Genomic DNA, 72,089 nt, shown 5'->3' on the forward strand with positions numbered 1-72,089 from the left:
CGTCCGCGGGAGCGCGTAGGTGCGGACACCCCCCGGACGGCAAACGCTGCATTTCATCCGGCGCCGGCGCAACCGCGTCTTCTCCCTGTGGGTCCCTTCCCCACGTGGGAGCTTGTGTAGACAGAAAGCTCCAACGGAGAAGGGGAGCGACACGCGGGTTTCTATTTTCGGCGGGGAGCGCAAAGCGAACTTCCAGAGTTCAGAGCTCCTCGCCCCCGCGGGCTGGGTATAACGCCAATGACACACTTAATGAAAATAAACAGAGCTGGCATTAGGATCTAGGCAAGGAATTTTTTCCCCCCTTTTTTAAGTGCACTCTATCTTTCGCCTCCACTATCTCTCTTTCCTTTTTCTCTGATCTCCAGGACAAAAGATTCAACAATCGGAGATTCAAACCCCAAGCGAGGAGGATATGTACTTAAAATACCACATGGCCAATAAAACCTATTTTACAACATATCTCACCTTTAACAAGCAAATTGACTAATGTAAGCAAAAACTGACCCAAAATCCTTTTATAAAACAGCCCCCAAAAAAACCCCAACCCTCAATTACAGCTATTTAAACAGCCATACGATTATCAGAAAAGTACTCGGATTTTTTAAAAAATCACAATGCTGGGAGTTTCGCTGCATAAACGTGCTCGCTAACCAAAAGGTATGAGGCCACAGATTTCAGGAATTAATTTGGGTTAATTCAAATGGCAAAGATGAGGTAGGCAAAATAACAAGCAATTACCTTTTCCTGCCTTTGAAGAACAATGAATTTGGGACTGGTCCAACTTCAGAAAGAGTGATTACAGATTTTATGCCCAGACAAACCTCTACCTTTTTAATACATACAACATATATATGTGTACACACATGCTACGTATGTACTTTTTATGTACATACACTTCTCTGTATTCCATAACACTTGCACTTGAAGGATTGATTAAAGAGAAAATTCAATTATTTATTACGTACCCTGCTAATTATTTTTGAAGCTCTATAAAGAGAGCAGGAAAGCTAACCAACACAAGACATAATTAAGCAGAAAGGCAGCATTTGTGTGGTCACTTGGTGAATTCAACGTGCAAAACGTTTATCGTTTAACCATTTCCTTTATATTGTGCATCAGGGTAGAAGGGCTTGAAAGCGAGGCAGAATTACAAATTTGACTTAAATACATTTTTGTGGAGGAAATATCTATTTCTATGAGTATTGACAATCGCTTTAGTGGATAATAAGCAATGTTAAATAAAACATGTAGCTAAATAGGCATTAAAGGCCTTTTACATACTTGGAAGAAAAGAAAACAGTTTTTTTCTCCTTTTTTTCCCTTTCTTTTTTTTTTCTTTTTTTTTTTTTTTTTATGCTGCAGACTGCAGGCATTTTGGTCTATCTCTGTCAAGTGCAATTCTTTCTTGATGAATGACAAGGTACGATAATAGGCTGCCGTTACCAGGGCAACCAGACAGCAGAGCTGTGTGCCTTGAATTTTGTCATCTGAAAATGAAACCAGAAGCAAAAGAAAAGCTGAGAATCTAGCGACAGATTAACTCATGGGGGGGCTGGCGGGGGGAGAGAGCGCAGGAGGAGGAAGGGGAGAGCGGGGCGGGGGGAGAGGGGGCTACTTTACAAGCAATTAAAATTACTGTAATATGTGGTATGGGTGTCTGTATCGCAATTTCAGACATCATTTGTCAATAGGCTTTTACCCGTGTTTTCCCCACCATTCTCTTTGTTCCAGAAACACAGAGAAAGCTTTAAAAAGTACCTTACAGAGAGGCCTCTCCAGCACATCCACCTTTGCAATAGGTGTCTTTGCAATGCTGCTCTCCCCCCTACTCCCAGCAGCACCCCTTCCAGTTCCTTCCAGTTCCTCCCAGTCCCACTCAGCCCCTAAGAAGCTGCAGCTGAGCGTGGGGAACCAATACTCACTCCTGCAGCTGACGCTGGGCAGCTGGCATGGGACCTTACTGCACCTGGAGTTGTTCAACCCGCGGCTAAATAAGACCCCTCAACGCAAGGATTTGTCCAACGCCTTCACCTTGGGTTGGGAAAGTCTCTGCCGTGGTTTCTCTGAAGTCCTGGGTCAGAGGCAGCCACAGAGGAAGGGGTTTTGGCTCACACTGAGGTTCACAGAGGCAAAGTTGGGGGGCATTCAGCAAAAGATTGAAAGCACAAAGACTGAAGAGGAGCCAGTTGCCAAATTCCAACCTGTGATCAACTTTTAAAACACCAGGATGTCTGGATCTGGCTTAGCTTGGGCTTGGACCTTTTGGGTTTAGAAAAAAAATACCTAACCTGCAAAGCTCAAACTGTTGATGCACAATGTAGCATTGCTACTGGCCTTCACAAACACACAATATTCATAGCCGAGACAAAAACTCTGCCTGCTCAAGCCATTTTAACTAAACCTGTAGCATTTCCTCAGCAACATAACCTGAAACTTCATCATATTCATGTTTCAGAGACACCGTATTCCATAGCCTTCACAGATTTTTACGGATGTCTTCTCTCACAAACTTCTTGAGTTATCAGATAAAACCTCGCTCCTACCATTTTGTGGAAGAACTGTTGATAAAATAAGCCTTCTGTAATTTCTCTTTTCGTCCCTCAGGCAAAACTCTCCGTGATCCTTGCACAGTGTGGGTGAATCATTAGGCTCCCATACCTAAGAAGGAAGCATTTCTGCCAACTTTAAAGATGAGGAAACCAACACAGAAAAAATGCTGCCTGAGTCAGACCCTTTGAAGTCAATGGGACTCTTTCGTTGTACTTCAGCTACTTTTGGACCAGGTTTTAACAGCCTCCCACTGCACTGTGAAATGGGACCTAGTACTCCTGGCTCACAACTGCAGGCCTCGATAAGCCAAATTTCTTCCCAACTAGCTTTCTCTCAACATACTGATTTAAAATGTAGGTAGTTCAATTAAATAAGAATGCAAAGCAATAAATGTTGCATAACCAAAATTACTCCACCTTTGCACAGGAAAATTATACTTTAAGCATGTCAGTTGTAAAGATGACGTGTTCTTGAAATAAAAATTCATAACCTATGCATGTCTTTACATGGGGAAATCAGTTACCTGATTCTTAAGGTATCTAAAGAAAGTGATCATCCCTAATATTTCTCCATAGACACCCAGTATAATGGATTATATAAGAATGACTTTATTTTTTTGGCATCTTGACTGCCTTTGAACATTTTCCATGGAAAAATGATGCGATTTTTCTCAGTATCATCACTTGCATGATTGACTTTTTTGCCATGACAAGTCCAGGACATTTCAGTTTTCCTGATTTATTTTTGCTTGACTAGTGTCCTATGACTGTGTCTACATGGCATCGAGGAGAGGAACCCCTGCTAGCTCTGGCATCAGCAGCAGTCTAGTTGCATCAGCAGCTTCGTTCCACATGGACTAATTAGCTTCAGTTTTCAGGCGAGAATGTTGCATTAAGTCCAGTTATGGTAAGTTTTGGAGCCAGATTAATATCATCTACATGTTACATGTGGCTTTAGCTGACATCTTGCACAGGTAGCAGGAGGTCAGCAGCTGCTTTTTCAGACTGAAGGAGTAATCTGACTACTTCGTTTGCCAGTCTCCATCCAAGCAAGTGGTCACTAGGACAATTACAAACTTGTCTTTACTGCAAGTTGCTTTCCAAACCCTTCAGTTGAGAGCTGGCTTATTCCTTCTGCACATTATTTCCATTTAGTTTTCAAGAGGTAACAGGAATCTTCATTAGAATTCATCTATTACCAACTGGATTTATAAAATGTGAAGGTCTTACTCTTGATGATGTTATCTTGTAACTCCCAAATCTATTTTGTCCAATGCAAAGAGTGGTATTTAGATTTTTAAATCTCCTGCTTTTTCCATCCTTTCTGCATTCTCCTATTTCTGCATTGTGAGAAAGGAAAACAAAGTTCTGCTTTATCTGACTAATTCCCAAAAAGCAAGTGATTTGGAGAACACAGTAAAATACAGTGCTTCTCCAGCTACTGCATGTCAATTCTACTTCTCCCCTGTCACATACCATCACGTGGCATAGGTGTTTTTTGCCATACGGGAGAACCCATAGCTGAATGGCAGAACCATGAAAGCCAAACTTTGGGAAATGCTGGATTAAGCCTTGGGCACTCCTTACACCTGCTTTGACCAAATGGAAAATCAATCATGTTAAAAGAAAATATCTATGTATTAGTCACATATTGACAAATTCTAAGCTGCTTTTGCTAGCTCTGCCTAAGCCCATGGTTGGGCGAGGCAGTATAGGGTATAGCCATCATGACTACATACTATGTTAAAGATGGGAACTCAGTTAAGGCCTCCTTAGTTTCAGACCCATGTCTTAACCGCTAGACCATCCTAGTGTTGCTTTAGTCTTCCTTCTGTGCACCTCTGCGCTAACTCAAGCTGAAGCTGAATTATGGCTCCTATCCCTGATAAGCCGAGGGAGCTGTGGAAGAGCAAGCTGGAGTTTACTCGGCCTCATGCATCCATCAGCAACATGTCAGCTAGTTTCCAGTTGTGGAATCCTTATTAGCAGTGATGATGGAAGAGGCACATGGAGAAGGGCGGGGTTTTCAAAACCCTCCACTGAGCGCAGAGAGGTGACAGCTCAACAAATCACCTTTAGATTTGTGAACTCAGCAGATTGTTTCTGGAAGCTGTTGAAAGAAAATAAATATGGAAAACCACAATGTCATTTCTAAGAGTCACTTTTCAGAGCCTGACCACATTTTAAGTATCTGTTAAGTGATGTCCTTTCTCCTACCATATTTCTCGCCAAAACCAATGTTGTATCAATCTCCTGACAAAGACAATTTTGACATAGGGATTCCAGATACCAAAACAAATAATACCACCTACAGCCCTCGTGAGTCACAGAACTCATGTGATTTAAGAAAAAAAAAAAAGAAAAAAACCCACAACTAATTCTTGGTATAAGAAGCTCAAAAAAGGAAGTAACTCAGCAAGGCTTTCCCCTTTGTGAATGATCTTCTGTTCAAAGGAGAGAGAATGATTTATAAATATCCTGAAATAACACAAACAACACATCTTTATATACTTAATGAATTTTGCATCTGGACCCAAAACTACCCTGCACAGTTTGACCCCATGGACAACCTCTGGGAGGACTATCTTCTTGTGGCAAGGTGCATAGCTTGCTTTAATTTCCATGGAGTTTGATGGTCCTGCATTCCTATGGCTGTGCATGTGAACCAGCTCCAACCCTGGTATATATATCCTAATATGTTAACACGGCTGCGTCGCTTCCAGACCACGGTCAGCTCAGCTTGGCCAGCTGTGGGCACGGGCAAGAGAAGCTTTGGCCTCTTTGCACCTGCCTGTGTAGATAAGTCCTTCTCTGCTGCTTGCTGTTTGTGGACAGCTGGCTCAGGTATGTCCCTCAGCTCGGCAGGCCCTCAGAAAGCTTCTCCAACAGCCCTTCCTGAAAACTATGTCAGGAACAAATGCAGCATTTATAAAAGAAGACTGGGGAAAATGGTTCTTTTGGAGACACACCGTGCTACGCTTACATACATGGCACTTGGATACTCTGGTTATGGGTACATCAAAATGTATTTAAACGAGAACCTTCCTAGTGCTTCTTACTCCAAGTGCAGTTGTCCAATAAATTATTTTTGAAATGGCTTTAGACTTTTGCAATAATAGTATTTTGGCAAGCAGCAGGACTCTTAAAAGAACCACTTTATCATTATAAAAAGATCATAAATGAGGGTTAACTTGTAGATATGGTCGTTTGTTAACCATCAGAGGTAATAATAAAATATGAGCCCCTTTTAAATGAACTGCCAAGGAGGAAGCTAGGAGAAAAAAACCTGTTGCCAATCCACAGTAGACCAACAAATGCAGGGAAAATGTATTACACCCTGCAGTCCAGCAGATCCTCTTTCTGTTAGATTGCATTGGCACAATATATTTTTTCCTTTGAGAAGAATCACAGAACTGTCTTGTGGGCCTCATCTCCAGTGGACATGGAGAACAATGCACTCCCTTCTCTGCTTCTTCCTTTTATGTATTTGAAGACAATTTTCAAGTGTAACTTTCAGCCTTCTCTTCTCTTGAATAAAAAAAACCCAAAGCAGTTCTCTCAGATTTTTTTCCCCCCCAAAAAAGTCATTACTCATAAACCTCTAACCACTCTTGCTGGTTTTCCTACAGAGTGGTTGCTTCATGTCATTACTGAAGCGCAGATCCAAGAGAAGATATTGTCCCATACCCAAGGCTCTGCTGGGTAGAGGGGCATGTTTATTACTCATACACAACATCCCAATGTGATGACATTGCTGACTCATGCTGAGATAGCTGGTACTACATATGCATGTTAAGAATACAGTAATGGTTCGTCTTCACACATGATAAGGTGGCCCTTCAAGAATAAAGCAATGTCCAGCAACGGGGTGAGCAAAAATGAATCACGTTGTTCACAGAACTCTGAAGAACTAAGTCTCAGATGCTATGGAGATGGGGACTATGTTGATAGAGAATTGAGGGACTCAAGCTGTAGTGGCAAAGGAGACCCAAATATTTGGAGTATGACAATAAACAACATAGTCAATTAACTTATCTGTTTTTATAGCAGTTGGAGAGTCTCCTACATCTACATTAGCAAGTGGGTGGGGGGTTAAGATAGCTGTCACACTTTGATAAGTAGGCCACTCAGTTATGAAAGATTAAGGCCAGAGATGTGGATGCAGCTGAGTGTAAATGAGACTCCCAAGAGTGAAGATCAAAGTTTGTAGGAAAACCATAGTAAAGTATGAAAACCAAACTTCCTCCCAGGAATTTAAGCATGCCAAGGGCCATGGTAACTTTCAGCTTCAAGGCCAGAGGCTGAAGACCTTATTGAAAGCTCTTGGAGGGCCTCTGTGCCAAGCTTAGATAGTCCTCACTGAAAACAGACAGGAAAAGAGGGGTTTCTTCACGTCCAATAAAAAGAATCAACTTTGGAGGCTGGGGAGTCGTGCTAACAAACTAAGACAAGATACAGCTTTGATATTTCTTGGCATTTTTCTCCTATAAATATGAAGACCACAAGACTTTAAAAAAATCCCACAGGGTTCTTGTCTGTTTGTAGTCATGTAAACCACTACTCATCAGAGAGTCTTTCTGGCCAAAGAATTAAAGCCATTTCCTTCCTGGCCCCTTTTGTTAAAAGATTTTGTCTCTGCTGCTTCACTACATTACAACTGGCTGGGACTTCGCAGGATGTGAGAGGTATTGGAAACCTCTTCCACAACAAGGTGATATTTATGCATTCTCATCTGGTGTAGGAGAACAAGGTGCACCAGTCTAAGCTTCATATTCTCTTTATTGCAGTAACTCTGCACACTCGCTATCTGACTGTTAGAGCCTACAGCTACCTGATGAAATCCTGGAAGTTTTTTCACAGCTGTCAATATAGCCATGTTATTACCTCAGCCATTTTCCTCATTCTGTGAATGACTTAATGTGAAATTTGGGATAAATAATTAAATTTCCCTGTGCCTGTAAAATGGGGTGTTTAATAATCATTGTACTTACCCTACAAACTGCAACACAACCATTAGATCCATCTTATCTGAACACCTGATAATCTATTGCTCATTACCACATTATAACCATTAGGTTTGTGGAAATATGGTATGTAAGTAGCAGGAATGAGGTCTGTGCTGATGTTCTGGTCAGACGGAACAATAAAGGGAACACTGAAGAGCTGGTTTGGCAACGGTATTTCTCACTTTTCAAACCCCAGCCTCCTTTAATTAACTTTTCTAAAGTATGCAAAAAAAGAAAGATGGAACATTAAGGTCTGCTCATGGATGCTCGTGTGCTCTTATTGCAGCAGAGCTTCTCTCAAAGGCTATTTCCAGCAGCTGCTGCTCACTGTAGCTTTCAGTGGAGGGGGAATAGGGGAGGTATTCCCCACTACAAATGCCAGCACAATTGCATGCACTATAACTTCTTAATCTGGTTTTAAAAAAGACAGTTTAATGTACAGCAGAGCGTTTTGAGCCATCTAAGGGAAGGCATGGCTGCACACTGCATCAGTGCTGCTGGGGTTGGTCAGTTGGAGGTGAGGAAGGCAAATTCTGCCCTCCATTGTAGTTGCACTACAGTGCCTTCTTCTACCCCCATGGACACTGCATGGGGAGGGCACTTCACTGCCTCATCAGTGGCCCTGCTCTGTGAGAGTGAGCTGCACGCAACAAGCTAATACTGTCCAACCCCTTCCCTTTTACAGCTGGGGTCAGAGTTTGTAATGGGAGACGAATCCCTTGCTGGTTTATTTCCCCCTTTCCCCACAATTTTCTCTTCCAGTTTCCCATTTCATTCTCATCTTTCTTATCAAGACACTACCTCTCTTGATCTCCTATTACTCCCCTTTTACTTTGGGGAAAATGAGTCAAACGTGCCATTCCCCCTTCTTACACTCCAGCTCTATCCACTATGAGTATGTACCAACCTCAGCCCCTACAAGGGGTTTCAGTTTTGTCTTTGTAACTCTGCAGCAATAAATTTAGCAGAACTAGATGGGGGTTTAAGTGCCACAGCAGTTGAGAGCAGGACGTGTAGCTAGGCCTGAACTTGCTGAACTTAGCAACATTTCAGCCAAAACATGTAGCATGCACTTCACCATGATCTGGTTGAGTAAGGGCTCTGCATACTTACTCAGGTAACTAGGTCAGTCTAATTTCTGTGCCGCTGCGTTTCCACCCCGTTGTTACCTGTTAGCAGTGACTCCACCATTACCTGTTAGCAGTGACATTGGCTCTGGTAGCCCAAGCCATAATCTCATCGCACCTTCACTTCTGGCAGCAGAGCCAAACTCTGTGATGAATTTCCAGCACACTGGGCATCCACAGACATCATCACAGGTGGCATGAGTTTGTTCCCGACAGTTTTAGTCCATGCTCTCCCTCCTCCCATTCCTGCAGAAAGCAATCCTTAACTGGGTGCACAAAAAGATTTCATCAGCAACTTCCAGGAGAGCTAGAATGATTTACATCGGCTGGGGACTGAACCAGATTATGTTTGGCTTTAGTCCCCTGTTTCAGAAACAATGATGTTCTGAATAATCCTTTTACATTCATACATCTTGTATAAATATCTGAAACGTATAAAACCAAGGAGAGGAGGGAATTCATTAAGGTGGTCCAGGGGGCTGTTACTCTGAGAAATAAGGGACTGTTTAGGAGAGTTAAAATTATTTTATCCCATTACTTCTACTTAAGAAAGGAGGCAGGAGGGAAATTAAATGTAAGGAAATTTTTCCAAACAGTGGTAGGTATTAGTTTGTGGAAGCATACTCCTGAGGAACTCATGGGAGCATTACTGTGTTAGTCCAGCTGTCCTAAAAAATGCACAAAGTGATTCTTCTATATTTTACTTCGAAATTCCTGATCAGCCAGGTCCAAAGTCTGGAATCAATAGTAATCTTTCAATAGAGCTCAATGGACTTAAGGGCAGGCCCCATGTGCTCATTATTTAAAGGAAATAAAGGGGGGGAATAGTGAGTCAAAACGTGACACGGGCAGTGATTTTAAGAAAATCCCCCTAATTTTGAAAAGACCTGTTTAAGCCAACTTTTTAAGACAAAACAGTGCATGCATTGAATTTTCAGTTCAATTACATCATGTCACACTGATTTCATCTGGTTACCGCATGTTATTGGTGGGAATGTAACTTGATGCAGCTCAATACAGCTTGTGGCATACTGTGATTTATTACAATTTAAATGATAAAGCACTCAAGAATGTTCAGGCAATTGGATTACTCCATTGACTGAATGTCCAGACATCGATTTTTAGAAAAGAGATGTCAGTTTGTGCAATATTAGAGGGACTGATCCATTGTTACCAAAGGGGCAGGGGAATTTCCCTTATCACATAGGGCTGCTTAACGTTACCTCTGTGTTTTATTCTGTTTAAGTGGGTTGTGTAGACCTGGACGTGACAGAATTTTATTCATCAAAGGTGGGACCAAATTCTCAACACACTTTGCTGGATCTCCTTCTGAAGAAAAGAAAGACTGACTGGCAGGATAAATCAAGTCCAAGTCCAAATTTTACCTGCACTTTAAGGAGACTCAGGACATGGGTTCTGGTTTTGCTACATTTTTCCAGGGATGGGTCAGTAATGATCATTGCTGAGGAGCAGGAACGGGACTAGAACTTGCCTAGAACACACACGAGTCTACGGATGCCAAGTTATTGGTTCACACCATCCCATACTCTCATAAATTATCAGCTAGATTCTCAAAGCCGGAAACTCTTTGGACCCACAGCCCTAGACAGACAGACAGGAAATGGAAAAACTATGTTCCTTTCTTTTGTTTTACAAATATTTTAAAACAGGCTATACGCCAAAACAAAAATAACCATGAAACTGGAATAATTCATGAATAACATGGCACAACAATAAAAGGTTGGGCATTATTGCAGTGGATTCTTTAATTCAGCCAAGAAGAGAAAGTGCTAAAATCAACACAAAGGGATCCCATTTAGACCATTAGTAGATGAAAGGCTTTGGTTTACTCAGCTGGATCTCTTTAGGAATACTGAATGGTGAGGTGGGGCCTAATTCTCCATTTTTTGTGTTCCTAAGCATGGGACAGGGGCTGTGGGTGTGTGAAGGTAGGAAAGGAATTTGATGTCTCTGTTTGGAGAGATAGTAGTCACTATTATGGCCCTCATATATCAAATTAGTCCATCCCTTTGATACACCAATCAGAGGAAGTCTTGTGATGGCTCCAAAAATTTGTTCCTGTCTTGACAACAAACTCCTCATTTTACATGAAAGCATCAGCAACTTCTGGGAAATAGATTAAATCTAGTTCCAAACTTCCTCTTGATATGGAGAAAAAATACCTAGGAGAATGGTCTTGACTAATCTCAGCAGGAACAGACCTCCTGCTGATGAGCTCTTGGTTCAGTGTTTGAACATCTGATCTTACTGTCTCTGGGTCAAAACTATTCCTGGTGCAATTCTGACAATAATGTTAGAGTCAGCTTAAGAAATAATTTGTCCCATTGCATGTGTGGTTTTTGCATCAACCAAAGTCCAGCTCTTAGGAAAGAAGCAAGGCCCTGAAGGTAACAGATACAGAGAAAAAGCCAAAACTCAGAAATAAACTCAAAAAAAAAAAAAAAAAAAAAGCAAGTTCAAGTGCTGTTCTTTTAAACATCTCTACTTTTGCATCTCCTCTAGCAATAAAAATGTTTGGCTTTATAGAAGAAACATAGATGCACCAACAATGCTGAAGATTTCAAGAATTCATTGCCTAGAGATAGTCAGGGGGAGGCTCACTAGGAAGCCTATTACCTTGGTCTTCTGTTTTAGCAGCAAACAGGGAAAAGCTGAAGTCCATATGAAAAGTTATTCTGGCCCAGGCAATGCAAACAGTAGGGGCAGGTTGCTACCAAAATCAGAAGATATGTTCTCTAGTGGAACACCCCTCCTCCTTAATCCCCCGATCACAGCTTCCAACCCTCTCCGGGCTAGGCTCTTCGGGACCACGTGGTAAGATCTACATTAGGTAACTCAGCAGTCACTCCATTGACTCCAGTAGAACTGGAGCTAAATGAAGTACAAGGGATCCTAGCACCCCATCTAAGTCAATGCTTCACATGACAACCCCCACGCTTTATTTTTCAGCTACCGCTTAATTAGGGTATTCCCTGATGCTGCATGCTTCTTGCAGATTTACCTTGTCATTATATTTATCTAAAAAGAGGTGTGGCTATCAATCTACCCCACAAGGCAAAGTTTAATGATAGGAGAGAATGTGTGCAGAGTCGCCAAGACTTTTATCGTGATCTATTGAAAAAAAAACAACCAAACACAAAAAACCAGGACTTGCTGTGTATGCAGATGGCAGCCTTTTGGTCTTGAGGTCAAAGCAAACTTAGCACCTGAAGAAGTTAAAATCTTGATTTAGCAAAGATTTGTATGTGCCCCTTTCCTGTGTGACTTGTCTTACTCGGGTTAATGTGAGTTAACACGGGAACTTTTTTTTTTTGCAGAATCATAACCTCTACCCATATAATGGGAGCCAATTGGCATTGCAAATCTATCTGAACCTGGCACGCAGTTAGTTCAGCTCACGCGGCCTCACACGCTTAAACCCAAGCTCGAGTTCAGATGCTGCAGGTGGTGTAGGTAGAGCCTGCAGAGGTAGTCTCAGTCTCAGGCTGCGGGTCCCCATCCTGTGCCTGGACTTGTTAGTGCGGAGAGGAAATTTCTTTTTCCCAAGACTCAAGCTAAAGAGCAAGTAAATGGTGCCGATGATTAGGGAGTTTGTGTTGAAATTAGCCTAAGATGACACAATAAATGTAAGAAAGTAGCTTCCCTGAGTAGGATGTAAAATCCTTACAGGTGTAAAAGCTATTCAAGCTGCCAAACGTAGCACACTCCACTCTGAACATCCAAAACTGCTTTATGGAGAGAGAGAACGCGGGGTAGGAGTCAACAAGCTGCAGAGCACCGCGCTAAGAGCTCCTGAGGGCACAGCTTTATCCCTCCACTGCTGTATTACCTATACTCGAGGTGTCTTCATAGGCACAGATGGAAAAGGCTGTAAAGGAAACATTTTAAAACTAAGGGTGCATTAGACAAGTGATTGCAGGCACTGCGATGTATAGCTGTAGTAATGGACTGGATCTCAGAAAACTGAAATCCAATTATCAGCTCTGCCATCCCAGGCAAAATGCTAGAGCCAAACTTTCTAATCAGCGCTTTTAGCTTACCTTGATTTTCAAAGGTGCTAAGCACCTCCCCACCCCACAAGCTCTGTGTAGAATAACAGGCCCTCGGCCTTCCGAAAAGCAAACCCTCTGAAGGGTTCAACCCAAGTTGAAAGCCTGTATCCCCTCCCCTGCCCCAGAGAATTAAAAAAAAAAAACAAAAAACAAACCAACCAAATCAGATTATATTTGACTCTGCTGTGCTTCATATAGTTTTTGGATAGTTGGGTTGAAAATGAATAGCCTTACTCCATGTTATCAGGAAAATGAAAGTGTGGGAAGGAGGACACAGAGGTTAAAAATCTTGAAATTAAGGGGCTTTATTCTCTACCTGTGGTTTCCCCTCACGTGAATAAGGAACAGGAACGTTTCCATACCCACCTCACAAAGGGACTTGTGAAAGTTAACTCAGCTCTCTGCAGAAAGTGCCTTGAGATCCACAGGTGGAACTTGCTGTAGAAGTGATGCATTACTAAATAATGAGGTACGATCATATGTGAACAAAACACACATATATTGTTCCATATGTTTTATAACATTAATCCCGGTGTTGTTTTCCAACAGACAGATACATTCCAACCTGGAGAGGATCAAATACATCCCAGAATATTTTGTCTTTTTATTTCTGAGGTGAGGAGATAGTTCTCAAGACAGTGTTGTCTCTTTCTGGTTATTGAAAACAAAATAGGAATTAAAAAGGGGGGGGGGGGGGGGGCAAAAAAAGAAGGAAAGGTTTCACACAGCATGTGCTGAAGGAACAGGAGTTCTTCCTGGACATCTGTCCCTGAACAACAGAGGAGACCTTGGGTTTTATATCTCAACTGAAAAGATAAATGTGGAAACACACCTCCCCCACTGTCCCACTGCAGTTTCATGTAGGGACTTGGAGAGATCCCTCATGAGAAATACGAATTTAATCTCTGGTTCTGCCACTGGAGTCTCCTTTTGCCTATCCCCAGCTCCCACTGAATCTGCACCAACTACACATGCTCCAATATAGACTCCTCCATCCAAGCACAATAGATAGAGGCTTGCTCTTTTTTGTGGCTGGAATCTGGGGAAAGTTCTTCCTAAAATAGGGACAGAGGAAAAGACTGGAGCAATTTCATTTGCTTTCGCAATGCCAGTTTTTATGCCACGATTGTAAGAAAAAGCAGCATTCGGCTGCCTTAGGAATTTAGATTCTTATTGAATACTTTTGACAATTGTACAAAAATGTCCTGTTTTTACTGGGTTTTGATCACTATTTTTAACTCTTCTATTCATATATTCCAAAAGGAACTGAATGCTGACATAAAGACAGCAAGCAGACTACCACTAATTCAAAACCAGGGCTTCCCTCCCCCTCCAATTATGTTTCAGCACCTTTCAAAATCCACATTGTACCCCCAAACTACACATGGGATGTTAGGTCACATGAAAAAGATCAAAGGGGGATGAAGGAGAACAGGAATTATGCCAAAACTGTATTATTATTTCTGAATTACCTACGAAACACAGAAGGGAGAAATACAGATTTCATGAGGTTTTAGTGTATTTGAGCCCTCAACAGTGAGATGCAACACTTCTTTTAAATCACCTTACCCTGACAGATGTTTGTGAAGTGAAAACACAACTCAACAAAAGATTTAAAGGAGAATTTTGATCAATCTGTGTGTGAGGTGCTCCATGAGCCCACCAACCCTCTTCCCAAGATGGTATTCTCCCCCCCATCTGAGCCCCAGGAAGAACCCAGGCCCAACCACTCCATCCTCTCCTCGAGGGATCTAGGTGCTCTAAAAGCAAGGGGACTTCCTGGGGGAAAGGGGAGAAAGAGGTGATCAAATGAGACAAACACACTTTAAGTAACTGATTTACAGATTCGCCATTTACTGGAATCCTTGTGAATAACCAAATACGTACTTTGCAAGTTCAGACATGATACAAGCACACGTGCACAGGAAAAAACAAAGTCCACCAATTATTTTTTGATCCTTTCCACTTTTTGTCCTTTCCGGAGAAGCTGGAGTCCAGGTGAGTCTCAGACTTTATCCAGAAATGAGTTCATACACTGAGAGAGGACTCTTCCCAATCCTCAGCTCCTGAACGTCTGATGCTTCAGGGCATTTCTTGCATAATTCATCTTAGAAGTGGAGTTACCAGCAGGGCAGTCAAGTGAGAAGTATATAATGGCCTGTGATCATCAGACACAGCTTCCAGGGAACAGAAGCCATCGGTTCAGCTTCTTGTAGTAGCCAGAGGGAGCTGTTTGGAGACTTCTCTCAGGAGCTGACTTAGCTTATCCTCCTCTTTGCCGTATAGGACACCAACGGGCACCCCTTCTGTCCCATCTTCCAAAGGTATACAACAGCAAATAGCACCAAGTTTTGGCCGGCGTGTTGGCTGTTTGACAGGAGTAGCCATGGTCCAAGAGCCAGCAGCAAGAAATACATTTTGCCAGAGCTAATCTACTCTCTGTTTCTCAGAAGCCCAAGCCATCCTTCAACAGGTGCTGCTGGAGACTGCTCCTTACTTAAAGGATAGCACGAAAAGCACATATTGCACAGCAAAGCCTATGTTCACCCTTTCATGCTCCCCCCCAAAAGAACATACAACTTATATCCAATGTACCGTCAGCCCACTGTTAAGACAGTGCTGTAGGTGGAGCTCTGTGAGCACGACACAATCACAGATACAAGGGCCAGCAAATAAATCACTCTTATATGTGTCAGACATTTCAGTCTAGGAGATTAGAAGTTCACTGACCACGGTGTAGGAAGAGCTGTTAAATAAAAACAATTGCAGTAGTCTCAGCCTTCCACAGTCACTGTGACTACCATGTAAATCAGAGACTCATATTTCATCTTAAAAAATAACTTTTTTTTTAATTGGCTGTAATGCCCTCGTATATCAAATACAGTTGCCAGAGCATTGGGCAAGTGACACAAAACAAAAGAGAAAAAATGCATGACTTGCTCACAGAAGTAACATATTCTTTCACGGTTATGATCTGGGAGTACACAAGAGGGTCCCCCGGCATGTCAGTAACCTTATTCACAACCTAGAAAGTTCCACAGAGGAAGAATGCATACTATTAAGTACAGCAGCCCTGTAAAGCAGGAGACATGAATTATTGCTTTGCTAATGATGTACTGTGCTTCCTTGGGCAACCCACTTCTAGGTGCCTTTTCCCCTCATATTCCCTCCATCTACCTTGTATAAATCAGTCTCCGTCTCTTTTGGGCAGGGAAACGTCTCTTTCCCTGGACTAGGGACACCACTAGATTAGGCACTGTGCAATTTCAGGGCGAGCTTACAAGTTCTACCTTACATGCATAACAAAAAATTACAAACCAGAGCATCTTACCCCACAGCATTACTTGTCTGGGTAGTCCATGGAGTCAATATGCACCATAACTGTAACACAGGAGTAAAGTTCAGGTTGGGCCCAGAGTAAAAGCAAGCAGTAGTGCTGTATCTAAAAGACTGATGCGCATCCCTTTCCATTATTTGAAGGGTGAGCTGCACGCTGACATTTTACTTGAAACAGGAGATGTTTAACTGACTGGCAAAGTCGAATTTTCAGCCATTCCTTTGTTCGGCAGAGGAAAAAGTAACCTTGAATATATCAAATACAGAGGCAGTATATTACAGTTTGTAAATGCATCACATGAACTTGTGGATACATTTAGATCAAGGGAGTATAATGAGATACTCTGAATAATACAATGAGATATTCTGAGTAATATTTGATGCACCTAATTACTGAGAACATGCCTAACAGAGTTTTCCAGTAGCAGTATCAATGCCCTGCAGGTACTTGTCCATGCAGCCTGCTCCTCTGTGTAGGATCTGCAGATCGCCAACCTGGATCGCGCTCATGAACATACACAGTCACTGATTCCAGCTAAAAGACTCGTGCATCTAGAGGAAAAAATGTTTGCATGGCATGACAGTTACAGTCGTCCTACTGAAGACCTAAAACAACTCCACTGATGAGAATGGAGTTCTTCCCAGTTTGTACCACCGGCAAACGAGACAAGGCTCTGGCCTCGAAATTAGAGCCCACGTTAAACCGGAGGTCCCAGACCTCTCCTAGGCTCTGCCATGCATTTCTCAATGTCGAGCTGAAAACAGGCGATCTAGGTCCCAGATTAACTCTATAAAAAAATCTCAGACTCCAGCATTCATTCACCAACTCCAAACCAAAATGAGTCAGCCCCATCACAATCAACCAAAGAATGGCTCCTAGCTGATAATTTAATCTTTTAAATGGATCACTTATAGTAGATCTGGTTCTTCTGAAGCTATCATCTTTTTCTCTATTACTGACTAGTATTGAAAATTCCGGCTGTACATATTCACTTCCTCTAAATACCTAATCACCTTATGCAGAAAATATTACCTTGAGAAACAGCCCAATTACACGTGCAACTATTTGTAACCTTTTGTGTTATTGTATCAGGTGGTGAAGCAGTAGCAACATTGGAAAATATAGGATCTTTGGGAAATGTAGCATATTATTAGGTTTGATGAGATCCATTTTCTTGATGGCTTCTGAAAGATCTTTGTGCTAATTAGCCAAGAATACCACTGAATTATTTAATTATCTCTACTTTTGTGCAATAAAATATGTTGTCATATCACACGTTCTATCTTGCTTTTGCTGTTCATACTTAATGATGCCTTTATACTTAGCGATTTCCTTTGTTCTGCCTCTGTAAGTCGTTTTTGGTGGTGCTGGAGAAGGGGAGGGGGGCAAGCAAAGATGGAAGGCAAATTAAAAAATATCATTTTTAAAATAAATTTTTATGGGTGGGAAAATCTTTACGCACATCTATCTCTAGCTCCAGTTCCCTATGCAATATGCGAAACGTGTTTCAGTGCTACAGCAGACGCATATATTTATTGCTAACGCTACAAGGAACGCTTTCCAGGGGAAGAGGAAAGAAACTGTCGCTTCAAAAAATTTTAAATCAGCAAGGAATGTTTTTAGCAAGGAAGAGGTAAATTATGATAATTACTCTGACTGGTAGGGTCCTTAAGCATTACTAATTAGCATTTATTGCCTGGATTATTGAAACAATGTGTGTGTTCCCAAGAGTGAAGAAGAACTGGGATGCTCTTTCCTTCTGAGCCCTGGGAAAAAGGCAGGGCAGCAAGAATGTGGTACAGTTGGCAGAGAGGCTCTTCTTCCAAGCATCGTGAGCACCAGCCTTATGCAGAGCTGCACAGTGGCCCTGGGAAACCGGTACCTTTTGTAAGCCCACGTTTTGAACTTAACTGAATGTCTGCGTTCCACCTTACTCGCAGAAAAGTGAACAAAATGAGGGCAGCACAAAAGGGAAAAGGCCATTAAAACAGTCCAAATCACTTGACAATGGTTAGAGGTGCAGATTAACATTTACCTTATACTCCAGGTAGTACAGTGTCTTCTATTATTATCGGGGTTGTGTGAAACATACTATGAATAAACATTTCATCACTTTAAAGTGCTGACGTATGGCCAAAGACTTCATCACAGAGGAATTAAAGAGTTAACAAAGTTACCAAAAAAAGAGGTATATTATGCCATTTTCAACTAGCGTTTTGACTGGGTTGATGTGACTTTGTGAAGAGGCTGCAATCAGACTTCAACCTAAGCCGCATTTTAATATCAAGGATTTATAATGTGAATGAAGCTTTGAATTAGAAATCAATGAGAAATTAATCAATCCTCTAATCAGCACTAGCCACTACATAGTATCTCAACTATAATTTGGTATCTGGCTCAATAAATCCTTAAGTACTTTGGAAATGATTCAGGAGAGAAAGACTAAAAGCATTCTCCATTTTTTGAGCTGCAGTACTATGCAACTTTCGGTACTGTTAAAACCCTTGAAATAAAAGAGCAACAATGGAAAACTGCGGAATGCCTTGGACCTTTTTTACCTTTTACTGCCACCAAACCCCATGCCTTTCAACTTGGGAAAGCAAGTTCCAACTAAACTACAACGAGGTCAAAGTCACAGGGCTAAACGCTACGGTTGCTGCTCAGACAAAACTCCTACATGCCGGAGTTTTGCAAGATTTTTTTTTAAGCAATATTAAAAAAAAATGCCTCGCTTTGTCTATCTTTCCCCTTTTTAATTATTTGCATCGCATATTGCACAGGTACTTGGGAATGTGTTACATTAAATATCATTATAGCATATTAGATATACTTTTAATTGAAACTAATCCCAGTCTGGTTTGTTTTTTTTTTTTAGTGCTGAATGAGATCTTCAATCCTTACTAAGCTTGACTTACTTAGTCTATTTGCTAATTGAATTAACACCCAACATTTATTTTCTCTGCCATTTTCCTCCTAAGATAAAAAATTGTCTTCCTTGTATTCCAGAGAAAATGCACAACTACAGAGACCGATGACATTTTCACTGGAGGAACCACGTAACGCTAAGAAAGCCTTACAGCTGTATGCATAAAGCAAAAATAAAACCAGAACGCAGTACCCCTTCTTTTGTCTGCAGAAGGTAAAAATGTCGCAGGAGTAGTTCTGGATTGATTTTCACCCGCTTACAAAGGAATTGTATTTCTACCGAGTTTCGGTAACGCTGACGTTTCTTCAGATCAGCACGAATCCGGCCCTGACCCCCGCGAGCCGCACGCCCCGCGCGCGGAGCTGCGGAGCCCGGGGGAGCGGGAGCGCGGCAGCGCTCGGCTGCTGCTCCCTCTTCCTCCTGCCAGAACCTCGCCTTGTCCCCGGGAAGGGGAAGGTGGGGGAGCCCCGGCTTCGGCCTCGTTCCTCCTCCACTGCCTGCCCGTTGCTTCCCGTGCCGCTTTCTTCCCTCTCGCCCGCCCGCCGCGCTGGCTGTCCCCAAGGCCCGGCCGCTTCCAGCCGCCGCCACCCGCGGGCTCCGGGCCCGGCTCCCCGCAGCGGTCCGCGCCGCGCCGGGAAGCGGGCCCTGCGCCCGCAGCCGCCGGGCCGGGCCCCGGGGGGGTCCCCCACGCCCGCCCCGGCCATTGTTTTGCCGCAGCCCCGCGCAACTCCCCCCCCCCCCGCGCCGCTCCGCCGAGGCGGAGGCAGCGCGGAGACAATAGCGGTTCTGCAGCCCGCGGGGAGGGATGGGGGGAGCCGGGTGGGCTCGCCCCGGGGCGGCCGGGGGGATCCGCGAACTTCCGCGGCCGCGCCGGGCTCCGCCGGGACCCCCCCCGCCCCCATCAACTCCGAGAAGGGCGCAGGCGACGCGGGTGCGGGGGAATCTCGGAGGGAAAGGTACCGCAGGCGCGCAGCAAGCCCCTCGCAGACAAAAGCGCTCGCCCCTGCCCTTCTCGGGAGGGCCGGGGGGGGAAGGGCGATTAAAAGCAGCTTCAGAAAGGGGGAGAAAAAAAAAAAACCAAACCCAAAACTACTTTTTTGCCCGTCTCCGAGGTGGAGATAATAGTTGGGCAAAGGTGGTTGGGTTCCAGCGTATCGTATTCTGATTTATAATGCCGGACAGGTAAGAGAAAATAAATGCAACTCGGAATAAGTTTCTCCCTTTGAAATTAGAGGACGTTTGGAATAATATACAAATTCAGAAATCAAAGGCTTTGTTGGCATTTTTTTCGTGGAGGTAAAATCGTCAATGAAATTACAGTCTCAATGAAAAGAAGCTTAAAAAAAAAAATCAAACAAGCAACGTTTTCTAGTTCAGGAACTGTTAAACAACAGGAACCACCAAACGTATCCTACGCTATTAAATACCAAAATGTTATACCATCAATTAATTTTTGGCGTATTGTGTCTTAAGTTAAAGGGTTTGCATTCAAATATCACACAGTCCTTCGGTGCCATAACAAGGTACAGTAACTTCATTATAAATTGCCTTGCAGAACAGAGATAAGAAATACAGTTCCAACCATAATTAATTTTACAGCAATATAAAAATCTAATAAAGAAAAACAGCAGCAGGAAACATTTTTAACATTTCTGATTTGTCATTTACATAGAATCTTGACTGGAAAAGCAGGAAAGTTTTAAGTTCTAGAAAAGGACTAAAACAAAACTTCAGCATTTGCTCAGAATTTCTTTTTAGTAGTTTCCAACCATTGGTACATGCAACCATTTTATTCTTTAGCTGATTTTTGACCTAATGATGCACAAGATCCAACCCTTCTCTTGGCTGCTTGGCTTTTTCACTTTTTACCCACTTTTTCCTCTTTTTTTTTTTTTTTTTTTGTGTGTGTGTGTGTGTGTCCATAGAGCACATTTCTAAGATTAATCGTTCAGTTTTAAACTTGGAAGCATGAGGCATGCTGGGATTTCAGCTGAGGTCAAGCACCAATGTACCGAGCTGTTACTGTTACGCTCTCAGGGTACTCTGTGTTGCTCTCAAGAAGGGGGGGGGGGGGAGAAAAAAAAAAGAGGTGCTATATGCAGTGGCCTGCAGCAAGGCAAACCTCTCTCTCGATATGAAAACAGAGGCATGTATATTAATATACCTACATCTGCAAATATATATACATAGCTAGGGTTTTATTTACCTACATACATATTCATATACACGTATCATCCATATGTGTATCTATACACACACCTCAATAGCTATATTTACATGCATCCATATCGTGTATATCTTATCTACACACGCATATATAATAACCACTATATGTGTACACACATACACCCTCATACCGGCATCAGCTGCAGAATTATCTCTTGAATATACACACACACACAAAAATTCTCTCCGTCATACAAACGCTAGTTTTAATTTGAGATGAGATTTTTACAGTAAATGGCCATAACCACCGCCCTACTATTAGCCGATCAAGCCTAGGGAGGAGATACACACTTTTTTCCCTTAAAAGGTCTACTAAACACTATTGTATGTGTGTGTATACGTCTACATATATACACACACGCACACACATATACAGATATATAGAGGATATATTTATAAAATAAAATAAAGATGTCAAAGCACAACTCACAGCTCCCAAGAGCCTAACCCGTGGATTTAAAAGCTAAACATCACAAGTTAGGGTCTCAGGGATTGAGAGGGGCGCAACAAACTATTTCTTGCAAAAAACAAGGATCAAAAATGAAAGGTAAAAAGGAGAAAGAGGAAAAGAATAGCAGGCAAGTTCAGTTCATGGCTCAAGATTACAAAACAGGACACACAGGTGGAAGGAAAGAGCTTCTCTAAGGACCCTCTGTTGAGAGAATACATTCCATTTTTAATCGCTTATACAAAAATGACAAGGCGCGGCAGGTTCCTTACAGTTTCCAACAAGGTCGCTTGCGACAAATACATGAAAAGTCTCCGCATTTAAATAACGAAGAGGAAGAAAGAAAGGGAAGTTTGGGGCAGTGACGGAATTATTTTCATTGTTTCAACGAAAAGGAATGCAGAAATAAGAGCAGGAATATGCAGGCTCTCCCTCCAGCCGCCTGGCACAAAGCATGCAGCAGCATAAAGGCGCTGCCTCCCCGCCCCCTCCGCCAGCCCCGCGGCCGGCAGGGATGGAGAAAAAACCCGAGTTGCGAGAAAAATCAGGTAGAAACTCACCATTTGGAAGCGGGGGAGGCTCCAATCTTCAGCGCCAAGAGCAGGGGGGAAAAGCCCCGGGAGGCGGGGGGGCGGGCGGGACCCTCGGGCGGGCTCGGGGCAGGGGCTGGGGCAGGGGCAGTGCCCGGACCGGGCTGGGTGCCCGGCGGGTTTTGACACCCGAGCGAGCGCGGGCGAGCGAGCGAGTGCGAGCGTGCGGTGTGCGCAAGCCGGGGGAGGGAGCCGAGGGTGGGTGTGTGCAGCTGGGCAAGCCGCTTGCATTTTTAAAACATCTCTCTCTTTTTTTTTTTTTTTTAAGGGAATATATCAAGGAAAAGAAAAGGGGGAAAAGGAAAAGGAACCAAATTCCTCCGCAGCTCCTCGCCCGCCGCCCTCCTCCCTCCGCGCTCCCACCAATGCTGCCGCTGCTGTTGTTGTTGTTATTATTATTATTATTATTATTAATGAGAGACGGGGCTGGGGGCTCTGCAAGCTGCGGCCCGCTCCTAACTCCTGCATGAGCTGGGGGCGGCTGGAGCCAGGGCCAGCCCGGTGCCAGCGCCAGCCCCAAGTGCCCGCGGGGAGGGAGGGCGCGGGCAGCCCCGGCCGCCCTCCCCTGCCAGCCGCGGGCCGGGCTTCCAGAGGAAAACCTGGAGAAAAACCCGCTTCCCCGGGAGAGGAGGGTCCCCGAGCACCGTGCACACACACACACGTACACACACACACAAAGGGACTCCATCCTGCACCGACTCCTCTCCGAGCACCTTGTGCAGCCCCAGCCAATGGAAATTTACGCCGGCCATAAGCGAGAGCAGGATTTCGTCCCCAGCTTGCCACCTCCTTCTCCGCTCTTCTCCCCTTCCCGCCCCCCCAAGCCCCAAATAAATAATATGTATCTGCACCCTCCACCCCTCTCTGGAACCGCTTTAGGCCCAGCGGCATAAGCGGGGAGCAGCCGAAACGTACCGGAGGGCCCGAGTTTAAAAATGCAAACTACCCGCCGCTCCTCGCCCGGCGCTGCCGAAAGCGGGTCCCCCCCCCCGCCCCGGTCCCGGCCCCGCACGGCGGGCCAGCCCCGCTCCGCGCCCCAGCGCTCCCCGCCACCGCACGGCCGGGGGCAGCGGTAACAGGCACCATTACGGAACCGTCATCATTCACTCCGTCCTTTTCTCACCTCAGGAGTCTGAGCCCATTCACCAAAGTCCTTCCTCGTCCAGGATCTCAAATCTTTTCTTTTTTTTTTTTTTTTTTCCTCCTTCTGGATCAGCCAGTCCCGACATCATTAAACTATAGTCCTCCTTTTCCTCCTCCTTCCTTCTCCCCCTCTCTGTCTCCCCCTCTCTCTTTTTTTTTCTTTTTTTTTTTTTTATTTCAAAAAGGGGGAGTGAGGGGTTAGCTGGGGGGGGAGTAGACATAGCTGCATGAAGTGGCTGCCTTTTAGAAAGCACATTTAATCTTTACTGGCTCCCCTAGGCTTCGATGAAGTAGAAGGGAAAGGAGAGGAGAGGGGGAAAGAAAAAATACAGGCAAGGGAGGCTGTTGAGGGACAGCAAGCATCAGGCTCAAATCAACGACCAGATGAAAATGTACTAGACCACACTGCCCCCTCTCTTCCTCTCGCTCTGTCTCCGTCTCTCTCACACACTCTCACTCCTGGAAAGCTTCAGTGTCTGGTTACAGACTCTTTTGGATCCTTCCCCCCCCTCCCCACCCTCGCCCTTTGCCAACTATCCTAGAGATTCCTTGCATGCCTACTTAAATCTTTAACAGAATAAGGACCCGGCTCCCCCCCCGCCGCCGCCGCCAGCCTCGCAACCCCCCCCCCCCCCCAGTCACCCCTCCCCAATAATCTCTTAAGCTCCCGGGAAAAACCCGTCGCCGCGGCCGCCGGCGCATCCCCGCAGCGGCCGCCCCGGCCCCCCCGGGCAGCCCCTGCCCCCGGGACCCCCCGGGGCCGGCCGGGCACCCGCCCCACGCCGCCTTCCTAAGGGGGTGCAGGGGGCTGGGGGGGAAGCGGTAGGACTGCAGCCCTTCGCCTGGCATCCCTCTGGCTGGCTCTGGATTTTAAAACAATAAAATCCACCGCTGCTATCTCGCTTTCCCCCCGCTTTCCCCCCTCCGCCACACTGCAGCCCGCAGCCGCCCGTGGAAATCGCACGCCCCACGTCTGCATGGAGGCAGGCAGACTGCCTGGCTCATGCCCGTGATGACTTTAGAGCTGACAATCTCCTCTCCTCGACCCCCCCTCCACACCCACCCTCTGCTCAATGGCAGCACTGCTGCCTCTCACACCAGACTATATTTGCAATATGTGCTAATTTACCAGCTATATGCCCTTGGATTTTAAAATGAACTCATCAGTCAATGTTTCTAGTACCGATGCTCCCTCTCTCTCCCTCACACACACCCTCCGCTGCAGACATGTTACTCATTCTCCAAGCATTTCCTCTCCGAATGTCCGTCAGACGCATATACACTTCATTGATCAAACCAAATCCCTTGATAACAATAAATAATAATACAGACAGTTAACATCAGCGGGGAGCGGAGCGGGGGGCGGGGGGAGACAAAGATGACGACTAAATCTGCATTGTGCTTTCTGAGGCTGATCCCTGCATTTTCCAGAGATGCGCTACACAATGCGGAGCACAGGTATGCCCCCGAAAACCGAGCACACACCCAGCCATGCGGGGCCTTCCCCGAGCCCCCACGTTTGCCCGAGCAATGGGGCTGGGAGGTGGGGCTGTTAATGCCTACTACCTGACTCCGCAGAGGCTTCGAAAGATGCTTGTGGGAACAGAAGGTGCTACTCGCTGTAAAGGAGAGGAAGCACCTACTGCGAAACACAGAAATAAATAAAGGCGGCAGTTCCTTTGTTAGGCTGCACCCTGCACAGGTGCTTAGGTCTTAAAGGTATCCGGGTATCCAAAGATCCTGATGGGAGCACAGCGGGATTTTCAGAAACACTTCTCGGCTCCCACTGAAATCTGTTTCCTTTGTATCGAAGACAGGGAGCACCTATGCAGGAAACCAGGTTAGGGAGACGGTCTTTTAGACAGCCCTCTGTTACACGTGCCGGGTATTTCAAGGGCTTTGGCTTTAGGGCTTCTGTGGCTTTATTTCCTAGTTTTCTGGGGCTAAAAAGGGGGAGGCAGGAGAAGCTGCCTCTTGGGATTCTGGCTAGTTAGACATCTTGTGTGGGTCTGGCAAAGAGAAAGTGACTGCAGTGTAAGTGTTCGGGAAGTTGGGGAGGGTGGGGCTATCTAGAAATCTTTGACTCACTGGGGTAACTCCCTGAACACAGGAATTAAATTATTACTCAAAGCAAGCTGCATTTTATGAGCAGCAGCCTTAGAATGAAATTCTGCATGCATACAGAGTTTGAAACAACTAAAATAAACGTATGGAAATGCATATACAATACATAATTAAATTATTGGGTGCAATGCAGAAGTCCCTGGGTGATAGAGGAGGCGGGATTATGCAGTGAAGTCAGTCCAGGAATCCACGGGTACAAATTTTCTTACTTATACCAACATAATCCTGATTGACATCAGCCTAGATAGGGGAAGAATCAAACCCTGTGTACTGAAGGATCTAATCTTTGGGGAAAGTAGACTGGATTAGACAGACTGTATCTGCCAAGCATCCTTTCACTCCCCTCACAGATTCCCTCACCGTCACAGCAGTGTGCAAGATTTTGCCATCACACAAAACAATTTACATCCATTGTCTTTTTTGCATTCCGTTAACTTCCTTCCAAAAAACGTTTGAATTTTTTTTTTAAGTTTTGCTGCAAACACATAATTTCTTTATACAATTTAACCAAGTCTTTGGAGGATACTTATTTCAAGCAGTTAACACCTGACCCCAATTTTTGTGGGTAATTAGTGAGCTAGATAACCACACAAAGTGGGTAATTATTTAGTACCCAAGGGTACTGTACAAGAGGGTAGAGGCTGGCAATGTTAACAAAAGCATATCTCTAATTATTGTATCTATGCTGGTTATGTTTTAAGAATAGTTACTCCATCTAATGACCCATGATAAATCAGTAAACTGCTTTGCTTCCCTTAGCATATATGCATGGTCTAACCAAGGGCAGTACGCGAGGGCAAAGCAAATTGAAGACCCAACTTTGGAATATGCACAGGCCCCAAGAGAAGGGAGAGGCATCCACTTGGAGAAGCTAGTAAGACTGGAAGCATCTGTTCTAGAGCAGACAGAGAGGCAGAGCCTAATAGCCATCACTAATAGCTAACAGGTTGGTTGAGATGACTTGAAAAGCCATGTAGGAAGAAGCTTGGAGAGCGTCCCTCAAGGTCTACCGCTTGCTTAGGTAATGTGGCTGGGCTGATGGATCTTTGTATACAACAATAACCCTAATCATGTTTTCACCAAGTTCAGTCTTGCTTATTGAAAATCGCTTTGAAAGCCATACAAATGAGGTGTGTTGTGTTTGCAGAAGGTCAGGGCCAAAATGCAAGAGTAGCAGCACTGTGGGGAAAAAAAAAAAAATCATATTTGATGAATTTCCATTATCTGCCATCTCCAATACCCATGTTGCAAAAAACCACATTTCTCCCATGGAAAATACCGAATCCTCAGTAGATTTTTTTCACACATTTAAGAAGGAAGAAATGGGAACAATTTTGAAATAGAAACTAAATAAGAAAGAGTCAGCTACAAAAAAAAATGCTTTTGATCACCAGAACCATGTGAAAAGAAGTGTTATGCTGTAAACAGATCCATAATCTTAAACACAGCGGTCACTATCCACTGGCCGCTATTTGCAGCATTACACGCACGCTTAAGGACATCTTCAAACCAAGACATTACGCTCAGCGGAAAAGCACTTTCCCTTTTTAATTGCTTTTTATGAATCATCCCTAACATCCGGACACTTTATTTACTAGAGTCCAGTAACCTTGTTTTTCAAAGACTCAAATTCCAAAACCTAAGGGCCTCCAGGCTGGCACAAAAAAATAGAGGCGTCATTCTCTTTTGATCACAGCAATGTATTTAACTTAGCTTGCTGCTTTGGGATCATTCAAGTCAGGCACTACAGAAGAAAACGCAACTGGCCACATTACCTGGCACTGTGACCACCAGGAATTTGAAATTTAAACTGACTAAGTTTGAGGGGTTTCCACAACTTCTCGTATTTCTCTTATTGTTCTGATTTGGGGTTGTTTGGTGGGGTTTTGGGGGTTTTTTTTGAGTGAAATAAATGCAACCGAAAGAGGCCTGAAAATTGTTCTGATATTTAAAAACAGACCAAGTTTCTGCAGTCCATTTAGTCCTGAGCATGCCTGTTTGTCTTACCAATGTGAATAAGTTAAGAAAGGAAAAAAACCCAAACACCAGAATTGGTGATAAGTTCAGAGCAGCTGCGAGGTAGACACTTGTCCACTCTGAACTGCACCAGAAGACTGAAGCTTCTTGCATGTGCTACAGGCCGTTTAACAATCCAGCGACTTATAATGTTTGGCTGCTACCATGCTGAGGTGGGTATAAATAAATTGGTATCCCCTTCACTAATCCTCTCAGGGACCTGGTTTGCAGGAAGAGTTCTTGCAGAAATGGAGTGAGAGGAATTTTGCAGTGAGAAGCTGGAAAACAGAAAGGAAGAATTAGTTTAATCATGGAGACAGGTTCAAAGGAAGAAGAGACCTTGGTAGGTGCACAGTTATAACAGAAAGCAGAGTAAAGACAGACTATTACTATTTTTTTTCTGAGACCAATTGGAATTAGTGATTCAAAGGAGAAGACACATAGAAGAAGGGCTGCTCAGCCAGAGAGGATGCTTCAAGGACTTAAGCATTAACTATAAAACCTTAAGGCCTTTTTGAGACAAGTCAATAACTTCACTCTAGACAAACCATACACACATTTAGGAAATATCTGTGAAATAACAATTCTGTCTCAGCTATATGGGCAGCATATATGATAATACATGAGAATACTTTACAAATGAGTAAAATGTCTTCAGTGGAGAAAAAAGTATTTGCTAATACAAATGAAGAATCCCAACCATGTGAGGAAAGGCACAAATTCATAATGTGGCGCACATCCATGGAAAGCAAAGTTGGGCAGAGGTGTCATGATTTGGGCGTTACCAGAAGAGCGCTCTATCAAGTGAGGAGTTTGACAACCAAAAGCTACTGATTTGAACCTCAGTCTTTTGTATACCACTGTCCAATTCCACATCAAGTCAGTGATAAAATCATTTCACCTCTTCCTACCTTGCTTCCCCATATATAGAACCATCACAACAATGCTTACCATGTCCTTGGAGGGTTTTGAGGTCCTTGGAAGAAAGCGGCTATGTCCAGATCACTTTTGTTATCCTCATCTGATACCCTGTTAGTCAATAGAGAGGATGGAGTGTAGTTGAAGATCATGTAAATCCCCTTTCATCAACAACAATCCCTTTTAACCCAACTCATCCACCAACTTTCACCTCCAAACCCAACAAGGCATATGCTAGCAAGTTACCTCACCCGAGCACTATCCTGACAGCAGCACAGCCTAAAAGGCGGTTGTTGCATTTTCTCTCCATCCCCCAATTCTGCTAACAGGTTTCTCAAAGATCTTTGAGCTCCAACTATATCAAGCCCTGGATAATGGAGAACAATTAAAATAATAAGATGAGAAAGCCATAAAACAACTCTATCCCAAGGTGAGTAACGCAAGCAAAAAGCAAAATGAGGCAGTGCTGTGCACCACCTGGTGAAGAGGGCCTGGAGTTGGGCACCATTCGGTGCCCTTATTGGAAAGCAAGTTTGGGGAAACGGGAAGAGTTCAACAAAAGGTCGGTGGATGTAACAGAGGGATTTGGGAAGAAAGGTTACAGAGATGAATTCATCCAATATCAAAGAAAGAGTGTGAGAAGTGGGAATGTAGTACCTAGAGTTATGTGCATCTTGTCTATGGGGAGTTAACAATCTGCCCTTACACGTGAGCTCTCCTATACATACCGGATTTAACTGAACTCTGAAACTCAAGGTGAAAGTTGAATTTATGTGGATGAAGTCACGCAAAAAAGTATTACATCTACTCTTGCATGATTTGCCATTTCCACATCACATAAAGCACCCGAAACCCCTCATCTCTGACATGGTTTCAGGTCCACCAAAAGTTTGAAATAAGACTTGATTCACTTAAAATATAATGAATGCTTCAAGAACCTCACTAAAATTTCAGATAAATCTAACCCATTTTCAGCTGGTGATATGATTTCTTAAGATCTGAGACTTCATACTGGAAGTCTGACAAATTTTGAAATATTTCAGTTACTAAGTGATGGAGCTACATTCATATGTTAGCTTACAAGGTTGCTATAAAAACTTTCTGTCTGGCCAACATTTAATGCTTTTTAAAAATTTACTTGAATTTTCAATAGAATCATTGCATGAAAAACATGGTGTCCCTCAATCAACTCTTTCTTTTTTTTTTTCCTGAAAAAGCCAGTAAAAATAATACATACTGAGGCTGTTCAATTAGAATTTAAACCGCAGAACCTAGATTCAACTTCAAAAGAATGCATAAAGTTTAGGGACATTTTGTGAATCTGACCTGGCAGGAAAAGTAGAAAATTAAATTGAAATTAGAAATCCATGCAACTAAGAGCAGAGCTAGGATGAATTATATTTTAATAGGAAAGAAGTGCTAGGGTGACCCTGTAGAAGACAGACTGTAATTCAGGGATTGAAGGGCTGCTGCCTGCAGTCCGCAGATCTGTTCCCATCTCCTCCGTGAATTCACTGGGGACCTCCAGTCCTGCAGTCTATTCCCAATTCTCCCCTCCATAAAAACAACACAAGTAGGTAACATAACTATTGCACATAAGAAAGGAGTTGTGACTCTGAGCCTTAATTAAAGTTTGTAAAGAGCCCGGAGAGATTGCGGGGACCTGAAGAACCTCAAAGCGCTGTCATCCTTAAATATCCCCCAGACCTCCCCATCAGACTCTTAGTCCTTTTCACCAGCACTGACTTTCTTTTCAAAGATAGAGTGGAATTATTTAAAAGATAAAACAAAGAAACGCGTTTCAGATTTTCTAGTACTCCAGCTACAGCCTGCAGTTGTCACAATTTTAAAAAAAAAATTAAAAAATAAATAACTCATGAGGGCATACTTCTCTCAACGAAGAAATACTTGTCTCAGCCACAGCTTAAGAATTAAACTAAAAGGTAGGACACCAAAATATTTTCTACAGCTGGTTGGTGGGCCCAAGCCACCGACCCCTGCGCAGGGACAGGGCAGACGCCGGCCCAGAACCAGCCGGAGGAATCCCGAGTCAGTGGCGACGACAGTGGCGAGAATTCAAAAGACCGGTTCCTACCGCCAGTCCTGCTGCTCGACGTGCTGAGCGCTTGGGCAAGCCTCTCCATCCCTTCGTGTTCCATCTTCTGCTGCCTTACCTATTCAGCCTGCGAGCTCCCGGGCACAGGGGGTCTCTTCTCGCAGGGTCTCTGCAGGATGCCAGGCCACTTGGATACTGCTGTCAAAGAAATAACTGGCTTCGGCACTTCAACATAGGGGAAGCCTGAACGCGAGCCCGGTCGCCCTCACCTCTTGTGAAACCAGGCACAGAGGTCTTAATATACAGTAACTCGTTTTCAGTTGCTTCACTGGTGTTGAGAGTGTATTAAAAATCAGAAAGCCACATACCAAGAGACATGTGGCAGACAGCATGAATGTCAGAGGCGAGGAAGACGCGGCAACCTCTGAGGACTTGCGTTTGGCCCATCAGACGCTGCTCAGTCTCTGCATGCCAGAAATAGCAGCGGGACGCAAGCGCAGCAGCCAGTCGCCCCACTCCCGGTGCCAGTCCATACTTCTGCATCACTTAACGCTGCAGCGCAGGCTCTAGTACACCCCGAGCTTCAATTCAGTTGTTTTTATAACGCAAAAAGACAGCGTAACATTTTTACGAGATACAAAATGAAGAAAGCGATCCGAACAATCTGAATATCAGATTACTTAACTCATTAGGATAATAAATGACATTCTTTAACTAGTATTTTTAAAGCGCAATAATAACCTTTTCAAGTCGATTTTGCTTGTAAAAAGTAGTATTAGAGTATAAATATCGAGAATTTTAACTCTGTACAGGTAATGAACGTATATGTCAGCGTGGAGGTAGTCCATATGAAACATTTCTTCATAGAGATACGCAGTACGCTCAAGTGCAGTTCCAATATGACATGCAACACGACTGTCTCTGAACAATTCACATATGATCAGTTCCTCTGTCTTCACAATAGCCCTCATGAAGAACAACGACCTCTATTTTATAGGCAGTGAATAAAACCAACGAAAAACAAGTGACTCATCCAAGATCCCATAGGGAGTCTCTAGCAGAACTTCAGGGTCTGCACCAATGGCTTAATAAAAAAAAATAAATTCTTCCACTCTAACGGTGGACGCTGTGCACAGTCTTTGCCCCATTAATAATAAAACAAGACAGGCCCCATGAGCTGAATACGAACAAGAATCCCTCACAGTGGAGACAATTTTAAAATTACAAATCTAATTCACCTGGTGTCGAAGAGAAATCTGAACTCAACGTGTCCCAGGAACAACTCCTGCCAGTCATGACAGTAACCACTTATTCCCTGTTCGCTTGTGGCCACAGAGAACCACGATTCTGACCCTGGTGCACAGAGAAACCCCTCCCAAACCAGCCTATACCCGGGATGATTCAGTAGCAGCACTTAAATCTTAAGATTTGACCCCCACAGGTGGCCTCATGCTTCGTGCTAGAACGGGCTGCCGACATGGAACCGACTGCAGCAGCAGGTCCCAAGTCATTATTTGATCACTTTCCTGCTTAATTGCCGTTTTTAATTGCTTGTGTGGTAACAACAAAAAGTCAATCCAGCAACGGAAATCCATTCTTTGACCAACTTCTGCCTTTTTCCTTGGTCGCAGACTATTTCTATATAAACCATTCCTGATTAATATGGGGCCCTCATGGGAAAGCCACTGCGCCTCTACTGATTTCATTTCCTACGTCTTCTCTTCTCAAACTGACAATTCAAGTCCCTAAAAAGTCAGGGCAAAAGATCCCTTATTTTATCGTTACAAGATGACAGCGTTTTTCCCTTGCTATTTTCTTTCAGGAAGATATATTAGCACTACGTTTGCTCCTCCATGCGGTGGGATTTCTTAAATAAAAACGTATGTTGTATACGTACGGACTTGGAACCAGAGCTGCATTAGCCTATTAACTATCCACATTTGCTTCAGACTTGGCCAGCCACCTAGAAAACCTGCCAAGACCTTTCTGGCAGCCTTTTCCCAACAGTTCCAGGAAAACATGGAATATTCAAAGAATTTTAGGGCCTCCCAGCTTCATTTGTCACCACTCTCCTTGCCCACTTAAAACTACATCACAGGCAAATTGCTCTAATGCCCTATTAAGATTTAAAAACGGCCTTCTCCACAGTAGGGTATCTGAGGACAAATCTGCGTTAATATATAATGCAAAGCCTACGTCAATATGTAATGCAACGTGGCACGAGGCAGACCATGGGCTTCGCAACAAGTAAGGGAGCTGCTTTACAAACCTTGAGCTTCCCAGGTAAATTCTGTCCTGTTTAGAGTTTTTAAACCTCCCTTGGATACCCAGGCAAAGGAGAGATTAATTTTTGTCCTCATTGTTACTCTGGCAAATTACCATTGAGGTTTCAGGCCTGTGTCATACGAGAAGCAAACAAAAATGTGAACAGTTACATCAGAATTCACCATCTTACAGGTCTCAAAGCACTGCTTAAGCAATGCTGTTAAAGATATGCTTGAGTCCCATTGCCTAGAGCTTGTCTGCCAGCTAACTTACAGGCTTCAAGATGACCGAATGACGTGATTCTCTAACTGAGGTTCAGAGTAGGATTCACCTAAATGGCAACTGGAAGCATTTTCTTTGCAACGTGAACCAGGATCTAGGTCTTTTTAAAGCCGTGGCAGGACAAAGAGAAAAATCCTGCTGTCATTTGTGTGAACTCAGTTATTACTCACCAAGAGCAAAAACTGGCCCATCTCACTGGCACAGCTTCCCCCGGTTTTAAAACGCAAGAGAATCGTGCTTTACATAATTCGAAGAGGCTTTTTTATTGCACGGAAGAGGCCTGTGATTTCAGATGTCAGGTAGTCTTTCTTAATTCCTAGCACTAATTTGTGGATTAAACGTTTAACCCTTGACTTCAATATGGATCGAGAGTTCCTTGTTACTGAGAGCTGACAGAACTGCCCCACTGAGCACCCCCACATCCCTGCACTCCTGGCTCCCCCGGAGCACCTCTAGGCACCCCTCAGAACCTCTTGACCCGGTTTTGGTGCAGGACTGACTCACTGCTTGTTAGGCTTTCACCTTGCATCGCATGAGTCTAAAAAGTTATCACAGAATTCTCTTTGCTCCAGATAACCTCTTCAACTCATGAGTCACTGTTGGTTTGCAGTTTGTCACAGGCACGTGACAATGGAATATACAAATATATATATAAAATGTTAGACAGCACCACGACAGAATGTCTTATGAGATCCTCACCTCTTGTAAAAAACACAGCAGTGAGCTGGTGCGCATACCTCCTGAGAGGCTATCCACCATGCAATTAAACATTACCCCTCTATTGCAATATAAACAAAACAGAGCATCACAGAACCCCTCGCACTAGCAATTTCCACCAGCAGAGTATGGATGTCTCTTCTTTTATCGAAGGGGGAAGAGACTACAGTTCTTTAATTCTGATGCCAAGTCCCGAGTAGTCACTTTACGAAATGCAGCAACCAAAAAAGGGCCTTTCTGGACTTGTTAAGTGGTTATAGACTGCTGACCAGTGACTTCTATCCTAGAACCCTACAGACAGGCATGATTCAGCAGTCTAACTACATCATTACTTGCACAGTAAGTAGTGGACACTGATTTTATTTTTTCCACTGAGACCTACAGTGTTTAACTTCTCATTCAATAACTGTTCTCACATACAAATGAATGGAAACACGTGGCTGAAAATATCTTAGGGCTCTTATAAAATAAGTTCTCCTTTCACTTTTCAGAAGCTATTGGAAGGGCAATTTCCAAAATCAACTCAAACCACAAGATCTGTAGCAGAGAGCAATCAGGTCTTGCCTTCTCCCCTTCCCATTTCCTTCCTGTTTTTCCCTCTCTTCCTCATTCTTTTTTTAAAATCCTGTCCTCCAAAACTAACAACCACATTTATGAAAGGAAATGGAAAGCCGAGGGGAAGCTGTGGCATCTGACAGACTGCAGACACCACTATTGCAAACCACTCTCTGATGCCACAACTGCTACTCCTTGTCAGAAGAGATGAGAGGCCACTTCAAACACAAGAAAAACAAACTTTAAAATAGACCCACATTAGTGGCATTAATCCGGGAATGGGTTTGTCCTGCTATTTACGACAATTCCTTAAATCTCACTGAAGCTAAGGAGTACAAAGGGTCTGCCTGCAGTTGTCAGGGGACTGACTGTAGTGACCCCAAATCTAGCACCAACTTGAGCTCCTGCAACCACGGATCTCCAGCCAGTACCATTCGGAAGGGCCAGCTCAGGCCTCTGGGCAGCAGGGCTGCTGCTAGTGCAGCACCACACCTGAGCTCCTCGCATCCCACAGCGGTCACTGGTAGCTTGAGCATATCTGCATGACATGCTCTTGCACGGTGAAGACCAGCTCTAACCCCATACTGAAAAGTGGGTGTGAAAGCAGAACCAGGTGTATCCCTCCTCACCGTTTCTGAAACTTTTATCACTTCTGCTAGTACCAGGGTTCCAAGAAACATATTTAACGAGGAAGGAAAAGGTCACAACATATGTTTAGATGCAGATCTGCCATCCAGCTGACCTGGCCTTTGTACACAGCCCTTCCAACGATATGCTGCCTGGCCTTGGATAAGTCATCCACCTTCCTCTGCTTTCGTTTCTGGACAGTGGCCATGCAATCCTTTCCCATTGCACATGGTGACTGTAAGGAACTGGAGGTGGACCACGCCATTGGACAATTATTACTAATACTGCTGAGTTGTGGTTATTCAATATGCGAGCCCAAGTGAAGGCCCATCATCTATCAAACCTTCACTTTTATTTGTCAGTGGCAAACTATGTGCTTAATCCTTTGCAGGAGACAGATACAGACTGGGTCAGAATCCAAGTTTCTCTAACATACCTTCTCCAATAATGACAAGTACTAGCGTCCTTGGACAACCAAGAGCTGTCCCTCTCACTGGTTTCTTCTCTGGTCTTGAAGCGTTGTACTTCATCCTAAACCTTGAAACATGATGTCTAAACTCGGTTCTAAAGTTATTATAATGAATTACCATAATTCTATATATGGTTATTAAAAACATAAGTATCTAATCTGTTCTAGACTTGCAAACTCCCCATTAACTTCTAAAAGAAATTAGGTTCATTTTTTAATTAAATACCGGTGGAAAAGAATTGCTTTTTAAAACATTTTCAATTTGTCACCATTTAATTTCACTGCATGTCTCCTTGTATTCACTTTGTGAAACTATGAGAATTTCTCAGTCTACCTCCTCATTCTTTCTTTTCTTTTCATTATAATCTCAATTTGTTTTTCCTTTCTAATGGGAATGGTTCCAGTATATCACTTTCAGAGATCTCACTACTTGGGACCATTTTTGCTGGCACCTTTTTAAGCCCCTCTTCCTCTCCTCAGATTTGGTTGTTTGGCTCCTATGCTGTACGTCTTACCGCATTTGGTCCCAAAAATATAGACAGTGCTCCTACAACCTTCACATCAGTATCGTGATGGGGTTTACCCACTCCACATTTATAACAGGATCAAGCCCTAAAATGTTCACAGAAGCTTCCATTCATGGCTTGAGCTTTATATCTGTAATGGATCTAGGAACAACAGGCAGCAAGGTCTAGTTGCCTATTAAGGATTCAATGAGGAGTAAAGAAAAGAAGAAAAAAATACCTGTATTTGCCTGACTGGTTATGGCTTTTTGGGACATTGACAGTTGCATGTGTAAAAAATGGCCCATTCACAAAAATACTCTTACACTACAATTGTTAGACATGACATTTACATGTCACTGTTAATTATAAATGACTTGATCCTGACATTTCGTTAATACATTATGAAAGCCATAATGAAACCCTACGAGCTGCGTGTCACACCTGTAACAAAGACAAGCTTAGAGAAATCACCGTCTTGTCATCAGACCTTGGCAAAGGGTGGAAGGAAAAATGGCAGCAGGGTGACTCACACTTGAAGCGGACTTATCCTCAATGACCCGCGAGGGGCAAGGGCGAGCCCTGCACCGCAGCATTTGCTCCTCTGTGGCACGACACCGCAGTTTGGCCACCTGAATGCGGGAACCTACAAGAACATAGACGGAAAACAAAAATCAAGGACTCTGTGTTGGCTATGCTTACACACTGCTCTTAAACAGTACTCTTAGAAGGGGTCTTGAGTGTGGTGGGCTTTTTTCTTAGGAAAGAAGAAGTAGCCGTACGTCGAGAGGTGGCTGGCAGGAGCCAGGGAGCGGCTCCAGCGCGTCTCCTGCAGCCACTGGTAAGGCCCCCACTGCAGGCTGACAGCCCTTTCCCCGCAGGCAAGTGTCTTCACCCTCAGCAGCAGCAGCAGCTCCCTCCTGCTTCTACGAAAATAGTTGCTTGGAATATTTCTGGCCAGTGGTAATTTCATTTGCAGTACACCTCAGACAATCTTGGATCACCTAACTGAAGAGGAAGCTGTTTACTACGAGTTTGAGAAGGAAGCAGGGGAGGTGGTGGTAAGGAGGAACCACTGCATATAACACTGAATGCAGAATCTCAATTCCTTTCCGTATCTGCCCCAGAAACCTGATTCTTGAACTTATTTAACCAAGAAAAAGGGCCATGACATTGCACAAAGAGGCTAATTTCACCCTACTGCATGTAAAAATTATTTGCTCAGGGAGAATACATTTTATATTTTGAATATATTAAATCTAAATATATGCAACTGGGACTGCCTGGAGCATCAGTGAAGTCAGGGCAACAAGAAGTTTTGCCTTGTTTAAAAAGGAAAGAAAAAAAAAAGGGGGGATGGGGAGGAAGGTCTTTCCCAAGTATAACATTTTGGATCTTCCTCTGCTATGGGAAATTTCCAAACGTCGGATTTCCTTTCTGTTTCGGTTCAGACTGGAAGCATTTATCGCAAGGTTAAATCCTGGTAGCCCAACACCACGCATATACGAGTTTGTCTCTGACTGAACTCTGAATAGATATAGAACTTAGCTCAAGAACTCACACTGCAAATGTTGAACTTCACCTGGTTTCATATCTAAGCCACCAAGCTATGAAAAGTAAGAACGAGAAGGAAAAAGTTAGTCCAGAGAGATGCGTGTTGAGAGCTCTGCTCTGGCCTCAGACGGTTCATTTCTAATAGAAGAGCTCCAGATATTGAGCTGGTCTATACCAGCTAATTCTTTTATTTTCCAATTGCACTGTGCATTGTAATCGATATCTACATCTAACTGAAAGGACATCTGTTTCACTTGTAGGTTATACTTTTTGACTCTAACACACACACAGAGAACTTCCTCCTTCAGTAATTTACGATTTCAAAAGGAGAGTAGCAACATTTCTGAGGTCTGGGCTTTGAATCTGTGTAATGAAATTGTCTTATTTTTAACTGTCTGAGCAGCTTTCAAGCAGAAGCGTGTTAGAATTCATATTAATTTGTGCAGTACCCTATCATCATCATAATTTAGCTCACAAGGTTGCTGTGCTTGGAATTCCAGTTATGACATGAATTCTATACATTTTATACAGATTTATAAATGGCATCAATAGAACACTTAGGGCCTTATTCATTTAACAATGAGTCATTCTGGCATTCCATTCTATTTCATCCCAGTTCTTACAAAACTTTTATGTACAAATTTGACTGTACTTAATGCATCTGATTTAGCAGCAGAATTGTTGCAGCAGAGTTTCAGCTGGGTGTGGAAATAGATGAAAAGCATTGTTAAAAAAAAAGAAAAAAGAAAAAAAAAATCCCTCTAACGGTGAAAGTTTCTGAGTTTCAGCCTGCTTTCCAAAGGAATAGCATTTAGGTCCCAGGAAACAGCCCTTGCCTTGGCTTTCCCACTGTCACAGGCTGGCCTCCAAGGAGAGCTGTGAGGCAGCACAACAGAATGGTCAGAAGACACGGGGTCACAAGCAATCCGGTACTGATTTTGTGGGTAAGGAGAGTTCCTCCTTCTTCAGGATTGTTAGGCTGCCATCCTTCACAACTATCATAGCCATGTGAAAACACCGAAGCAAAAGAAAATTTGCAATGGGGCACTATTTCCTGCTGCCCAGCAAACCAGAAAAAATGTATTTCTGAATACAACATTTTAGCAGTTATTCCTGACAGATCATTTCAGTGGTACACTGCGAGAGGCTTAAAGGCTTCCCTCAGCACACAGTTTTCGACTGTGGCACCAGCAAACTAACGATGGTGCAGGACCACAACATGAATCTTTCAAAATTATTTCCCTAATGACCTAGAGCTTCCAGACGGACCGGTTATATTTTGTGTGTGTGTGTTTTAAATGATAATTGAATCGAAAATAAAAAGATTAAGCCAAAACAAGACCTGTCACCTGTGTTTGAGGAATGCATCTATATTACAAATAGTGGCTAGCAGTATGTCCACGCAGCAAAATATAGTACCATTGTATGGTAAATTCTAGCTTAATTTAGGCAGAGCACATTAAAATAGCAGTGAAGTCATGATGGTATGGGTTTTAGCATGCTCTAGCAACTAGAATACAAAGTCTTCAGGGACATGCTCGTTACTAGCCAGTGGGAATCTGTTTGAACTGTGCTCATTACTTCATTCAATCCAGTTAATCCAGGTAAACTGGCATATGCTACAAACTGCTCTCCATTTTATAGTTTGGACACCTCAGCACATATGAGTCTATTTTACCTTCTCTTCGTCCTTTCAACCTTCTTCCTGACTGCTGGATATATGGCTGTGATTTCTGTAATTTCTGTAATGCTTGCTGGAGCAGAATAGTCTCGGGAGTCACTGCTCCTCTATCGAATCTGACTGGGATTAGAAAATAGTCTCAGAAGTTGTTGGGGAGAAAGAAGGCACCGATAGACAAACGTACATAAGGCAAACGAGCACACTAGCTGTCTTTTCATTGGAAACCATTCCAAGACCTCATCATTCCTCAGACGCTTGCAGTTTTCTTCATTACGTATATAAGCATCAGTGCCTATTTTTGGTCTTTATCCTTAATAAGTCACAGTAAATTTGGAATCCATTTCACTACACATTCTCACACATTAGGACACTATCTACCAAGCAATCACCATGCCAAGAAAAGCACAATACTATCAGCCCCCATCATCCATAAGGGAGAACATGGATGCGTGCTTAAGTCAAGTGTTCCATCTCATTTTCGTTAATTCTCTCACCACGCTATTTCTAGTGCTTAACTTTATGTTACTGACTTAAAGGGACAAAAACAAGATCAAAGTTTACATTTCGTTGTCATAGGACAAACAATTTTCTGGGAGGTGGATTGTTTCTTTTTCATTTTACATTCCAGTGGAAATGTTCTCTGAAAAACAGCTTCTATCCCTCCAACTATTCACAGGCTTAACTGAATAAAAATGGAGAATGGAACCGTAATGGAAAACAAGGAAAACAGGACACTTTTGTCTGTTCATTGCCCAAGCTGAGAGAAACAAAACTGGCAATTTAAAGGAACTGTTCAAGGCAAGCCACCTTCCCTTTGCTTCCTCCTCTTTTAATCTACAGCTCATGAGTTGTTCCTTTACTCATGGCAAAAGGTCCATAATTGTAACACTGCCATATTCTCCTGGAAGTCTATTTAAATGGCATATGATAGAAGCCATATGATAGAAACTTAATTACATAGAGGGCATATGGAAGGCATATGACTTAAGGACATATGGAAGGCATATGATAGAAGGGCATCCGAGGACATATGATAGAAGTCTAATTAATTGACAATACATTCCTCTCATCAGGGGGAGAGCTGGAATGCTATTTTGTTCAGAAGAAAAATATGCACATTGAATTATGCTTATTGTCAACTTCAATGTACCACTGACCATTCTCCTTTTTAATTATTATCCCTTGTTCTTTGGAGCAAGACAGATCATTTGATTTACGTATCATACGATTAACACATTTAACATAAAGTTAAGTTTGATAGCCACAGATGTGTGTGTTAGTATAAATAACCACTGGTTTTGAACCTTATGAAGTTCCTTTGTACCTGTGCAGAGCAGATCTAAAATGCTACCACTAAAAAAGAAAAGAGACTGTTCTTTTTAGGGAGTTATTACCACCCATTTGTAAAGCTATTCCTAGAGAAGTACCAAACAGGTTTAAAAAAAAAAAATAATCAACCCTTATGGAACAGCTCTGCATTGGATGTGAGTCAATGCAGCTTGTGGATTTACAGCTGAAAACTTGCACTTCCATCTGCAAAAAGATTTATAGGGGGGAAACAAGGTACTGCCTAAAATGTGCCAAAAAGATTCCTCTTTTTTAACTACCTGCATATGTTTAATGCATGTGCCTTCATGAAACACAGAAGCAACATTGTGTTAGCCCTGATATTTGCCTTGTCCTAAGGAACTGCAGAGTTATAAACTATGGGAGTGATATCTACACCCTCTTTGAAAACAAGATGAAATAAAATCCCACTAAACCACTCTTTGAATAAGTAATAATTGAGCACTGGGTAACACTCGAGAAACCAACAGCTTCTCTTTGCATTCACTAAACAAAGGTTTGCAGATATTAAAGTTTTAAAGCGCCATTTTAACCAGAAAAACATTTTTCTGGGTTATTTAGATACTTGGAAATACTGTTATCATTTTCACACTTTTAGGGTAGCCTAATGAAATGAACCCTATGCTTTTATTCACTAACTTACAAAGTCTACCCACTAGCAAACAGTCTCTCTTATACCTGGGAACTCAAAAACTGTTGCCAGAATTAGCCATACATAGAGTCAAAGGATGCAACACAGCTCATGTTCTGGGCCCTGATCAAGCATTTTAGACATTTTAGACACATAAGATACATTAGAAACGAGGTCTTTTGCCCAGGACTGCAGGCTCACCATGTGCCCATTTTCCACACAGCTCCTCTATAAAATTTGGGGTGGCTCCACAGCTCCTTAATCCAAACTGCTGTGAGGGAGAAGGAAACCACCTGTATTGGATGTGTCCAGAAGCATCAGCCTTTGAAACACCTAATTCAACTGTACAAGCCTAGGAAAAAAAAAAAAAGCCCTTAAGAATCACCATTTTAGCTGACTGTAATCACTAATGGATATTCCCTAAGAACAGCTCTCCTGAGGACTGTGTAGATTTAGGTACTTTCACAAAAACCCTTACAGGCTTTATCTGGAAGCATCAGCACCAGCCTCCTACGCTTCCTGAGAGACAATGAGCGTGCCAGGTCTCATACTGCTACGGGGTACAGCCTTGTTTAACTCCTAGTGTAGAACTAACCGACCCAGTCAAAGACTAATGGAAAGGGAACCCTGCTTACACATCTCAAAAACAGACACAATACAGGACGTTTTTCATGTTACCTTTGGAGACTTCTGAATGCTGACCACGAAGGCAATAACACTGAAATGTTACCATAGTGCTTTTTAGGAATGTTGCACATTGCGCTGCTCGAATGCTAATAAAGGAAGACAAGCATTACTAGTCCACTGAATTTGCTAAAAACTCAATAATATAGCACCAACAGGTGAAAAATGCCAAGAGCACCAACATTTCTGAAGTTCTAGAGAAGCAAAAGAAAATAAAAGGTTTTCCAGCTCATCTTACCTGCTCTTTCCTGTTCCACGTGTCCAGAGCAAACATTGCTGAGGAATTATGGTCGCTCATCACGCCGTTCTGTGCAAGACCCAAGGAAAGCTAGGAGGTTGTACAGTTATCTCCCGTGGTGTAATTCTAAACTATACAACCTACTACCTCAACCTGGATGCATGCAGTCAAAAATGCTGAAAGCTACCCACCACTTCACAGCCGACATAATGTCAGGGTTTCTAGTTAAAAAAAGTCCTCAAAATTCTCAGTGCACTAATTTAGAAGTAATAAATGCTTTGATGGTGAAAAGATACCAAAACCAAATGCGGCTTCCCACGCTGCATATGTTAATAGGTAAGACACAATAAGCTATGGTTATTACTGCTAGATATAGATAAGATCATGGTCACTTCTCACACAAGAAGGAATTTTGTCCCTGGCCAAAAGAGTACTTTTCCCCCTCCACAGCAGATGCATCTGCACTACAGCACAGAACATATACTTACATTTTTAAAGCACTTAAAGAAGGCTCAGGATGAAATTTGTCCTAACATGTCTTTTCCTTTTTGAACACATATCACATTGACCTTGGAACGTGCACCTTGGCTCCTGAATGTTTAAAGGATGACTGCAGAAGTGGGATTAAGGAGAACAACTGCAAAAAGGCTAGAAAGTTTTAAGTAAATTTTACCCTTGCATCAATCCCTTGTTAAGATTAACGATTTTAGAAATGCAACACTGAACTTCTGTCAGCATTCAGAATAAGACAGCGTTCCCTTAAATAAGGAACACATTACATTTTTAACTTGTACTAGTTCACAGTCAAACAACCAGGATGTTATCATTGTGACTCATCCCCATTACCCACCGAGGTATTACTTAAAGCAGTATGCTGCCTATTTATTATGGCTTACAAACAGGGATTAGCATCTTAAAATATGCTAGTGCAGACAGTGGAACTGAATCAGTCCTGAGATGCTGCCTCTCAGGTGAATGCATCCCCAGGCACAGCAGCTCTGGGCTGGGAGAGGATTACAAGGGAATCCAATGCTGAGCTGCGCTGAATAGATGGCAGCTGGTTGCTTCTATTTTCTTAGCATAAAGTAGCATTGCTGCTTACGAAAAAGCCAGTGCCCTACCTTTACATGCAAAGCCTGACTAGAAATAAAGGAGGAAGGTGAGAAATAATTTCTTAGGAATTCTTCAGAATTCAGCTTGCAACAGCAGAAGAATATTTGAAAAAAACACTCTTTCTGCACAGTTTAAATGTACGTGATGTTGATAGTATCCCAAATCCCACCCAATTTCTTTGTGGCACAGGCGATATAACTCCCCTATAGACTTTTGAAAACATCCTATTTCATGTTCTGCAGCTATAAATTAAACCATTTCAGTAGCACGTGGCTAGGCTACTCATTTTTTCTACAAAAAAATATATCTCATCCTTGCAAGTATTTTCCTGTATCTCAATCTTGTCATGGATGTTAGATACTACATAATTCAAAACATTTTAAAATGATTACTTATATCTGATCAGTTTAAGGAAAGTACTGTTAGCATCACCATTGCATGGAGCCTGACACAGGCATACCTTGCAGAGCAGGTAGTTATAAGCAGAGCTGAGCAAAAAGCTCTCCAATAATTTGCTCTAAAATAGAAGGTAGAGAAAAAGTGTTTTGTTTTGTCTGTATCCTCAACTCAGTAAAGGTCCTTTCACGGATACGTTACAATAGAAAACTGCTGAAGAAAAAATTCCTTACTCTCAACTTGCGCCTAAACAACCTAAATTTTTCTCAGGTTGGCAAATGCCACTGTGACTGTTGCGTTCATGGCTCGCCACTTCTCCTTGCTGCTCTTCCATCACAACTTCAACTTCCTCTTCATCACCACATTTACAAATCCTTGAGCTGTCAGCTCCGTGCTGGCACTCGTTCAGAGAGCGTTCTCGCCGCCTCCCCCGCCACTATATCGAGCTGGGGAGCTATGCCCCGCTTGGCACACATGCTTCCACCGCAAGTACCGAGCCCTGCGCTGAGGTGCCACAGCAGCGTCCGGGCACAAACTGCCGGGGGAAGGTCGTCGCTGAGAAAACATTCTCATCCGAGTTCCCGCGTGTGCCAGCGTCTCTCCGCACAAGTGTGATAGTAATAAGCAAGTCTTTACGTGGACCTGTAGGCAGCCAAAGCGCGCTTGCAGAGCAATACAAAGAGACTTTAAGATAAAGTATTTTGTAAACAGCAAAGCATTTTCTCTCCCAGGGTCTGGTACCTAACTCACCCTCTGGTCAATTTTTAGACACCTTCCCAGCCTGCTGCACAGATTATCCTGGCAAATTTTCCCCATTTATGAGAGCTTGGCCTCAGACTTACAGGTGTTTTGTTCCCACCGCTTTAAGCTCAGATGAAGCTTGGACAGATGAAAGTGTATTTGCATCCCAGAGGAACTGTAATTTCAGGCAGAAAAAAGTGTCACGCGTCTAGTCATTCCATCAGTTAGAGCATCTGTTGCTATTACTGACACGAGGGATTGAGTTTAGGACTCGAGATCAAATATTAAACCAGAAAGCATCTAATGACCATTACTTCTGCACCTTCACAACACCTATCCATGCCTGGCTTTCTGGTAACTACCTATGTACTATAAACGTTCTTCTGGGAGGAGAGCAAGAGAGATTCACAGCACCAGCGTCTATCGAGACACTTTCTTTTGGTGGCGTGAATCTCCATGTTTGTTTTCTGGTGATTTTTGTCAATTATGTCTTTACCCAATTAGCACAATCATACCTAATTATGTAATTAGGGTAAGTATGTAATCTAATGACAATGTTCAATTACGATACGTATCGATGTCATAAAAGTTCCAATTAAATATTGTGGCAGGGAGAACGGCATTACATGTAGAGCTGTGCGTTCCTACGCGACTTCATGCGCCCCAGTGCCTATTGTTTCTGAGCCCTTTTAGGCCTCTTGCTTTTTCAGAATCACAGAAATGATTTCACACTTCTGTGGACAAAAGGAAATCTCTGTCCCAGCCCAGTCAGTTTTATTTTAAAGCCACAGTGTAATTAAAAAAAAAAAGTGTCTTTTTATTTAGTGTAACCCTCTGATTTCTGAAATACAGTAGCTGAAGTAAATGTGAAAAAGACTGCTGTCTTATCACAGAGAAAACAGGAGTCACATTCAGTGAATACTTATTTTCAAACAGAGAGGAAATGTCTTGCAGCAGTTCTTCTCAGACAGATCAAGGGTTTCTGTCTCTAAAGTTTACAACAGCCTGTGCCACCGACCTCAGAAGACATTAGATCAAGGCGAAAGCTTTAGTCTGGACTAGGAAGTTATGCAGAAGCATCACTCATTTTACTGCCTGTTCCCTTCATGGACTTCAGGTAAGAGAAGAATTCAGAAACCTGCTTCCCCTACTCTACACTACATGAACCTGATTTTATATTTAATTTCCCCAAGAATGAGGAGGGAATTCAAATCCAGAACAGATTTTTGAGGATTGAATGGCTGGAATATTCCATTCTTTTAAAACATGCTTCAATGCAAAGCAGCAATTTAATCACGATCCACAGAAAAGCAGAGTTTTAAAGGGCATAATATTCCCAGACAATGACACAGAAAACAGAGCCTCATGTATCGATCCCTGCAGCTTTACCCCACTTCGCGTACGTTTACAGACCATTCCCATTTACAGATAGGAAGACGCCAGTAAGGATACCAGCAATGGCAATTCAGTACAGATGTGTTCAAGAACGCTGAATTCTATTTTGTTATTATCACCAGCAAAATCATCAGCTGCGATTTGGCTCTGAATATGGATGTGAATGATGTAGAAGAAGGAAGAACCCACCTTCACTTTCAGATCCCAGGTAGGCTCTTGCAGGGCTAGCCAACGAGGGTGTGGAAAGCAGAAAATACTCATGAAGCAAACATATTTTCTTAAGTCATTGAGAAAAAAAATAAATACCAAAACCCGCAAATGATATTGTTCCAGTTTGAGGTCTGAAATCTTGTTTGCTAAATTTCAGCCTGGATTGATCTTTTTTACAGCTGACTTTCATAAACCTCAGACAGAAGAGATTTTACAATGGAAACGCTGACATGATTCCTACTGGTCATCTCACCCATTCAGCTTCACTTGATGAAACTTTGTTATTGGAACTTGGTTGTGATGAGGAACCTCAAGAGGTTCCAAGGTTTACTCTAGCTCAGAGAGCTCTCCTAGAAGTCTGGCAGACACACTAAACAGGGCTGGAACTTCAAGAGTCTGCAAAAGAAGGAAAGAAGTCTCATCTGGGCTCAGCTGAAATCCAGAGCATGTAAATATTTGGAAAGCTCTCCAAAAATTTTCAACACATTACAAAAATGGTCTCTGCCTCAACTTTTAGCAAGAATTACAGCAATCTGAAGATTTACTCAATATTACATTTCAATATCTGGTACTTTCTAGGGGAAGGGTAGCCATGCTCTCACTCCTGAACCATATATAGCTTGTTTCCAGCAGCTGGAGTGCAGCATCAGCTCTGGGCTAGACAACACGACACAGGGGCTCTGTGCCTGGGTCTAAGGGTAGCTCAGGGATGCTGGTGGGCAAGGTGGCACGAGCTAGCAGGGGCTGCAAGGCTGATGACTCTAAACGACCCCAAAGCCTAGGTTTTTTTGCGTAGCTCGGGCCTGCCCTGTGATCGAGCAGCGCCCTGTGCTTTTGGCGTGAAGCTCGGTGCGCCGGGGTTGAATGCTCTTGTTCGGGATTCTGCACGGCACGACAGGGACCCAGAGCCACGGCTGGTTTCGCAGGCACACCGAAAAGGAAAGGAAGCAGTACCAAAACTTGGTGCCGCTTCCAGGGTGGCATGGTGAGGCTGTATTTCAACGTGATACTGCGTATCTACAACCAAAGGCTCCGCAGTCCAGCTGGAGCACATCTCTCCTCCTCAGATCGCTGTGGCTGATGCTACATATGTAAGTTTTGGAGACTTCCTGGCTGAAGGGCAGGTGTCTGTCTTAGTCTTGGATTCCTCCCCAAAGAACATCCTCTCCTCATTTTCTCCCTTACTGATTAAAAGCAAATAAACAAAGAGGAAAAAAAAAAAAATCAGATCACCGAGATAAATAACTATCTGCTTTTTAAGAGTTTAACCAGATTCGATTATCCGAATAAGAGCATTTGGATATGGTTCAAATTCCAGGGTACACAATTACATTCTGCTTATCATGAATCCCATTTGCCACTGCATATGGTTATTCTAATTACCCGAATGCTATTGTGTGCTCCTCTGCTGACAACGGCTCACTCTGCTCCGCACCAGACGAGACTGGGAAAAGGGAGAGCACACAAATGTAGTAATTTCCATACCCCAGTGGGTACCCCGCAACGTGCTTGTCTGGAAGGGACCTTACAGGTGCTTTCAGTGGAAGATGCCAGTAACAGAAATGAGAAATGGTCTTGTTGTTTTGAGGGAGAAAGTCCTGATTTACCAAATTTGAAAAAAGAGGAGTTTTCTTTGGAAAAGCTTTGGTTTGCTTCTTCAGACAAGAACTTCTGTTTCTGGTTTAAACTGTAACTCTGGCCAAATGAAACACAATTGTAGTAAAGCCTCCCCAGATGCAGATATAGCCACGTAGTTCCACAGGAGGCATTTTTTTCCTCCTGGGGGGTACTAAAGCAATGACTCTGCCTATACCTAGAGAAAGGGGCTGCATTAATTAATGTACCAATTTTTGGAGAGGTTATTGGGACTTTTTGATGTCCCCAAGGCTTTCCTGGTACTTTCTACATGCAGGTGCTCTGGTTTGTTTCCAGCTACAGTAACTGCCTTCTATTTCTTTAAGTTCCCCTGCAACATCAAACTGGGTGAAGGAGTCAGTCTTTCCTGCCCTTAGCAATTTTGCAGCGTGCCTGTGCACCGTTACGCAGTCGCTGTGCCTCAGCGACAGATGAAGAGATCTCTGTGCACTCCATACGGCACTTGCATCAAAGCTGCTGCATAAATGTAAGCTCCTTATCAGCAAAGGGAGGAAAAAAACTCCTAAGAAACGTACAGGTAGAAGCGCCACAGACTCCAATTAGTTTTTTCCATCCTAAAGGGAAGACACATTTCAAGGTTCTTCACATCATTTTGTCAGACTGCCGTTTCACTCTAAAACTTAATGAAGTGCAGCGAAATACAACCCACAGAAAAGAAATACAAATTGACGCTGAAAACACAATACAGTTCTTTTCAAAAGGCTGAGCTGAAAAACAAAGGGGTGGGGGAGAATACTGGAGGCTGTAGTTGAAAAGAACAGGGGGTAGCTTAACAAGAAACAAACTAAAATGAATCTTTAAAATTTAGCAAAACGTAAGAGGAGAAGGAGGGGAGAGGAAAGGCACGTCAGCTGGTGGCAGGAAGGCAGAAGTTGGAGCCAGGCCATCCCAAGTACTAACTTTGGCCCAGCAGCATCAAGCCAACAGGTAGAGTGAGAGAGCACTTCAACCCAAAGTCCCACACTACCCGTAGCACGTGGCAGAAACCATGGCTACGCGACACCCAGAGAAGCTACGCTGGTGTTGCTGGCTCTACCCATGCCCACGCTGGCATCCTCTCCGCAGCCACGCTGCTGTACCTCTTGCTGCAGGAGACAACAGCGTTCAAGAGGTTTCCTTGGGCATGTTGACCCTGTTCCATAGAGCAGAGGCCACAGCGTCTCCAAGCTCACGTCGGGCTGAGCTGACGCATGCCCACGCAGAGGCACAGCTACCTTTTTCTTTGCCAAGCACCAGAAAACCAGAAGCAACCAGAAAACATGCTTAGCCTCAGAATATAATGCGAGGGTTCTCCTCACAGCAGCGCAGAGCCTGCATCTTAGCCCCATTTCTGATGGCACATTTCTAAAGTTTGCTTTCGAAGCATCCAGCCATGTTTCGATCAAGTCTCTCATCAAAAGGAAAAAAAAAATGATGGATATTGATTAGCAGGTCCCAACATAGTCAGTGAGAAACTGCACTAAAATATTTTACAAAAAAATGTTTCTTCCTTCCTCTTCTTTGATTCAAATATTGATTTTCTAATCCAAAAATATGCTTTCAAACCCAACCGTGGTATCTCATTTTGCGACACATCTGCCCAATTCCCCTGCCGTGGGCTTTTGGCACTCGCAAAGCAATGTCACCTGAAGTGCCAGCCTCGAGAAACAGCCATGACAAATTCCAGGCTTTCCTCAGCATATTCTGCCAGAGGCCTGATGTCTCCAAATGGCTTTACAGAGAAGAGACCACCATGCAGAAATATGGATTATATTGGGAACTGGGTTTGACCAGCTCATGTCTCTTTGGAGGTTATGCTAAATGAGCCGATACTTCCTTCATAGCCATAAACATAGGAATCTAAAGCAGTGAATATTCACAGCATTTAAAAACAAAACAAAGCAAAAGCCAACACAGAATATTAACCTCCCCTCTGGGAAAAACAATTTCTACTGTCACAACCAGATGCAATCTCACCCTGCTTCTATCACAGCCCGTAATGATACCCTACTCCTTCCACTATGGATGAAACAACACCCACTGGCAGAGCCGAAGTGGGGGCAGGAACCAGCACCTGTGGCAAAGGAGATCTCGAGTTGAGGTCCATATTCTGGGTGGTATCCCACAACCAGGCTTCATGGGGTCTTGCAGCACCCCGGCCTGAAAGAGGTTTATCCTTTCTCCCCCTCTCCCTTTACTGTCTGTTTTTTGAAGAGCCAAAACGTTCCTCGTGGACACGTGTCCAAAGCCTTTCAGAGTCACGTCACCGCGACCAGAATGGTACGGCCAGCACTCGTCCTGCGCTGCGGCGAAGGTAGGCACACGCCTGCAAAACAGCTTCGTTGCGCTACAGAGACAGCCCAGCAGCAAAAGTTCTGCTGGAAGCCATACATCTACTGCAGTGCAGCTTATATACCTTAATTTCCTATACGTGCGGGAGGGGAGTATTGACCACAGATTCCTGTGCCTAAACGCACGGTCACATAAAATGCCAAACTGCGCGCTTTGTTTTCTTTTTTAAAAGCTAGTTTCAATTCACGGGGAGAAAGAAGAGTAGTTAGACTGAAATTTTATTAGCAGAAGCCTTCTTTGACATCGTTTTATGCTTCTATAGTAAATAGAAAACACACAGAAAACCCTGGAAATTCAGCAAGGAAGAAGAAAAAGTTTTTTGGACTGCAGCAGCGTGCGTCAAACCGGCCAAGTTCAAAAACAGAGAAATTTAAAAGTGGAATTGCAGACCAAATCTTTGGTAGAATTAACACTGAAAGCTGCTGGAAAGAAACAGTCAGACTTTATTTTGAGTTTACATCCTAATTATTTTCATATAGAATCTGTATATTGGGGTTTTAAAAAATGACTTCCTAAAAAATAATTGTTCCACTTTCACAACCTAAAAAGGTTAGTTTTACGCAGCAGGTTTTATACTGCCTGCTTAAATGGTGGGGGGTTTTCCTGCTCTACTAGTTTTTTGGAGTTTGCAGCACGATTATTTTCCCTTAAAAACTATTTTAAAAGACATAAACACCATAAAATTGGAAGGAATGAGATTCTACAATAAACTAATTTTTGGGAGAGGAGTTGGAGGGCCAGTACCCTCCTCCGTCACGGAGCCGCGAGCTCGCAGTATATCCAGTGGTTCCGTTACTTGATATAAAGGCGAAGAGAAGCGTCTGTTGCTCTCACAAACAAACTGCCGCCACTAAGCAAAGAGAGAACGGATCCACGTTACTTTATAAATGAAAGAATTTTCTCTGCTTCTGAACAACCTCAGCGTTCAAGACCTGTGTTCTTACAGTCCCTACCGTGTCCCATAGCCAGACCGACGCATGACGCATCCGAGATTTAATTTCTTCAGTCTGATGTCACATAACTCCCCCGTCCCGGTTTACTCAGGCACAAATGAGTTGCTGGTTTGCATGAGTGTATTTTAACACTAACCGAAGCTGAAAACTGATATGATAATTGCAGAACAAGATTTGCAGCTCCGATTTTATATTCCTTAAAACAAAAGAAGGGAGGAGGGAAGAAGGCACGAGATGAAAGACACAAACAGACAAGTCGAACGTGGTCAGTTTAAACGCATAAACACAACACTTTGTGCACGTGCCAGACAGACACATACCTATAGATACAAGCTTGTGTGGAATATGACCACAAGTTCGGATCTACGGGTTTGTGGCAACAGGCAGGAATCTCTTCTGTAATTTGCTAGGTTTGGGTTTGGGTTTTGTTTTTAGAGAGGAAAACCATTTCTGCAAATGGCATTTCAGAGCTGGTAGGAAGTAGCAGCCTTCATTCTCCTCAGCACCTCAAACCCCTCCTTTGGAGGATGGGGGGGAGAGTTGCGTATTGACTGGGCTATAACATCAGCTCTGTTGCTACAGTTTCCTTCACTCCCATGTAACCCTTTGAAAAAAATCAGCAGAATAAAACAAAGTTTAAAATAAACAAAATAAAGCAGATCTGTGCTTCTTTCTCGTAAGTGCTTTGCTGGACAGAATTACTGATGATTACACAGCACTGAAGAATTAAGAGCCCACACTGGAGGTGTATCACTAACAGTGTAGCAAGTTATCAGAGCGCAAAGTTTTTGTATGTAGACAGATTTGCAATGCACACGCGTACCCCACCCCGCAAAACGTTGTTTCCCTTCTGGCAGCCTGGTTAAAACAGAGGGAAGAAACAACTACATAAGAGTTGTTTTAACTTTCAGAGAAGTCATTACCGGTCTGCGGTTCTATTTTAATTCTATATTTAAAGAAAAAAAAAAAAAAATCCTTTCACTCTGCTAACCAACCCAGAAATTTCCCCCAACTCCAGCTCTCTGCTGGCTCAGTGCATTTCTTCCTAAAATGACAGAGACAAACATAAAACCTCTTCAGGATTTTTCTAATAAGACTTGAAAAAGAGTTGTGGAGCAAAGTTTTGCCACTGCAAGCGAGAAGTGTCCCCTCCTTCCCCCGTAGTTTCCAAGTTTTCTTTCCTGCATAACTAATATTTCCCATTAATGAAATTTTATTGGGTGGGCAACTGGTGGGGAATCAGGCTGAAAAGCAGTCTGGCTGTAAGCTCCACGTAGAACTGGTGAACAAAATCAGTGAGATTAACTGTTGCTTAGTGTGTCACTAAATTTTCACATTTTACTTCTTCTCTTTCTTCAGAAGATAAACTGTATTATGGCAAGCTAATATTATTCTCTATAAAGTGAAACAGTCAACTCCTGGAAAATAATTTTGTTATTTGGATGCTTTTAGAAAGTTCCCCCACTTCTTGTGTAGGTTCCTAAAATAAATCACTTCAGCCTTTCCAGCCTGGTAAGTATGCAATTAAAACACAATTTTCCTTTATTGGAATTACTGCTAGGGCTGGATTACAAGAAAGTCCTGTTCCACCCAGCAACAGAGATGTTAAACTTTCGCCATCTGTCCAAAGGTTATCTAAATTGATCATCTAAATTTAGATTACTACACTTATATTCCAGGACCTACCTTAAAAGTGTCCAGCTTTTCCAACGTTTTCGGCACCCAAAATTCATACCAAGAACAGGAGCTGCAGGGGGTCAGCATCTTTGCAAAATCAGGACAAGGTTTCTGTTGGATCCTAAATGCAGTTTAGGAGCACCCAGAACTCGGAACGCTCTAGCCCTGCAATAATTGTGCAGCGGTCAAGGCAATGGGTCAGGGAGCACGTGGTCCTGCAGACAGAACAGAGTCACATCATGCACAAATACACGTATTGTGCACTTCTTTGGAGCCGAACTGCAAACGGAATATAACAAATGTTACCCTACCAAAAATAACCCAAGCCCTTCAACTACAGAGCTCATTTATTTCAGGGAACCTAAGGTTAAAACTCGAATTGTCTTTTGACCCTTCGGATAGGGCCTAATAGGCACAATATGAGGAGTCAGTAACATTGCTGCTGCATGTACCAGTATTTCTTGCAATGGCAAGGAATTTTTCTGTCAGACTTCTGCATGTCACTCTCAGGCTATAATGCGATACTGCATAAGAGTACTTTCTTTACAAGTATATTCACTTTGCCTCCAACGTTCTTTACATTAGTGTATGTATATGAAGGTAAGCTAATTTGCATGTGTCTCTGCTGGCAAAGAAATACTTTATTTTTTCATATGAGAGAGGAAAAAAATAATGATCCCACTGAAGTTACACATACTATGTGGAGGTTAAATTCTTACTAGATTTCCCTAGTCCTAAAACTCTTTTTCCCCCCCCCTTAATAGCTCACAATCTCATTTTCTAACCCCTGGGATAGTTCAGGTCCTTGAAGGAAACCAAGGTGTAACATTTGGGTGGCCTCTACATACCTCCTTGTGGTATAGGACATGTGTCCTCAATTCTGACTGGTCTGAATGGAAGTTGCAGGCACCCAACGCACTTCAGCAACTGCTCTTTATGACGGAATTATCGCAGCTCTTCTCAGAGACAGGACTGAGCCAACCTTCTAAGAGCTCATCACATGCTTCTAAGGGCAGCTGTTAGGTGTTGACCCACACAGAAAACACGCTCTTTATTTAGTTCCCTAAACGAGGGCTGATCTCTGCTGCAGTTCTGGCCAACCATCTCCTACTCCCTCACTACCTGATTGGCTTTTAGAAAACAAAAGGGAAGAACGAGTGTTAGGATCCATCACCATAGCTTCAGTCGTTAAAAAAGGAAAGAGAGGAAAAGAATAAGCAGCGATAGCTATCTCTAGAAAAGCACCTATGTCTGCCAAATAAATCACACAGGCAGGTCCCCACTATAAATCTGATCGACCACTTCTGCATTCCTGCGAGCCCCGGAGGAAGGCAGCTCGGTGGCACAGAGATTTCATTTAGTGGCACCTGTATGCTCTAAATTACAAGTATCCAGGAACCAACCTACTTCTTCTCACACATTTTGGAAAACAAAGTCATGGACAATCTTTGAGACAGTGAACTGATAAAGGCAGCAGCAAATTAACAGGGTTTTGTTTTCTGAAAGATATGGCTGATTTTTTTAACGAGCACTGCTTTTTTAAAGATAAATTGCATTTACATCATATATATTCGGGGATACTGAATGAAAGCCATACATTGTACAAGATCTGGGTTTTGAAACATTTCCCTACATTGATTAATCATACAACTATTGTACCTTTTAAAAACCTGATGAACACATACACAGTGGCAGAAAATCCATGTTAGGCAAACAAATCAATCATCTTCACACTGTATTTGTCTAGAATGCTAAGAGAACAAATAAAAAGTTTCAGCCTGTACATTAAAGATCATATTATTTATATTAAGGATTGTGATATCCTTCTACTAAGCATACTTTGCTTCATTATTAATTTTATAATATGTCAGTGATCACAGGATCAACAAGGCTTTGGTACTAGAACCTGGGACAGCCAAAAAAGTGATATACTTTTGTTAGTACTAACCCAGTTCAAGTCTGGCATTTTATAGATTTATAGCCGAAGGAATATAGAAGGAAACGTGTAGAAATAAAGTCTCTAAAGACACAACATTGGTTTTGGTCTGTGGGTGGTATTCTTGCAAACCACAAAGCATAAATGCCCTGTCCAGGAAAATCGATCATTATGGAATGCATTGTGTGCCCGAGTAAAAAGCTGTTTGCAGCCATTTCATACTTTTGCCATGAAAATAAGACAAATAAGAAACACGACCGCTAAATAATTCCCATTCTTTTCCCCCACCCCTTCCCCAAATTTTAACCCCGATCTATTTAGGCCTATATATATATACACCCTTTTTTTTTACACATATATATATATATACACACACACACACCATCTTGGGTTTAAAGACCTGTATCAATAGATTTCTGTACTTCAAATAATTTAAAGAAATTATAAGGAATAGGAAGATACTGCTTGGAGAATATACGAGAAACCAAATTACCTCAGTAGCAGCATTTTACAAGATTTCTTATCAAATGTGCGCTGCCATATTGCTAGGCCCAACTCTTCAAGGAGTGTATTCTGGAAGACAAAATATTTATGGATATTTTCATGGCATATTTTCAAGAAATTGATTCTACCTTTATATACCCAGAGGCTACAGCTTTAGAAGCAAAAGGAACAGCCAGGGTCCTAAGAGAGAAATTACTCCCCCCTCCTGATATCCCAATTTTTAATATTTTTTTTTTAAGATTATTTTCCATGTTACACCTTGGATCGATTCACTCCTGCCCTCCCCCACACAATGAGTTAAATCTGTGGAAATAAAACATTTCTTGTAACACAAACATTTAAGAAGTTTGCCAATTCTATCACCACCAAAGCGATTAAGGAAAATAAAGCAACGTGGAGGTTGCAACAGCAAATGCATTCCCTGCTAGTTAGTAACACGCATCAACTTCTTAAACTGATTAGTTATCACATATAGATCCTTATCCAATTAAAGTTTGATAAAACAGAATCAAATAGGAGGATCGTTACCTGCTTTTGAGAAGGTTCACCAAGCAAGCATTTTAAGCTTTTTGACTCTTTTAACACTGATACAAGGAATAATTATTTCTCTCTGCCGATGCGATTGTTAAAAGAAGAGAAACCCCGGATTGTGGTGGCTTCGTGGATGCTATTCTTTTTGCACCACAGCAGGATTCTTGGCTGCCAGTCCAAGCTGCTTTCACTTGCCAAGTTTTAAGATGCCGGTTTTGCCTTTCATTTTATTGTTCCTTTCGCAACGTTAAAGACCGACTTAAAAAACCATGCACAGCTGCTATCGGGGAGGGGGGGAATTATTTGAATTTTGCACAAGAATGGAGATGAGGAAGGAGTGCGCCGTGATGTAACCACAACGACACCCACAGAAATATTCCCAATATTGGGGGGGGACGGACTCACGCTCAGAATCCTGGCGTTTTCCTACAACGCCGTCGGGATCTAGCGTAAGAGAAGGAAACAATAAAACCCTCCAGATCCACGATCAACCCTAGCCACATCAGAGGTGGAGGTTGATACTTCTCCCCCCCCCAGTTTTTAAATCCACTTGCTGCGCCTTAAGACTCTTCTTTCTCCTTGAGGATCTCTTCCAAGGGGTGCAGGGAAGCCGAGGTGGGGGAGCAGCCGAACAAAAGGATTCCCCCCCGCACACGGGCTCCCACCCCACCCTTTTGCTGCTGCCCTCTGATCGGAGTTCACCCGTGCCCAAACATCACGGCCTTTCTTTCGACGCAATGCCGCCCTGAAGAGGCTCAGCATCACGGCGCAAATGCTCCCATCAAAATTCGGTACGGGGCTGCAGAGTCTTTCATCAAACACACTCGTTTATCGTAAGGGACCGATTTTATTTATTTTTTTTTTAAGAGATCATGTAAAGGGAAGGCGGGAATAGATTTTTAAAAATCCCCAACTTCTCTGTATATGAGCCGATTTACTGTATTTCACTTGGTGTAGCAACAAAATTATTGGGGCTGGTGCCAAGGCTCAAATGCATTTAAACGAACAAACAGCAACAGAAAGTTGTTTGTGATCCTTCTTAGGCTTTAACTAGCTCTTAAAAGCGTTACGGCAGCTTATGCTCAATATACACTATAAAGTAAAGAATGATACAACTCTTCCGTCAGGGACACGCAGAGCCAGTCTGAATAACTACTTCTTGATGCAGATGTTGGAGGGACGCATACTTCGTATCTGCGTAAAGAACATTCCCTCTCGGGCACGGCTGCTTGAGTTACCCGTGCAGACAGACCTACGCACGTACGAAAAGCACGCGGGGCAGTCGGGATGGCTGGGGACGAGGGTTTTTCACGGTACATAGGTGACTGTTCGTACAGCCTGCGAGCCAGAAAATGGAAGCTGTTTCAAACATACAATAACCGAGGGTGAAAACAGCTCCGACACCAGCTGTTATATGCGCAGAGGTTTACGGCTGACTTTACAGCAGAGCTAACTGCAACGAGCAGAAGACGAATACACCCCCGTATTTTATATTTTAAGAGAGACAGACTACAGACAACTCAAAGTTTCTATGAAAACCAACGGTCTTAAACACAAGCAGCGTGAATTAATAAGGGGGAAAGAAAAACAGAAGCTTTGTTCTAAAGTGGAAGCATAAGATGTGAAATTTCAAAATCAGATGGCTCGGTCTGTGATTTCTTTCATTTAAATGAATTGATCGGTTGCTAAACTGCTGCTCTTGTGCCAAGAAACTTTTAACTCCTTCGGCTCAAAACTCCCCATGCTTTGCTATTTTCTCTCTCCTCCCAAGCATACTACGGTTAAATCAGAAAGCAGAAATTAAAAACGAAGTGGGAAATAAAAAACAAGAGCGTAAAAAGAACGGGGGAATTAAACCCACAAGCACATGCAGAGCACAAAAGAGCCACGATATGGAGCGTATCGGTGCTTCGTTAGAACTTCTACTGTATAAACAAAGTGATTCTTGTTCTTACAATGTTGCTGAAACTTGGAAAGGAGACAGAAAGGCCTTCAACCTTCACAATTCCACGTACAGCAAGAACTCCGGAGCAAACTCAACAGAAACAGGGCTAGCAGCAAGAAAAACAACAGAATCCCTGACCTAATTCATTGCAAACATCCACTTACCGAGAATGCCTTAAGCATTTCCAATAGAACCCCCTTTCCTACACATGTTCGCCTATGTGAAAAAGAACAACAAAAAAGCAAACTGAAAAGCTCTCAAAAACAACCCAAAAGGTAACTGCTTTGGTAAAATTTGGGTGAGAGTTCCTAGTGTTTTTCCATTTTGTTTTGGATTTGTTTTGCTCACTTTAAAAAAAAAAATCAAATAAAAAAAATGAAAATAGACAGGTCGTAATTAGAGATAATTCCAGGGGAAAAAAATATTTATGTGTAGAGTGAAAAAAAAATATATTTATATATATCTCTCTCCCACTTTCCAGTTCTGCTGCAGTTCCCCCTAAACTGCTTCTGCTTGCTCCAATCTGCTGCCTGCTTAACAGCGGAATGACAGGCAACATCTGTTTGTATAGAAGCCAAGATCAAGCCTTCAAAATTTTTTTGGCTCGGTTTCTTTTTTTCTTCCCCCCCCCCCCCCCCCCCCCCGCTTACCCCCTCCTCCCGGAAAGCTTTAAAAAAATAGAAGTAAAAGTAAAAGCGCACAGCAAGATTTTGAAAGCAACTCAAGTGAGGCAGCAACTATTTTCCCTTGAGTTATTTCAAGGTACAGTACTTCGAGGATAACTCTTTCCTCTCTCTCCACCCGCTGTCACCTCCTCCCCTGCTCTCCCCACCCTACGTCCTCTCGCTTGCCCCATGCTATTAATAAAGTATCACACAAACTGGAGAAAAAAAAAAAATCCAACGTACCTTGATCACTAAAAGGCCACTCCCTCCTACGGGGAGGGAGGGGGTTTCTTCAGCAGGCAACTAAAAAAAAATTGTACAGGGAGGGGAATAATGGGACAGTTCGGGGGACAGTCTTGCCACAATCCTCTCACCCTCTTTTTTTTTTTTCTTTCCTCCATTTTACAGACTATAAAATATATTGTGCATATTTTGAAAATAAAAGAAATTGTTTTGAAATAAATAAGTACACCAAAAAAAATCAGCTCAGATCCAAATACAATTCAAATGACTAACGATGTCAGTCTACTGCCAATTCTGTGGCAAATCGGGAGAAAGCACAATAATTCCACATGCTGAGATGTGAACAACTGGAAAGAAACCAACTCTCTAGAAGTCACAATGAAAACTATTACAGTGCCCCCACCCCCAGCCCCACTGCCACCCCTTTCCGAGTCTCCCCCGTACCCTCCTCCCTCCGGGGGGGGGGGGGGGGGCGGTGGGAAAAATTAAGCCACTAATTTAACAAAAGGAAAAGGAGAAGGAAAAACAACAACAAGACCATCAGCCGAAGCTATTTAAAAACTCAGGGAATGTTTTATTCACTGGTGATTTGGGACAACGCTCCCGCGTGTGCACATACACATCCCCCCCATAAAAAAAAAAAAAAATCAGACAAGTTGCTAAGGAGACTTGTGTAAACTCGGAATACAGGCACATTTCTGGCCTTTTCCCCTATATTCCATCTCGTATTCCGATCACGCACCACTGCGGCACGATTGCACCAATGCACTGCATTAATCTTGGCCTTAAACGGGCTGACTGGCAAAGCAAACTGTGTGTATATATCATCTTTCAAACTTAACAAGTTAAAGGGAGAGAGGGTGGTGGTGGGTGGGGAGGGCTGGGGGGGGCGGGAACCTTCGTGCTGAATATAAAATATAGGAGCTGAGCTTAGCAAGGGAATTTTAAAGAGGAAGTGTTATCCAGGCATATATATAAAGCCGCAAGTCTCCCCGCGCTTTGGTGCGTCTCTGGCTGCGTCTCTCTCGCTCCTCTCTCTCCCACTTCTCCTGACAAAATCCCCCGTCCCTTGGCAGATGTCTGAAACCCTGCCAGCTCTAACAATGTCGGACCCACTCTCTGCCACCAGACGTTCGGGGCCGCAGACTAGCTCATTCTCTCAGCACAGTGGGGTCATATATACATATTAAACAACCTTTTTTCTTTCCCCCCCCGCCCCCGTCCCTGATGTGCGTGTTCCTAAACCATACATTTAGAGATAATATTTTCGCCTTCTACTTTTAGGAAGGGGCAGATTAAATCAAAGCCTGAAGTGTTCGTGGAAGGCGACTGTCGCCGCACAGCACAATCCATTCCTCAGTAACCGACGATGCACCAGCCCTTGGCTGGGACAAAATTACACTTGAGGTTTTTTCTGTTCCTTGTTATTTGGGTGCAGGAAACACATCTCTCTCTCTAAGTCCTCCTTTCCATCTCCCACAACCTCAAATCCTCTCCCACTGATGGACAGCTCAGTACTATCACTCAACACCTGCCTTTTGCTTGTTTTGTGCACCGCATTTCGCAAGATGAGGATTTCAATCCTCACGTGAGGAAGGAATCCAGTAATCTACAAATTCAACGGCAGCACGTACAGGAAAAGCCAATTTCATGGGCTGTGCCTTGGAGCAAGTCCTAGAGCATTACCCCGCTTTCAGGTCCGACTGAGGGCCTTTACTGAAGGCAGCATGTTCCAGAAGGGGAACCCAAACGGCCCTAATGAGCATCACCTTCACTTTATACCTGCACCAGCAAAAGGAAAGGAGAGGTGAGTCCATTTGCTCAACCCTCAGAAGGTTTCCATGCCAGAGCTGAGAGTGGTCCCTGCCTTCGTTTCAGCCCAGTCAATGTCACACCACCGTACCACCCCATCCAGGAGAAGCATCATCATGCGTTGGGCGTGTAGGGCCAAGCGCTCATTCCCTGTCCCAGTACTTGCTATTCACACGAGGGACTCGAACGCCACGCTACAGCAGGGGTGAAGGTGCTGAACAGCCACACGTCCCATGGGCTTTGTCTCAGCTGCGACGTAAGATGCAAACGGATAACTGTGACTAATGCTATTGACAAGGCATAAAGGACGGACAATATGGGAATCTGAAAGAAAAAGTATAGCTGGACTCAAGAGCATCATGTGGAGAAAGGAGAGGCTGGCCATCAAGAGCAACTCTACCAGTATCTTCCACTTAATCTAATGACAGTCTCACTCATAAGACTATTATCACGGCACCCGGTGGGGCCAATTCTGGCAGTGTGCTTTCCTTCCAGCTCCAAATGACAGTGTGAGGGCTTTACTAACAGAAAAGAAAGTTATATAGTTCTAATCACTAAATTTGGGCTCCAAAGTAAGTGAATCTGTGGCACTGCACTCTCATTCAGAGAATGAAATACATATTTTTAAAATGGGTTAGCGCCCAGGTGGCTCTGGAGCCACCCTGAAGCTCACTCCCTGAAATTCAGAGGTGTTTAGCATTGCCCCCACTTGTCATTTCTCATTCCTCTGCCATAGATCTACTGGAAAGTGGAACATTTCACTCACCTGGATGTTCACCTTTGTTTGGGAAGAACCACCTGAAACAAAAACACCAAATTAATAAGTTAAAACTATTCATTTAAGAGAAAGGTTTGGCTTTTGCCCTATCAAGTAAGGAAAAAGTCGGAATCGTCATAAAAATATTATTTCTCACATACTAGTGTTTTCTTGAGTTAAACAAAAGCACACAAAATAAACAATTCCCTTGCCCCAGCTTGCTTAGTCCCTTTGAACAGATAGATGCTCCAAGCCCAACAATGCGGAGTCGAAGCACCTGCCTGCAGGACACCAAGTGTTCAGGTCCATACATCTCCAAACGGCTGAAAGGAGGTTTAAGATTTTGTTGCACCTTAACTGCTTCTGAAGTTATTTTTATAGGAGGTTATTGCTTCTACAGCAGGGCCAGGAGAAGGGACCATGCCACAGCCCCTCGTAAGTGTCAATGAAAAGTCAGTCATTTTAACTTAAAACCAGCAAAGGAGAAGGTATAGACCTAACTAGACACTGCACTGGATTAGGGACTTGCTCACACATTTCTTTCCCCTGGGTGAGCTGCAGGGGGTAGAGCTGCCTGCAGACATTCAGACCTTCAACCAGTCCAGTTGAGCTGGGAAGAGGGTATTTGCCTTCGCCTCTAGCAAGCCATCTAGTCTGCCTTTGAAAACCTCATACTGCAGAGCAGACATATCCAGCTCTGCTGATGCTGATTTAGTCTTTCACCACTGAGGTAGATAACCGAGCCCCTGAGGTAGACAACCGAGCCCCAACCAGCGCTGCCTAAAGGAACACGGTCAATACTGGGCAAAGATCCGAGTACGCTGACTGCACGTACACCGCTTCCGTCAAAATCTGTACTGACCACAGAGTAGACAATCATGTGCATAGCCTAGACACAACTTAAGCATTTTTCCAAGGAAAACAGAATCCATGGGTCTCAGGCCACTAGATAGGTATTAAATAAACCATTAGGCCCAGTAAGACAAGGTATTTGCAAGGCACCAATATGGATAGAAAACTGCGAAGTAGTAAGGCAAGGTAGAAGAGGCAAAAATATGCTAAAACCACCGCAGATGCAATACCAGGTACTTTACATGCTTTGCCAGTTCTGGGCCCTAAGGTTTCCAGCGGAATTTCTAGCGTTGAGTTTGACTAAGTGGGTCTACATCTTTGTTTTGGTTGCAAATTGGAAGCCACTATTTTTATCCACAAGTCCCCCAAAGCATCTGTTTCTCTCTAGCTATTTAAGACTTCCTTTTATAAGGCTTAGTTAGAGGTGTATCTTTATTTTTAAATGTTACTCTTTACAGTCACACTTACATTTTATCATCATTACATGTGTCATTATCTGTGTGTTTGAATTGTGTAATTTGAAGATGAGGAGATAAAATCCTTGCAGGGGGTCTGAGAGTTACTTTCCCTTGTACAAATATTTTGGGACAATACCCACCATTGGGTACAAGCTCGTGCATCCCCAATGAAAGGAAAAGCAATCCTTTTACAGGTCATGCTTTAAAGTCACCTAGAGTAAGAAACTGTTTGGAAGCATCCAAAGAGTAGGCTAAATCCCCAGCAGAGAAGGAGGACACCCCACTTGTGCCTAGCTTGCAGTCAAAACATGGCCATCCAGAAAAATCTGTACAAACATCGTTTGCTTTCACTGGAAACACTCTGTTCACAGCGAGTTGTGTTCCTTGCAAAGAGTAAAAGATGGGGATATAACAAACTGTTTCATGGTTGGACTGTAAGACAGAAGGCACTATGTCTTATTTAATGAGCTACATGGAGTCACAATTACAACAGACCTGACAGGGTAGTAGTTTTGGACCAGTTAAGGGCTCATATCGTGTGGTGTAAATGCAACTCGGTTCATTTAATTTAGGAGGCCACTTCCATCTTGCTGTTCCTGTAACTGATCTACCTTGCTGCTACTAATGGCTACGGGGATTTTTTATTGCCTCGTCACTGCTGTCCCTGAGTGACGGGCAAGTAAATGACATCTACTCCAATCTCTTCCTATAGCAGGCAAAACATACCCTCTTGCTACTCAACAGGCTAGGTACATCATCAGGTTCCAGGAGACTGTAAGGCACCAGTAGTCGGATGCTACCAAAGCAGCAAGAGACCAAAGTCTCAACCTCTGGGTCTAATCTGAGAGACAGCCGCATGCAGGAGTAATGTCTAAAACCGCATTTCAAAGGGAACAGTCAGATGTGCCATGCAATCATCAACAAGACATGTAGAATTTTTCAGTTTCTGAGCAGCAACAGCCCCAATTTGACCTAAGACTGTGTTGGACTTGATATTGTTCTTGCAAGTAAAAGCTGCTACGCTGTCCAAGAGTGGGTCACGTGCATGAAGTAGTCATACATGTTATGAATGGTTTAGGTTACATTTTTCACACCTTTTGAGGCCTTCAAACAAAAAATTTTGTCCTCTACATAACCTCTCCTAGAAATCCTGAAGAGAAAAAAATGTACCTTCTTCCACTCTGAAGTCAAAGGTGTAATGAAGAGACCAAGATAAGCAAAGGCAAACTTTAGGCAGAATAGCAATGGTTCACTGAGGGTGGGAGGAAGCTTATGTAGTTTGTAGGGGAGCAAAACATGTGGGGTACATCCCCAGCAGGGGATCTCTTCTTCAGCTTCTACTATCCAAACCCAGTTCACAGCTGCTTATTCAAAAAGTTCAATAAAGGAAAACCGACTCCAGTGTCCTAGGCTGTATAACACACCCAAGGGTTTGCAAGTTTGTTTTCATTACCAAAGTGCCACATTGTGCCAAGGGAACACCTTTTCTAAAAGGGAGGGGGCGGGGGGAGGCGTGTCAACTCATGGACAACCCTTTGGACAACCATCTTCATTCGGACTTAGCACACCCTGATGAACATCAGGAGGCACACAGGGTGCTGAGACCATGGTGGGTGAACATGCAGCAAACCCAGGCTGCCCAGCCCCACCTGGAGCTGCCACTGCCTGCCACGTGCGCCACGGGGAGAACGTGTGCACACCTACGCATTCCTTCTGCATTATTCCCTGGGAGGTTCATTCCTTTGGCCACCGATTCACTGAGCGCCAAGGAAAGCAGCCCTCCAAGAGTCAGCACAAAGACAAAAAGCTTGACTGGCATCTCATCAGATTTGAAAGTCAGATATACATCAGGCAAGAAAGAGGTTTTGTTAAATGTTGCTGTCATGTTTATATGACTCCAAGCCTTCAAACAACAAACACTGCACCCCAAAACAGGACAATTGATTCCATATATTATTCTAGACACACAAACCTACAAGTAGGTACAAATGAATTTAGTGTGAAATAGATGTTGACACACCTAATGGAAGTCTCCAGTAACTGTCTTTCCCTCTTCCCTTCCCTCCTAACATGAAGCCGGCAAGTGTCCAGGTACCAGTATCAGGTACCAGGGAGACAAACCTTCATTCCAGTCTTCTCCATCAGAGTGTGACTGTCATTTACGAAGTCCTTCTCCAAATAAGTGGATTCTCATAATCAGAACGGCTCCATTTAAAGCTTATTAAAATACAGCTATGTAAGCATACAAAATCGATTCTTCTTGGCCAGCCTTCTAAAAGGCTGCTCATGGAGATTCATTCCTTGGGCATCTAACTGAACCCAGAGAAAAATGTGCCCTACCTTTATTTCCCAGTGTTGCTACCCTGCAACCACTCTGAACCAGGCTGTTTCTCACTGTCATCAGGCTGAATAAACAACATTAATCATTATGTCCTTCAAACTTGTCTAAGCTTTTGTGCCCTTACTTTCAAATTTTAAATGGTTCCCCCTTGTAGGCGCGTGAGGCTAGAACACTATTTTAACCCTGAAGTTAAGACTTTCAGAAAATTACCTGCGTCATGGATCGGGAGCTTTCAGTATTGCGAGTCGCTACTGAAATCCCAAAAGCAGAGCGTGACGTTTTACATGCGGAGAATGGAAGCATGGAGAGGAGTCATGTTCGGAAGCTGAAAGAGGAAGTGCACAACAGAGCCTGGAATTTATCTCACATCTCTTGGTTCCAGTCCAAATGCTTAAACCACAAGATCATCCTTCAGGCCTAGGACACCAGCAAAATCTTTAACTCTCGTGGTGTAGGATCCTGAAGCATTTTCAATAATTGTTTTGTAGCAGAGGTGGCCTCCAGGCTAGGGCAGGGTCCTGATCTGACTGCCTGATATTCAAAGACAGAGAGACAGAGTTTGGGACCTGTCTGTTGGATGACAGCTCACACAGTTTTTAACAGCTGATTTGGGCATTTCACGCCCTGGACATGACGTAGCACTCCACATACTGCCTCAGCTATGCTCTGACAGTTTGTTGGGATCTGAAAGTGGTGAAAGGGATTTTTCCAGATACAGTATCTTACTGAGAGAGTGTCCCTGGCCACTCCTTCCCGGTATAACCTCAAAGGGGAAAAAAAAAGAAATAATCAGAACTTTAGGAAAACTGTAAAGTAGTGAGTAGAATTTCTAAATAGCTTGGAAAGAGAATAAGCACAAACCAACAAGTTTTCTTGGAGAAGATTTGTGAGGAGGAAGAAGGGAGGTCTTCTGCTGTCCAAAACATTGCTTTTCAGTAGATACAAAAATACTGTAACCCCATTTCCCATCAACACAGAACCAGCCAGAAAATAAAGTGAAACTTATTGATTATCATAGCGAGAGTGATGGCTACGAAGGGGAAGAAGGAGGGGTAAGAGACATGTGTCTACATGCTCAATTCCAAGGCGAGGAGGGTTGAAGCAAAGCAGACTGAAATCTCTGAAAGCAGCCAGTCTTATGGGGGGCGGGGAGGGTGGGAACTCTCACGGCCACTCATCCTTTTTGGTCTGAGACCAGAGAAAGGACAAGTGAAACAGATGCGGTCACAGCTTAGCACATATCATAGAGCCACCTAACGGGAAAAAACGGCCTCTTTCAGCTTCAAAGGACTCAATGAGAAATTGTTCCACCACTTCAGCTTTTTGGCTGCATGTCTCCTCAGAACAGAGCGCAGCGAGCATTTTATCTCAACTCCATTTTCTAAATCTAGGTCACCTCAATCCGTGGCGCTGCTGCTAGTGATACCTCTATGATTTGCCACAGCCCTGGCTTGAAGTAAGACAGCAGCAGCTTAGGAAACGTGAAAGGGCAGGCAGCATCCAACTAGCAAATGGAGGGGGCTTCCCATAGCCCGGCCTCTGCGCAGTCACTGAAGGAGACGGATCACCCACCTTCAGCTCACTTAGGGAGAAAAGCCTTTGAGCCCACAATCAAAAGCCAAGAAAATTCACCTCTTCAGCTGCTGGACACAGCACCAGGAGAGCGCATCATCCATTATCACCATGCTGTTCCAGTACGGCTACAAAACTTGCCTCTGGTAAGAGGAAACAGGGCGGGAACAGAGTGAGAAAGTGGTTCACACACTGCTGTCAAACTTTCTGAGGTATCCTGGTGTCTCTCTTTGAGATGCTTGCAGATCTAAGCCCAGCATAACTGAAGTAAAAAAGTGAATTCTGAAACCAGCCCTCACAGTTCAAAAAATGTAGTCTTTCCCCTTTCCTTACTGATGTGGGATTGTCCCTTAAAAAGGCTTAAAGGATGAGCGTGTAGAAGATGGTCTCATTTGTCGTAGGAATGTTGACTGCTGCAAACTGGAAGAGGGAGAAGTGCTTCAGACCTGCTTTAGATTAGGAAGAGACAGGAGAAATAAAAAGAGCATCTGACACCGAAATAAAACTATTTTGGTCACTGCCATCTCCCTTATTCTAAATGAAGCAATTGTGGGCTACGTTTGTTTTGCATTCATAATTAGCAGACAGAACAGATGGCAAAGGCGTCACTTAAAGCCACACGTCCGACAAAATAACCCAGGCTGCCAGTGCAATTTTTCACTAGGAACAAGGAATACTTTCCCCTCTTCTTCCCATTGAAACGTATCCCGAAGAAATGAGGCCAGTGAATGTTTGCATCAAGAGAGGATTCACCGCAAAAAGGAATCCATTGTGTTTTGGAGTGTGTTGATTACTGGCTGAGTGAGGAAGAAAAGGGCAATAGCAAACGGATTGCTAAGAGAACAAAAAATAGGAATGGAAACTAGCGATACATTGCCAGCAATATAACAAGGGGCTCAAATAAACATATACTCTTTGCTTCCCTTTAGTCTTGTGGTTCAGGCACAGGCTGGAACTCAGGACATCTGTGTTTCATTTAAAAGACCGCTGAATAGGAGAATCTTTATCAGTGAAGGTATCGGTTGTTCCACACCCACACCTGACTCTTTCTGTATTAAATGCACTTACCCTCTCAATACCTGTCTCAGTCTAAGGATACTGGAAAACTCACTGACAAACAAGGCACAAGGTTTAATGCATCACCCATGGCATACGGACGGTTCATAACCATGGCCAGGAGCGACTGTTTCACTAGAAATCTGGAGGGTGAAATGCATGTGTGGCACTTGCATCCTATTCCCTCTGCCACAAGCACAGGCAAGGAACGAGAGAAAAGCAACCCAAGCCACATGCTACTTGCTGAAAATATTAAAGCGCTGTTCCGTGGTCTGGTGGATAGTACTGTGCTGTGTTTGGCTTGTGACACCCAGAATACAGGTATTGGAGCATCTCAGGGGAAGAAATTCTGTGGAATCTCTCCTGACAGCCTATCTTGTGTGACAAAGTCTCTTTGTTAAGTTCTTAACCTCCTACAAAGCCCCAACAATTTAATCACAGCGAATATCCCTGCTTGTTGGGGAAAAAAAGGAGACAGATACTAATATGGTTTCGTTCCTTTTATAGCCTTTTGAGGTCCTCTGACAGCCTCGCTGATGGACTACAAGAGGATTTTGGCATACTGTTCTCTGAGCACTGTGGATAAGCCGTTCCTAGCATGCATGACTGAGCAGTATCAGGACACAGACTGATGGGCAATATAATAAACATCACGAGCCTTGCCTCACTCGTATTGCAAATGTGCTCATAATCGTGAGCTTCCATAGCTACTGCAGTCTCAAACCCTCCTCTCTGATGTTATTAAGATGCTAATAACTGTGACTCTTGTCCAGCTATTGCAGCCACAGGCCTCCTCCCTCAGATACTGCAAATGTGCTAATAATTGTGTGCCTCAATAGCTACTGCAGCTCTCTCTGATGTTGTAAATACACTAATGACGCTCAGTACTACTGTAGCCTGCTCAGCTGATCCTCAGCACAAGAACAATGGCTAGAGAAAGAGCACAGATCTCTAGGAAAGAGCACAGGCTTCAGGGAAAAAGGATAGGTGTCTAGGAAAGCGTAGACCTAGAGAAAGAGAGTAGGTCCCTATAAGAGAGTTAAGTCCCCAGGAAAGCATAGACCTAGGACAGACCTCAGCAGGACCCAAAGCTACTACCTCCACCTCCTCCACGTGGTCAAAGGCCCTTCTGAAAAAGGAAAGCCTCTCTGGGGAGGAATACATTGACTTAAGCTCCATCTATCTGCCAGGTATCCCTCCATTAGGAGCGGGGTGGCCAGGCTGCCCTAACACTCACCCTTTCAGTGAGGCTTATGAGATCCTGATGATGCTTTGAGCAGACCCTTAGCAGTTCTCCCTCAGGCCTTTCCTTCCCTAACTCCCCTTCCCCCAAAAGCATGCCTCAAACTGCTGTGAATTAGAAACATCCAAATAATGTCAGCGCAGAGGCACTGGTATTCACGCAGCAGGACTAATGCACGCTAACAGAGATGGTTCTTCTTGTGAGGTAGAACAGTAACTTTCTTGGGAAAATCTCTCCCAAGCATTGCTGCTCCACTCACCATCTATCTATTGGTGTAGGAAAGGGCTCACAAGTTTCAGCAAGTTCCACAATATTTTCATACATAGTATTAAGAACATTCAACTTTAAACAGAGAAAGCACAGTCACCCTATTTTATGGGTGAAAGGACTTAATACAAAGCAGCTATAGTAATGCAAGATACAGTTAATTCATCTTCCTAAACCAGATGGTTCTAACATTTTTGGACACCTTGTTCCTATTTCCTCTCTGTTGTATAGTGGAGACTTAACTTTGGTTTTTACTTCTTTCCGCAGTTATCTGAACATCCATAAGCAGAGAGCACTGTGCAAGAAACGGGCTCATCCAAAACATCAGTGTGTCTTCCCCTCAACTTCAGCCTCAGATGACATTTGCTTTTTGTTACCTCCGCTAGCTCTAAGCCGCAAAATCTCCCTGCTTTTGCCAACTGCTCAATAATCCAAGAGAAGGACCACTATATGCTAAGCCATCAGGAGACACAGCCCAGGGGCATATCTTAATACCCTGCAAATTTAAAGCTGGACACTGGTCCACTGGCATATCTTTCAAACATTCAGCAACTGCTCCAAATTAGGAAACTGATCCACAAATGCTCCTAGAGCTGTTTTGCATCTACTGGGAATTCCCTTTAGCTTTATAAGAGAGGGAATAGCTGCTACCATTCTGCTGCCCTCACCGTTTCTGCGGCTTGCAAAGAGGCCCCTGAAAACTTCACAGGGGCTACAACTCTCGCAGGTAAAACTCTCACTGCGAGAAATCTGCCCCAATGGTCTCGGGCTCATTTCACAAAGTGGCTCAGATTCCTTGCACAGCAACCTGAGGATCTGAGGCGCCCAAGAGAGTGATTCTCAAAATATCAGACTCAAGTCTTAGCTACCCAGTTTGCTGACACACATGTACCTCTCAGGCCTCTGCATAAAATGCAATGGCCATGGCCAATTACATGCAAACCCTGAAAGCAGATGACACCATCCTCTCTTTCTCCAGCAGATCAGTGGTGAAAAGAACAAGGAAATAGAGGAGAAGACCATGCCGCCCGTCTAGCCTCTCCAAACCTTGGAGGTCAGAGCCTTAACCAGCTGGCTGTCAGCTGCTTTCTGGTGTCAGGACTCACTGCACTGCTTGCTAGAGTTGTGGACAAAAAAAGGAAAGATTCAGTGCACTGAAAGATGGAGCACAGCCTGCAGCACTCACCTGGCAAGGCGGAAACCTGGGCTCCAATCCCTGCTTCAAGGACTACGTGTATGTTCTGCATTATATAGTCAGCCATTAAAATGCTCAAACAGTCCTCAAAGCCGTAATCTCAATACAAATAGTCACTGAAATAAAACAATTCACTAGCCAAATTGTTCATACAATCACTAGAAGAGGTAGGAAGGTGAATACCCGCCTTAAGACCTTGCCTCTGTCAATTCTTAGTTGTTCAGGCGAGTGGAAGAGTGTTAACGTAGGCTGGAGTTCAGCACACATTCCTGCAAGCTGGGTGTGGTTCAAACTTCCTAAAGGTACTGGAGGTAATCAAACCAGGGTGTCCCACATCTGAGGTGATCGCACTAACTCCTGAGATGCTTGTTGAAAAGAAGATGCTACCATGATCGCTGCTGCTGCCTACCACTCGTCCTTCATCTTCTGAAATCCAGCCTTTAAAGCTCTGCATTTCCTTTGTGGAAGCTCAAGGCAAACTTCTTATGTTAAGCATGAGGAAAAATGGTGTGGGGATAACAGATTCCCTTGGGGTGGGGGGAGAAATATAGACTTTTCTCCCTTAAATGTCTTAATTCTGCCACTGATCTCCCTTACTCCATCTCCCCTAAAAATAGCCCATTATTCACACAATCTAGGAACAGATTAATGCCGCTGAAGTCAAGGGTAGCTATAAGACTTCTGAAAACTTGGTACACTCCTAATTTAGGCACCAATGAATTCAGCAGATTAACAGGTGTCAACATATTCATGCACAGGGCTTAATAAAAGCAAAAGGCATTTGGACCCAGAATTCAACAGTAGCAGAATAAAGCTGGTATGCTTATTACATAAGCATGCACGCATGTTACTCATCAGTTCGCAAACCATATTATCATGCTGTCTACACCCATGTGTGTTATTCACTATGTTACACAGCACACATATGTGCATGCAATATTTAATCTGCGGTAGCACTTGGGGACGTGAATTAGACATGTGTTATACCCATTAGAATATACATAAGTAGAGAAGTAGAGCGAGATGAATCTCAATGCAAAGAGAGGTATTTCAGATCTCCAAAGGTGAAGCCCTTTACAAATGGACTGACAGGGTCAATTCACCTTTATTGTGCTCCTGTAAGTCTTAAGCATTGGCTATTACGTAGTGTCCTACCATTTCTGCATGGTGGGAATTTTACCTGGTATGTAGAACACCTCTCACTTCCACAGCATTAATTTTTACCCATAGGCAAGATTCTCAGAAGTGCCGTAAAGTATGTAGTTACCTCATTCCTACAGTCTAATTGTAATTTCAAGAGAATGAGGTAACCAATCTCGCCACTAATAAATTTATTATCATTGTTCAACCCAATTTCCCTCCTTTCTTTTAATTTATTCAATTAAACGTATTCACATCTATGGTCTTGTATTAATGCAACGCATTTACGGCACTTTGAATAACAATTACCCACAGTGTGAGGCAGCTCTGAACTCCATCTTGAATTCCAAATCTCCTGCTGGAAAGACACTATCTTGACATGAGACGTCTGCATCTAGTTACCAGCTCACGAAAGAAGGGACATGTACCACTACTAGCAGTGCAGAGGCTCCTGGTAGCTTCTGCAGAGCTACATAAGGCACCTTTGTGGCATAGGTCAGGGATGCTGGAAGTCTCCCTGGTGTGCTTTTTCCACAACTTCTTTCTAAGCTTGGGCAACTAGGCTGAGATACCTTAAGAATGCCTGAGCAATTTTCACAGCCTCTTGAAAATCAAGCTTTATTGATTTTTGCATTTCCGAGCATGCCAGAAAGCCTCATAACTGTGTGTTACCAGTCACTTTTGATGACGAGACTGTGATATTGCTTGGGGCTTGCAAAATATACATAAATATTATCCCAGCATTAAGACATACTTTCTGATAACAAGTTTAAGGTTCCTTTGGCTTTCTTTCATCCTGTTGTTATAAATTCTTCCCCAAATTTCTCAGGAGGGCAGAATTCAAATCCGTTTAGATGTACCCATGCAGTAATAAATAAAATAATAATTAATAGGTTACTTAGACAAAGGCTTTCCATCTTAGGGCAGAGGAAAGTATTAGTTAATTAATCATCAAGTTGGCATTAACTTATCTTTTGGCACCTACAATAAAATGTAAATCTAAAATGA

This window comes from Phaethon aethereus (genome assembly GCF_964289735.1).
Source record: "Phaethon aethereus genome assembly, chromosome: 23".
NCBI lineage: Eukaryota > Metazoa > Chordata > Aves > Phaethontiformes > Phaethontidae > Phaethon > Phaethon aethereus.